This window comes from Dipodomys spectabilis, unplaced genomic scaffold, assembly GCF_019054845.1.
Source record: "Dipodomys spectabilis isolate Male_0828 unplaced genomic scaffold, ASM1905484v1 ptg000018l, whole genome shotgun sequence".
Classification (NCBI taxonomy): domain Eukaryota; kingdom Metazoa; phylum Chordata; class Mammalia; order Rodentia; family Heteromyidae; genus Dipodomys; species Dipodomys spectabilis.
The window spans coordinates 8954708-9023989 of NW_024870695.1; the positions used below are offsets into that span (position 1 = coordinate 8954708).

A 69282-nucleotide genomic window follows, 5' to 3' on the forward strand; every position below is an offset into this window, starting at 1 on the left:
GTTTTAGCTGGGCGCTGGTGGCTCACGCCTATAATCCTAGCTACTGGGGCTGGGAAGGTGGCTCAGTGGTAGAGCGCTTGCCTTGCATGCATGAGGCCCTGGTTTGATTCCTCAGCACCACATAAGCAAAAAGAATAAAAGCTGGAAGTGGCGCTGTGGCTCAAGTGGTAGAGTGCTAGCCTTGAGCTGAAGAGCTGAGTGGCAGCGCCCAGGCCCGGAGTTCAGGCCCCACGACCAGACCCCCAAAAAAATAAAATAAAAAAATATAATCCTAGTTACTTAGGAGGCTGAGATCTGAGAATCGCGGTTCAAAGCCAGCTTGGGCAGGAAAGTCTGTGAGACTGTGACCTCTGATAAACTGCCAAAAAGCTGACAATGGAGCTGTGGCTCAGACACAGAAATAAAATAACATTTTATCCTTATTTACATACGAGGAATCAGAGGCCTAGAGGATTTAACGGGACTTACCGCAGATGATTATAACTAATTATAAAGTGGTTATGTAAAGAGCATTGGTCATAGAATTAGATAAACGAAGCTGAAGGTTAGGTCTGTCTGCCATTTGTTAAGTTATATGACTTTCATTAAACTCTATCTCAGCCAGGCGATAGTGGCTCACACCTATATCCTAGTTACTCAGGAGGCTGAGGTCTGAGAATCAAGGTTCAAAGCCAGCTTGGGGAGGAAAGTCCATGAGACTCATCTACAATTACCTCCAGAAAATCAGAAGTGTTGTTGTAGCTCAATATAGTAAAGCACTATCCTTGAACAAAATAGCCCAGGGACAGCACCCAGGCCCTGAGTTCAAGCCACAAGATCAACATTTTTTTTAAATACCTATCAGGATCATGTTTCTTCATTGGCATCTAAGTACTGCTTAAGGAACTTTGATCAAATAACCTTTGAGACTGTTACCCATTTTACAAATGAATAAACTCTTAACTGAACTTTCCTCAGGGACTCACAATGGCAAGACAAAGGTCTTGCTTGTTCCCAAAAGGTGTTTTATCGTATATTAGATAATACTGCTACTTCAGTCAAGTACAATAGGCTCACACCTATAATCCTCTCAAGAGACTAAAGCAATGGGAACTCGGGTTTGAGACCAGCCTTGGGGTGTAGCAAGACTGTCCTTAAAAAAAAAAAAAAAAAGGGGCTGGGAAGGTGGCTCAGTGGTAGAGCACTTGCCTTGCATGCCTGAGGCCCTGGGTTCGATTCCTCAGCACCACATAAGAAAAAAGAAAAAAGCCGGAAGTGGCGCTGTGGCTCAAGTGGTAGAGTGCTAGCCTTGAGCTGAAGAGCTGGGGGACAGCGCCCAGGCCCAGAGTTCAGGCCCCACGACCGGACCCCAAAAAAAAAAAAAACCAAAGCTGGATAATGGTGGCTCAAGTCTGTAATCTTAGCTGCTCAAGAGGCTAAGATCTGAGAATCTTGGATCAAAGACAGCAAGGCAGACAAGTCCTTAAGACACTTATCTCCAATTAACTAGCAAAAAGAAGCCAGAGGTAGTAGAGCACTAGCCTTGAGAGGAAGGGAAAAAAAAAGCTAAGCGAGAACTTGAGACCCTGAGTTTAGGCCCCAGTAGCAGCACTAAATAAGTTAAAAGTAAAATTCTACTCTCTCATCTTACGGTTTGTTTTTTGTTTTCAGAGAAATTTCATGTTTTTCATTCTTGTTCTGGCCACCACAACAAGTCCACTTTTTATATGGTATTGTGATTACAGAAGTTTCCCTCCTTATCTTACAGTGAATTCCTGAAACCGTGAATAGTCCTAATTACTATGTATACTGTTTTTCCTACACATGCATACCTACCATAAAGTTTATAAATTTACCACAGTAAGCTAACAACTAATAAAAATAAAATTATGGCTAGGAAGGTGGAAGTGGTAGAGTGCTTGCCTTGAATGCATGAGGCCCTGGATTCAATTCCTCAGTGCCACATAAGCAGAAAAAGCGGGAAGTGGCGCTGTGGCTCAAGTGGTAGAGCACTAGCTTTGAGCTGAAGAGCTGAGGGACGTGCCCAGGCCCAGAGTTCAGGCCTCACAACAGGCAAATAAATAAATAATAACAGTATGCTGTGATAAAAGCTATGTGAACATAGTCTCAAAATCTTACTGTACTTTCACCTCTTCACTTAAAGGAAACACAGTATGGCTTTTATTTGGCATATATAAATTGCTAACATTACTTTCATAGGGCTTTAGACCATTATTAAACCAAATAAAAAATTACTGGAACACAAACACTGAGATACCAAGACAGCTGATATGATAAGATATACACTAACTGACTAGCCAGGTTATGTAGCATAAGCAGCATGGCTATACAGACAAAACAATAATTTACATCCCAAAGTAGAGAGAGCAGGACAGCCTCTTAGAACTGCATACAATTTGAATCTTTTTTTTTTTGGTCTGGAAGTGGGGCCTGGGCGCTGTCCCTCAGCTCTTCAGTTCAAGGCTAGCGCTCTCGCTCTACCACTTGAGCCATAGCACCACTTCCAGCTTTTTTGTTTTCTGCTTATGTGGTGCCGAGGAATCGAACCCAGGGCTTCATGCATGCAAGGCAAGCGCTCTACCACTGAGCCACCTTCCCAGCCCACAATTTGAATCTTAAGAATTATTTCTGGCTGGGAAGGTGGCTTAGTGTAGAGTGCTTGCCTAGCATGCATGAAGTTTTGGGTTCAATTCCTCAGTAACACACAAACAGAAAAAGTCAGAAGTGGCACTGTGGTTCAAGTGGTAAGAGTGCTAGCCTTGAGTAAAAGAAGCTCAGGGACAGTGCCCAAGCCCTGAGTTAAGCCTCAGGACTGGTCAAAAAATAATAATTACTATTATTATTTCTGAAATTTTCTATTTAGTTTTTTTTTCTTGTCTGAGACTGGGACTTGAACTTGGTACCTGATACTTTGGCTCTGGCTGGCACTCTACCAACTGAGCCACGGTCTCCAACCCCATTTAGTCTTTTCATACTACTATTGACTACAGGTAAGTAAAATCCTGGAGCACAATACCACAGATAAGGAGGAGAAGGAAAAACTATGATGAAAATCTGAGGAATCATTAGGGAAACAGGGCAGCTGTATCCTAGGTAGAGAGAATTGTATGTACCAGGATCTCTAGAAGAACAGACATTGGCAACTTCAACAAATATGATTTTTAAAAATATATTGTAAAGCAGATTTTCAAGGTGTAGCTCAGTAGCAGAGAACTTGCTAGGTCCTTGGTTCCATCACCAGAACCTCAGAAAATTAAAAAAAAAAAAATGTGTGTGTGGAGGAATGCTGGTGAATGTTGAGGCTGGAGCCAGGGCCTAAGTTCAAAGACTAGGTAAGAAGAAGAGGGCCATGGTGGTGCAAGCCTATAATCTCAATACCTGGGAGGCTGAAACAGGAGGATTGCAAACTCAAGGCAGCCTGGAACTATCCAAAGAGATCTTGTCTCAAAAGAAAGAAAAGAAAGAAAGAAAGAAAGAAAGAAAGGAAGGAAGGAAGGAAGGAAGGAAGGAAGGAAGGAAGGAAGGAAGGAAAGAAAGAAAGAAAGAAAGAAAGAAAGAAAGAAAGGGAAGGAAGGAAGGAAGGAGAAAGAAAAAGAAAGTAAGAGAGAGAAAGAAAAGAAAAAGTGACTTTGGTAGTAAGTTTAAACTTTCCCCTTGAAGCAATTAAAATTCAAGAGAAATTAGTGAATGAATCCCTGTCTTTCTAAGAACTCATATTTACAGCTTCATTTTCACCCCTCAACAGAAAACACCAAGAACAAAGTTGCTCAGGGTAAGGAGAAACTCAGGAGCCCCTTTAACAGTTTCTTCACACCTGACCTCAGCGTCTAAGCAGACCTTTTGTCGTGGTACCTGTTCCTCCTTTTCCCATACCAAAACTAAATTTATCTTCCCAGTAGGGTAGCAATGGCAAGAGAATTGAATTCGCCTTCTTTGGGGAATTTGGTCTGTCAGCCTCCAAACCAATAGCAAATAAATTAAGTCACTTTTCGTGGATGAATTTGGAGTTTAACTTCAGGGCCCACTTCATCTCCCTGAAGAAGGTGGGGGGGTGAAGTGTGTGGGGGGGGTAGTCCTAGCCTTCCCACCAAGAGATCTCAGACTGACAGACTGATCAGTGAGTAGCTTCTATGAAAGAAGCGAGGTCCAATCTTGAAGGATACCAGGCCCTGGAGATTATACATCCGCCTTCGCAGCAGCCACAGGACCCGCTCTCGCGCAAATTAATCCGCCCCTGACCCGGAACAGCAGCCGGTTCCTCTACTACGCCGGCTGCCCACGTGCCAGCAACAGCGGCCACGTGGGGGCCCAGAGGAAACGCCTTCGCAAAGGTTTGTCCCCTCTGCCGCCCAGTAGAGGGGGAAAGCCGGAGCGGGGCGCGAGAGGAAACAGGGCAGCCTCGGGCTCGACACGCGCGCGCAGCTGCTGGCCGGGGGCGGGGCGGGGCAGAGGCGGGACTTGGATCCAAACCCCTGGTGGGGAGGGTGGGGCTTGGGGCTAGGAAGGGTGGGCTTTGGAGGGCAGCCGGTAGCCACTCGGAGTTGTCTGGATTCCTCGGCTTCCTCCTGAGAACAGGCCCTCCTCGGCCCTGCCAGCCGCTGGAACGCCATGGAGTCCGCGATGAGTGCGGGCATCGCCATGGCTGAGGCGCTGCAGAACCGGCTGCCCTGGCTGGAGAACGTGTGGCTCTGGGTGACCTTTCTGGGCGATCCTAAGAACCTCTTTCTGTTCTACTTCCCAGTGGCCTACTATGCCTCCCGCCGCGTAGGCATCTCCGTGCTCTGGATCAGCTTCATCACTGAGTGGCTCAACCTCATCTTCAAGTGGTGAGACAGCGAAGCCCTCGGTCATCCTGGTTCCCTACCACTGAAGGCCCTGATCTTTCTCAATAGATGGCTCTAAGGCCATTCTGCCCTTACCCCGTAGGCCAACTGATTTTCTCCATTTGAGACCCAGACTTCACCCATCCTACTCTTTGGACCAGTGTTTGTAACGCTGGCCTCCTCAGAGAAATCACCGAAGGGGTGTGTTTAAATGCCAATCTCCCATCTTCCCTCTGACCTACTGACTTAGAAACTCAAGCCGGGGTTGGCAGTTGGATTTTAACAAGTATCTGTAGTGATTTAAGAAACAGAAAATCCCACTTCTCAAGTCTGTTTTTCATTCATCTATCCTTTTGCTTGACCAGGCATCATACAAACTGCCATGCAAGTTAAGATGTGGTCCCTGATCTATGCCCCAAACAGAATAGGCTGCACTTAAAAGCTTGCTAGATCAGAATCTGTACTTGATCCTCAGGTGATTTTCTGTGCACAGTAACGTTTGAAGAACAGTGGAGGGAAAGCACTGCTTTTTTTCTTTCCCCTCCATTCACAAGTAGGCTCTTCATTCTGAGACTTAAAAGCAAGGCATCTCAGGCAAATGGGTGGAGGCCCTGGGGTTTATCACTTTGTGCCACCTGTTTTCTCTCTTGTGGGTACAGAAGAGAGCCATTAAGTAGGCAGCTTCACCTCCCTTCACCTCAGCCTCTGTTGCCAAGTCCCCAACCTAAAGGGAGGGAGGTTCATAGGAGACATGAATGGGCTACAATGACTTGCTGAAAAATAAGCTAGGAAGTCCTTTACCCTCCTGACTTCTCCACAAGGGCTTCATCCCTATTATAAACAGAAAAGCAGTTAGCCAATCATTTCCTTCTTGCCTAATTGCTGTTTGCTTTGTGCTTAGTGCCTTGGAGACTATAAAAGCTCTCTCCCCCAAGGGTTGGGCACACCTTAGTAGACACTCTCAACTCCCCACCCTACCCTTTCTCAGTGACAAATTGCTTATTCTCTCCCCCCCCCCTTTTTAAATCTCCTGCTGGTACAACAGCTTGAATTGGGCCCTGTCCTCTCACTTGGCTTCTTTGCTCAAGGCTGGTCCTCTACCAATTGAGCTTCACACCTCTATTTTCTCTATTCATTTTCATGATCTGTTTTGTTGTTTTATTTTTTATTTTTATTTTTTGTTGATCATGGGGCCAACAAAACTCTGGGCCTGAGCGCTGACCCTCAGCTCTTCAGCTCAAGGCAAGTGCTCTACCACTGGAGCCACAGTGCCACTTCTGGTTTTCTGAGTGGTTTATTGGAGATAAGAATCTCTTGGACTTCCCTGTCTGGGCTGGCTTTGAACCTCAATCCTCAGATCTCAGCCTCCTGAGTAGCTAGGATTATAGGCACGACCCACCAGCGCCTGGTGGTTTATTTTGTTGTTTTGCTGGTACTACAGTCAGAGCCTCACATTTGGCTAACACCCTACAACTTGAGCTACAGTTCCACTTCTGGCTTTTTGCGGGTTAATTGGAAATAAGAGTCTTATGGACTTTCCTGCCCCCTGTGGCTTTGAACCATGATACCTCAAATCTCAGCCTAAGATAGTAGATTTGGGCCATCAGTTCCCAGCCAGAATCAGTCTTTCTGATGTCACCTCTTAAGACCTTGTCTCAAGTACAATTCTACTGTCCTGAAGCCCCCCCTCCATTGTCATGGCAATGTGTGTATGTGTCATGTCATCTTGAATTTTTTCTCTTCCAGGATTCTGTTTGGAGAGAGGCCCTTTTGGTGGGTTCATGAGTCTGGATATTACAACCAGGCTCCAGTCAAAGTTCACCAGTTCCCTTCTTCTTGTGAAACTGGTCCAGGTGGGAAACCTCCAAGCTCCTTCCTTTATTAGGTAGTTAGGAGTTTGGGTGAGGGTTTCAGAACACTTCATCCAGGGTGGCCCAACCAGAGGCCCAACCTCTCAGTTACTAGCATAGAGAACAAAGCAACTCCAGAAAGACCAGGTTGAGTTATGGGAGGAGGGCATTCATACCAGGTGCTGGCCACCTAGTTGGTATAGGGGAAAGTCAGAGAAAGTGCTAGGCATAAGCCTAAAAGCAATGGTCTCAGGTGGGAGAGAAAAAAGCCTCAAGCAAGAGGAAGCAATGGATGGATCCAGATTGGGCAATCTCAGCCTTGGGGAGGCAGCCATGTGAAAATAATCACTAGGGAAAATTGGCTTCCACCATTCTCACTCCAAGTTTCTGGATTTCTGGGCAGGCAGCCCCTCTGGACACTGCATGATCACAGGAGCAGCCCTCTGGCCCATGATGACAGCCCTTTCTTCCCAGATGGCCACTCGGGCCCACAGGTATGCCTCTGGCATTATTCACTATAGGAGCAGGGGTTAATGACATTCTAGGCCCAAATGATCCTTCAAGCATGACAGCCTAGAAACTAGGGAGCCTGGAGTGCCTGGGGTGTTTGGTTAAACTATAAAATACTTGGGTGCTGAGGAAAACCAAGCTGTAGCTGGACATCCCTTGAATATTCATCTCTCTTCTTTCTAGCCGCTGGTTAAGGGTGATACCTAGCCTGGTTTATTGCACCTTCCTATTGGCGATTGGCATGTCCCGGGTCTTCCTCTTAGCACATTTCCCTCATCAAGTGCTGTCTGGCCTACTAACTGGTGAGGAGCTAGGGCAACAGGGTGGGCCTTTGGTAGTGGGAGAACCATTCTAAAACCTTCCTGTTTTTTCCAGCTTCTGTAAAGCCAACCTCAAGGCCCCAGTATGTCTTAGTTTGTTCTCTTACCAAGCTGGAGGTGGGGTTGTCATTTCCTCAAACTTCTTGAAGCTTCTCTTATCTCATTCTCCTAGGTGCTGTCCTAGGCTGGCTGATGACCCCCCGGGTGCCCATGGAGCGGGAACTAAGCTTCTATGGGCTGACTGCCCTATTTCTCATGCTAGGGGCCAGCCTCATCTATTGGACCCTCTTTACTCTGGGCTTGGATCTTTCTTGGTAAGTCCCACTTTGGAACCTGGGTAGATTTGGGCTTTTCCTACCATTTTTTATTTTTTGCCAATCCTGGGGCTTGAACTCAGGGCCTGCCCACTATCCTTGAGCTTCTTTTGCTCAAGACTAGCATTCTATCACTTGAGCCACAGCACCGCTTGCAGCTTTTTCTGTTTATGTGGTGTTGAGGAATTGAACCCTTCCTGTATGCTAGGCAAGCACTCTGCTGCTAAGCCACATTCCCAGCCTGTCCTACCCAATTCTGTGCCTAGTTGGTGGAGCTCACTCATTAGAACTGAAGACAGGATGTATTACCACATAGACCCTCTTGGGGTTGCAGCACAACAGATGACTAAGAGCTGAGGCCCTCTGGGTTCTAGCCTCTCCTGGCAAGGACTTTCCTTCCCTACAGGTCCATCAACCTAGCATCCAAGTGGTGTGAACGGCCTGAGTGGGTGCTCTTGGATAGCCGGCCCTTTGCTTCCTTGAGTCGTGACTCAGGAACTGCCTTGGGTCTGGGCATTGCCCTGCACTCTCCCTGCTATGCCCAGATACGACGGGTACACCTGAGAAATGGCCAGAAGATAGCCTGTCTTGTGTTGGCCATGATACTGCTGGGCCTCCTGAACTGGCTGGGTCACCCCCCTCAGATCAGCCTCTTTTACATCTTTAATTTCCTCAAGTATACACTCTGGCCATGCCTGGTCCTGGCCCTCGTGCCTTGGGTGGTGCACACATTCAGTGCCCAGGAAGCACCGCCCATCCGTTCTTCATGACTTCCTGTGCCTCCTCCTGCCACTCTCTTCCCTGAGAGCCAATACTCCACAACCTTCACACTCCAGGTGACAGCTGCAACCCGCAAAAGAAGGGTATCTTCCAAGGGGACTCAGTCTCCTGCCTTTCCTCCCAACATGTGAAAAAGCAAAGGCAACAGCAAGACCAGCAGGTTCGTGCAATACTGTGAGGAGTAGGTCGAGGGCCCCAATAAAGTCCTTGAAACTTCTGGATTTCTTTCTTGTTTATGTGTATGTCTCTGCTGACCTTATCTATGTGCATAAAAGTGGAGTTCCTTTGTAGTTCTTCTTTTTTTTTGAGGGGGAGGGGAGGCGGGTCCGGTCCTGGGGCCTGAACTCTGGGCCTGGGCACTGTCCCTTAGCTCTTCAGCTCAAGGCTAGCACTCTACCACTTGAGCCACAGTGCCACTTCCAGCTTTTTTCTTTTTTGCTTATGTGGTGCTGAGGAATCAAATCCAGGGCCTCATGCATGCAAGACAAGCACTCTACCACTGAGCCACCTTCCCAGCCCTGTAGTTCTTCTATGGAGGTCAGGTCTGGCTGTAAACTCAGCTGAGACCTCTCTGCATGGTCCTCTCCTCACACCCCATCACCACTGAGGCCTCTAGGGAGGTCCTATGAGATGCTGTAAATATATTCAATAGAAGTGTGTGTGTGTGTGTGTGTGTGTGTGTGTGTGTGTGTGTGTGTGTGTGTGTGTGTGTGTGTGTGTGTGTGTGTGTGTCCTGGGGCTTGAACTCAGAGCCTGAGCACTGTCCCTGAGTGTTTGTGCTCAAGGCTAGTGCTTTAGTTCTTTGAGCCACAGCACCATTTCTGGCTTTTTTTTTTTTTTTTTTTTTTGCCAGTTTGGGGCTTGAACTCAGGACTCAGGCCCTGGGCACTATCCCTGAGCCCATCTGTGCTCAAGGCTAGTGCTCTACCACTTGAGCCACAGCGCCACTTCTGGCTTTTTCTGTTTTTATGTGGTGCTGAAGAATCAAACCCAGGGCATGCATGCTAGGCAAGTACTCTACCACTAAGCCAGGTTCCCAGCCCATTTCTGGCATTTTGATAATTAATTGGAGCTAAGCGTTTTACACTTTCCTGCCTGGGCTGGCTTTGAATCTTGGTCCTCAGATCTCAGCCTCCAGAGTAGCTAAGTTTACAAGCCTAAGCCACTGATGCCTGGCTTCAGTAGAATTTTGTTGTTGTTGTTGTTGGTCATGGGGCTTGAACTCTGAGCCTGGGCGCTGTTCCTCAGCTCTTCAGCTCAAGGTTAGCCACTTGAGCCACAGTGCCACTTCCAGTTTTCTAGTGGTTTATTGCAGATAAAAAGAGTCTCTCAGGGGCTGGGAAGCTGGCTCAGTGGTAGATGGCTTGCCTGCCATGCATGAGGCCCTGGGTTTGATTCCTCAGTAGCACATAAGCAGAAAAAGCTGGAAGTGATGCAGTGGCTCAAGTGGTAGAGCGCTAGCTTTGAATTGAAGAGCTGAGGGACAGCGCCCAGGCCCCACACTAGCAAAAAAAACAAAAACAAAACAGCCTCACAGACTTTCCTGCCCAGGCTGGCTTTGAACTGATCCTCAGATCTTAGAGTAGCTAGGATTACAGGCGAGGGCCACCCGGCCTGGCTCATCTTTTTTTTTTTTTTTTTTGGGGGGGGGGTCTGGTCGTGGGGCCTGAACTCTGTGCCTGGGCGCTGTCCCTCAGCTCTTCAGCTCAAGGCTAGCACTCTACCACTTGAGCCACAACACCACTTCTGGCTTTTTTCTTATGTGGTGCTGAGGAATCGAACCCAGGGCCTCATGCATGCAAGGCAAGTGCTCTACCACTGAGCCACCTTCCCAGCCCCCGGGCCTGGCTTATCTTTCACCTACAGGACTGAGATCTTCCAGTTGGCTTCTGGCATACCAAACTGCTTTCTAGTCCAAGGCTGAAAAAAAGGCAGATGGTTTGCTTTTGGCTAGAAAGGGGTAAGAACCTATTCCATTTGGGATCCCAGAGAACAGACATCACTAGCCCCAGAAGGCACTGCAAGAAACAAGTTTATTTACACAAGGACACACAGTGTAATGGGTTACAAAATACTTAACTGAGACAAAGCAAGGAGTGGGTTTACACGAGAACCAGACCAGCCACAGATAGAGGAGCCAGAGCCTGGGGCTCAGTGCAGGGAGGCCTGGTACACTGGGCCTAGCCCCATCTCCATCCCCCCAAGAGAATCCAGAACACAACACACAAGCACACAGTGAACCAATGGTGGTGGGACTCTGCCCCTCCCCTGGCTCCCACAACCCTGCTCAGGCCCCCATCTGGATCATAACTATGTAAACAGATTGGTGGGGCCCTGGGGATGGGAGATTACGGATGTGACATCAGGGAGGAATTGGGCCCCTAGGAGCTACTTCACATCTTTGGTTTCCTACAGGCTAGACAGCATTCACTGGAAGCCTGTGGCCCCCAGCCTTGGACATAGGGCTACTAGAAAAAAGGAGAGACAGCACCCAGCCTCTCCTGGTCTTGGACCCCTTAGCCTAGTGGCCAACAAAGATAACCCTGGAGGAAGGGAATCTTTTAGTTGAGGCCAGTTACTGGGTTCTTGGGGTTTGGTTCTGCCTGTTCTAAACCCATCTTTTGCCATCCTCAGGCTTCAAAGCAAAAGGATCCAGGAAGGGAATAACCCAGACCCTTCTGCAGCTAGATAACTAGGAGAAATCTGGTCCTAAACAGTAAGGGGGCTCTCATCAGCCTGGTGCCCTCCTGTAGAAACCACCTTCTCCTCCACCCCAGGTTGTGTCAGCAGAAGGCAGGGAGGGCAAAACTGAAGTGAGAGCGCAGGCCTGCCTCTGGGGATCCATCTAGACCCTCAGAACTTTAAGATCCCATCCCCTCATCCTCTCAGCTGCTGGGAGTGTGAGGCAAGACAACTCTGGTCACAGACCCAAGGCCCTCATCCTTAGCATAGCCTCTGGTGGGTGCTGAGGCCAGAGAGAAGAGGAGTCTGCAGAGATGGTGGGGATAAAAGATGGGAAGGATTGCAGAGTACAGTGTGGGAGCCCACTTCCCTGCCACTGCAGCTTAGGCAGTGGGAAGGGGAGGGGGTGAAATTAAGGCATTCCCCCCCCAAAGTCTGCTAAAGCCAAGGCACCAACCTACTGTTCCCACCTCACTTAGGGGGGCAGGGGGGGCCCAGAACTGGAGGGTACTGTTTGGGCCCCCATGCTCACCTTGAGCTGGCCCAGACTCCAAGGTGGAAAGGACAGAATTTAGGGAAATGGCATAGGGTGCAAAATGGAGGAGGGGCTGGACTGTGAACCTTCACCTCCTACAGAGAGCAACTTCTAGAACTGGGATGTGGGTCATATATGGTCGGGGGGCCTGAGGCAGCTTAGAGGAGCAGAAGGGGCAAGGCTGAGAGACCCACACAGCACGCATTGTTGAATGTGTGACTTTTTGTTTTTAATAGAAAAAATAAACAAAATCACAATGATGAAGCCCAGGATGGGGGCCAGAGTGTCAGAGGGCAGGCTCCTGCTCCATGGGCTCCTCTGCCGGCCTGTGGGGACAAGCACAGGAAGGACACTCAGTGAGAGAGACTAGTGTGGGCCAGAGACAGGAGTGGGAGGTGAGGAGCTTACCTGGGGCTGTGTTCTCGGGCAGCAGCAGCCTGGGCCTGTTCAGCCCCCACTGACAGCAAGGCCATGGCGCTCACAGTCTCGGCCTCCTCAGTCTCACCTGCCTGAGCCTCCCGCAGAGAGCGGCCCAAACCAGCAGCAAACCTCTGCACACAACTCCAGTGTTTGCCTGGGGAAGAAGGACCAGTAGGGAGTCAGGGAGGTGAACACAGCCCCATGTGGTGCTACCAGCCCAGTGGCTCCCATAAGGCAACCGGAGGTCTGAGCCCCTTGGCTTGTTCCCACGCACTCTGGATCTCGATGACTTTCTCAAGTGTGGTCACTGCGTTGACGTTGGGCTTTTGCTGTAAGACTGCCTCATCCAAAGGCTGGAGCTGGAAGGAGAGAGAAGACCAGGATTAGGGGTGAGGATATGGGGTGGTGATACCTGCCCCTTCAACTACCCTCCTTCAGTCAGACATCCTCATGGTGGGCAAGCACAGCCTTTTGAGGGGAGCTCTATTCAGGAAGCCATTCCCAACTATTCTCAGGACCAAGGCACATCTTCCCCAAGGGCCCTTGGAGCTGCTTGGTCCTTCTGGCCCTTCATCCCACCTTTCTCACTGTTGCCCTCACCTCCACGCTGAGCAGAGCTGAAACACAGGCCTCAGAGGCATCACAGATGGCGGTCAAGTCATGGCCTCCCTCCAGGGCCAGCACCACCCGGCCCCCAGCCAGCTTCATCAGCTGCCTGGTCAAGTGGCCAAAACCTTTGCAAATGGGTGAAGAAAGGAGGATAAGATGGTAAATAGTATCAATTCTAGAGATGGTTAGAAAGAAGAAAAAAAAGAAACAAAATTTGATGGCAGATTTAAAGCCAAATATATACATAATAAACACAATGTCAGTAGACTAAATGTGCCATCTGAGGATAAGACAAAGAAATCCAATCACATGCTGTTCTTTCAAAAGCATCTCTAGAATGTCAGGAATCAGCAAACTGCCCCCCTGGCCTCCAGCAGGAGACCCATGCTATGCTACATCGCTTCTGCCTGCTGGCCCCTGGGTCAAGGTTGGCAGAAAAGTTGGGAGAGCCAGCAGGATAACTCCCATGTCCAAGATCTAACCATTCCACATCCCCGCTGCCTCTAACCTCGCTGCTGCACACCTCCCTCAAATGCCCAGCAGACTCACATCTGGCGGTGACAGAATAGCCACCCAGTGGAGACAGATGCCCTTCAACAGCATCAAACCCAGCAGAGACTAGGACCACGTCAGGTGAGAACTCGTGGGCAATGGGCATCACCACTGTCCTGCAAAGGGATGGCCCAAGCTGACGCAGGTAGATGGCCAGGTCAGCCTCACACCACACTGCTCTCCTTTCAGAGATTATACCCTTCCTCCTGCCCCTCCCTTGGCCTTTTTCTCAGTCCCCACCTGAAGGCTGTCAGGTACTCCACGTCTCCGATGGGGGGGTCCACACCTCCTGTCCATGCCACGTTCACATTGTACCCCACACCTGGCCCTCCACCAACCTGGCACCAAGGTAGGGGAGGAGGTTATTTTTACTGCTTGGAGGACCCCAGACATTGTCCCACCTCCACACTCACCTCCAGAGCCCCACTCCACTGACCTCTGATCTGCCTGAGGGGCAGTCAGACCTGTGAGGTCCTCCTACTAGGAGCCCTCAGACGCCCCAGGGACCAGCACCATATGAGTTTTCATAGCTTCCTCACGGGCCCCAATCAGTTACCTCCCGGAAGAGCCTAACTGTAGGCCCTTGAGCTGTACCTCTTCAGGAGCCCCAGAGCCTGGAAAAAAGTTCCCGTTGTCATAGCGATGCAGGGAGATGTAGAGCACAGAGGGGTCATTGTAGAACGCTTGCTGGGTGCCATTGCCATGGTGAATGTCCTAGCAGAGAGAGGTGGAAACTTTAGGAAATGGTCCAAGCTCTGACACAAAGGTCAAAATGGCACCTGTCAGGCTGGGCACCAGCGGCTCATGTCTATAATCCTTGCTACTATGGAGGCCGAGACCTGAGGATTGCAGTTTGAAGCCATCTTTCAGATAGGAAAATCTGTGAGATTCTTGCCTCCAATTAAGCACCCAAAAAAGCCAGAAGTCGAGCTATGGCTCAAGTGGTAGAGTGCTAGTCTTGAGCAAAAAAGCTCAAGGACAGCACCTAGGCCCTGAGTTCAAGCCCCAGGACTGGCAGGCAGGCAGGCAGGTAGATAAACAGACAGACAGATTACACACACAGACACACAGACACACACACACAAGCCACCTGCCTACTATCCATTCTATGCTAAGCTTTGGGGGTGAACCCCCCACTAGTTTCAAGGAACCTGCACTCCATTCCCAACTGCCTGGACTCACTTCTCTAACTGGAATTTCACATCTAAGTTATCACACTGAGTACAGGCCATACAAAGTCATAAGGTATTTATCTCCCTGCAGAACATATTCCACTTGGGTTAAGGAACCATTAAGACTTTTAAAACAGACAGACATATTCTAAAGAAGGCTCCATCATTTACATGACTTTGTCTGCTTAGTTGCTTTTTCTTTTTGTTGGTCAACGGGCTTGAACTCTGGGCCTGGGCGCTGTCCCTGAGCTCTTCAGCTCAAGGCTAGTGCTCTATCACTTGAGCCACAGTGCCACTTCCTGTTTTCTAGTGGTTTATTGGAGATAGGAACTCATAGACTTTCCTGCCTAGGCTGGCTTTGAATCGTGATCCGCAGATCTCAGCCTACTGAATAGCCAGGATTACAGGTATGAGCCACAGGCGCTCAGCACTTGTTTGTTTGTTTTGGTCAGTTGTGGGGCTTGAACTCTGGGCCTGGGCACTGTCCCTCAGCTCTTCAGCTCAAGGCTAGCACTCTACCACTTGAGTTACAGTGCCACTTCTGGCTTTTTCTGTTTATGTCGTGCTGAGGAATGGAACCCAGGGCCTCATGCATGCAAGGCAAGCACTCTACCCCTGAGCCACCTTCCCAGCCCACTTGCTTGTTTTTGATAAGTGTTTTTCTATGTATTCTAGGATGGCACCAAATCCAAATTTACCACTGTCCTGCCTCAGCCTCCTAACTGAAACAGATTACAAGCATGCAACACTCTATTCAACTTTTTTTTTTTTTTCTTGTTTTGTTTTTGGCTGGTCATGGGGCTTGAACTCTGGGCCTGGGCACTGTCCCTCAGCTCTTTTGCTCAAGGATAGTGCTCTACCACTTTGAGCCACAGTGCAACGTCCGGTTTTGTGATGGTTAATTGGAGATAAGGGTCTCATGGACTTTCCTGCCCGGGCTGGCTTTGAATGGCAATCCTCAGATCTCAGCTTCCTGAATGACTAGGATTACAGGCATAAGCCACTGAGGCCTGGCTTGGTTTGTTTTTGACAAAGTCTTGCTATATTAGCCAGCTAGCCTCAAACTTGAGATCTCCTGCCTTAGCCTCCTGAGTACTAGGATTACAGGCATGAGCTACCATGTCCACATGAATTTTTTTTTTGGCGGTCCGGTCACAAGGCCTGAACTCTGGGCCTGGGCACTGTCTCTCAGCTCTTCAGCTCAAGGCTAGCGCTCTACCACTTGAGCCACAGTGCCACTTCCAGCTTTTTTCTTTTTGCTTATGTGGTGCTGAGGAATCGAACCCAGGGCCTCACACATGCAAGGCAAGCGCTCTACCACTGAGCCACCTTCCCAGCCTGTCCACATAAATTGTTAAGCCAAAATTGAGCTTTAAACATTCTACCCTTGCCACGCACTGGTGGCTCATACCTGTAATCCTAGCTACTCAGGAGGCTGAGATCTGAGGATCGCGGTTCAAAGCCAGCCCAGGCAGGAAAGCCTATGAGACTCTCATCTCTAATAAACCACTCAAAAAACCAGAAGTGGCACTGTGGCTCAAGTGGTAGAGCGCTAGCCTTGAGCTGAAGAGCTGAGGGACAGCTCCCAGGCTCAGAGTTCAAGTCCCACACTGACAAAAAAAAAAAAAGACTCTACCCTTAGTCAGCCACTGATTGCTCATGCCTGTAATCGTAGCTACTCAGGAGGCTCAGATCTGAGGCCTGAAATTCCAAGCCAACCTAGGCAAACAGATTAAATCTGAGAAACTTTATCTCCAACTGTTAACAAAAAGCTGGAAGAGTCAATTTTGAGCAAAAAAGCTAAGCAAGAGCACAAGGCTCTAAGTTCAAGTCCTAATACCAGCGTATGCATTCATGCACACACATAGACACAGACAGACAGACAGACAGACAGACACACACACACACACACACACACACACACACACACACACACACACACACACACACACACACACACACACACACACACACACACGAGATTCTACCCTTGCTTGCTTAAGATTGTTCCTGGGGGCTGAGAAGATAGCTCAGTAGTAGAGTGCTTGCCTTGCATGCATGAGGCCCTGGGTTCAATTCCTCAGCACCACATTAGCAGAAAAAGCCGGAAGTGGCACTGTGGCTCAAGTGGTAGAGCGCTAGCCTTGAGCTGAAGAGCTGAGGGACAGTGCCCAGGCCCAGAGTTCAGACAGACAGACACACACAGACACACACACAGACACACAGACAGACACACAGACAGACACACAGACACACACACACACACACACACACACACACACACACACACACACACACACACACTCTCTCTCTCTCTCTCTCTCTCTCTCTCTCTCAAAAAAAAAGATGGTTCCTGGCCACAGTGAGTTCCCTGAACATAGAGAGCAGTAAGAGCTTTACTCTCACCATTAGGGCAGCTTCTGAAAAGGTGTAGCAAGACAGAAGTATGACATCCTCAGCTGAGAGACGTTAGCTAAGTCACCTAAAAAAGTGCCTTCACTTATAGAAATGAACATCTAGACCTTTCTTTTTTTTTTTCTTTTTCTTTTTTTCAGTCATGGGGCCTCAACTCTGGGTCTGGGCGCTGTCCCTCAGCTCTTCAGCTCAAGGCTAGTGCTCTACCACTTGAGCCACAGCGCCACTTCCGGCTTTTTTTCCTTTTTTGCGTATGTGGTGCTGAGGAATCGAACCCAGGTTCCTCATGCATGCAAGGCAAGCACTCTACCACTGAGCCACCTTCCCAGCCCTTGGGCTGGCTTTTGAACTGTGATCCTCAGATCTCAGCCTCCTGAGGAGCTAGCATTACAGGTGTGAGCCACTAGACCATCTAGACCTTTCTATTCAAGATGGCTGTAAGCAACACTGTATGTCAAGTACTAGTCCGGTTCCTGGCACATATTAGTCCCCAATTGTGAGGGGAGGCAAGTGGCTTCTGGCAGTGGTAGTGGCATCCCTGTTCCTACTGTTCAAGGTAGAAACCCCTTGTACGTTATGCTTGAGGCCGCTGGGGAAGGACAAAGTGGGCAAGGGATAAAAGCACTTGGGTCTCTCAGAAAAAGGAAGGAGACATATTAGAATGTGAGAACTGAGCTAATGGTCCAGAAGAAGAGACTGAGGCTAACCTATCATCAGCATGAAAAAACAAGGAATGAGCTCTCAGGCTGTCCCAGTTCAGCTGTACCCACCTCTGCCCAGCAACCTCAGCCCACTACCTACCCAGTCCACGATGAGGACCTTGCCCACATTCAACTTCTGCTGCAAGAGTTTAGCTGTGATGGCTACGGAGTTGAAGAAGCAGAATCCCCTGAGGGGGGTGAGAGGGAGAAGAGGACAGGGAGGTCAGCTTCAGGGTGAGGCGGGGCTGGGTCACAGGAAGGCTGGGGGCAGAGGGCCAGGGGTAGGACAGGGCAGCACTTACATGGCTGTGGACTCTTCAGCATGGTGTCCTGGGGGTCGGATGATGGCAAATCCATTCTGAAGAAGTATAGGGAGAGGGACAGAGATGAGATGGGAAAGAATGATGGCCAGGGATGGGGTAGAAATATAGCCAAGCATGGAAAGGATTGCAGATGAGAAACACATATCAACCATCTGAATGTCAACCATTGGCCTCTGAGGCAAGTAGACATCTTCACAACACCATTACTGTTGAATGTTCCCTCGTCTCTCTCAACCCCTCGGTGTCTCTAGAGAGGCCACATTCTTTCCACTCTGGCATCCAAGTTAAAAGAAGCCAGGACTGCTCCCAGCTTCTACTTCTAAGGCCATAGGACCAAGCCAAGGTGTGCCATAAGGACACCCTCACCTTGAGCTCTCCTGCAGCCACCTTGAAGGCCAGCTCCACCAGGCAGCCCACTGCCATGCGCACAGCACTGGAGGAGTGCATCTCGTTCCACACGGTGTCACTGTCCACCTGCGGGGGCAGGAGAGCAGGCTTCAGGGTGCCCCCTGCAGGGGGAGGGCAAGAGTGGAGGTGGGCACCAGACAACAGGCTAGCAGCCATGATGGCCAGGAAAGAAGGGGGCTAGAGGTAGGAGAGCCACCGCCCACTCCCTCTGGAATATACCCCACTCACCCCAATACCCCCGCAAGGCAGCATGGCATACATCTTCTGGCTGATGGGGCCTGCAAGGAAAAGGGACAGAGTGGACTTTGAAGGTGTGAGGTCAGTAAGTCAGTGAGTCACAGAAAACAAACCCACATATCCAAGACCAGGTGAGGCCTTTGTCGCCCATTCCAGCTGGAAGCTGTTTGTCTCATTCTAGGAAACATTCTGCCTCTGAGAGTAGGGTGACAGGGCCTGAACAGTCCGGGGAGGGGCAAAGAGCACCCACCAGGATCACTCCACCCTCCTGCACGGTGTCCTCCAGCTTACTCAGGCTGCATCTATGTAAATGACACTCGCTGAAGGGGTACCAGCTCTGCTAAAGGGATGACCCTTGACTATCAGGACAACGGCCAACCCTGGCCAGAAGGTCTTCGGACAGCCCCATTCCACAAGACATCAGATGTGTCAGCTCACCAAGCAGTTTCTTGCTGTCAAGCTTCTGTCGGTTGAGGGGGCTGGTCCCATAGAGCAGGGTATGGTATTCAGAGTGAACTGTCTGGATCTCATCCAGGGTGGCTTTGCGACCCCGAATCCGCTGCCAGGGAAGGGCAGGAGAGACAAGCCAGAGAAGTGACACTGAATGCTCAGCTCTCCTGATAACCATAGCCTAGGTAGGGCCCATGGAATCATCCTTCCAGAACTCCAAAGGATTCTGAGCAACTGCCATGGATCCCCACAGACCTCACTCCAGGACTGAGTCCAGTGGGAACCATGAAGGGAACAGGTCTCAAGAAATGAACTTGGAGGTGGTGATTAACTAGAGGGTTGGGGTATGAGAGAGATTTAACCCCAGGGGAAATGGAGGCTCTGCTCAGACTAAAGCTGGGCTGCAGGAAGGGGACTCCCTCACCTCGCACTTGCTGAGCAGGCCGGTCTCCTGCAGCCGGGACCAGATACTCTGGATGCGGCCAGCGTGCTCGGGGTGCACGTGTGTGTTCCCGCACATGCATTGGTGCTTCAGCATGAACGTGTCATAGACCACACCTGGACCACAGACCCTCATGTCAGCCAGCCCTGTTCTGGGCCAGGAATCACAGCCTGGCTACCATACCCAGCCCAAACACCTACCTATGGCCACTTCTATATACACCTGTCCTCACTCTTGAAATTCCTTTGTTCATACTCCTGTCAGAAACCTCTGGCTCTCAGGCCCAACTCTCCTTGACACCTCCCATTGGTCTTTATCTTTGCCAACTGCATAGACTACTTTTCCCCCCTAAAAAAAAAAAATCTTCCTTTCTCCTTCCCATCTTAGCCCTGTGTATGGCTCTCCATCCTCAGGCAAGCCTATTTCCATTCAGAGCCTAGTATGTGGCAGTTTCATGGAAAAAGCCTGCTGCAACCTACTGAGTCCAACTGTCAAACTCACAGGGACAAGAGAAAGCTAGCAGGGCAGAACCCAAAAGAGACAATGGGCTCTCTCCACTTGGGCTCCTGAGCTTGTACGGGTGATAGTGCAAAATCAAGTACCCTAGGAAGAGGGAGGTGGAACACAGAAATCAGCGCTTCCTCAACTGGTAGAGGCAGGACTGCCTACCCTCCTGACTGGAGCAAAAGGCTGTTGCCACTACCATAAATAGCCACGGGCTCACTTGCTTCAGTGTGTCTGAAGGGTCCTAGATGCAACACACAGGTCCCTGCTATATGTTGAAAAGATGTAACAAGCAGTGATAGGGCTCACCAGTGGTGAAGAGGTGCTTGGTGGGCTGATCTGGGGGGCTCTTCATGCCTCCAGGAGCAGCAGGTGAGGACTGGGTGCGACCCAGGGCTTGGTGAGGCACAGTGGCCAAGCTGAGGGGTGCCTGGTACACCTGCAAGGACTGCAGCTGCTGGGCATCTGTGAACAGCTGGGAAGAAATGGAGGGGGCCTGAGTGAGGATAAGCAGCCTGGACAAGAGCGAGAACAGGTGCCCCTTGGGCCTCTAGGGGGCCCCCAACCCAGCTCTCTCTTCCAAGTCTCTCTCTTCCATCTCCCATTTGTTCCCTCCAGGGACAGGAGACACTCCAGCCTCCGCCATCTCCAGCAAGAAGGGGAAGGATGGGGGATGTGATGAGTCACATTGAAGAGTAGCATTGAGGTAAGAGGCTGAGAGGGGCGGGGGTGGAGGCGAGGGAGGGATGAGTCAGGACGAGGGCTCAGCTGTGTCCGCAATGAATGGAGAGCGCCAGGCACAAGGCAGACTGTAGTAACAGTGGGGGCGTGTGTGTACACACGCACACAAGCACGCAGAGACCCACGCACAACCAGCGGACGCAGGCACAAAAGCAGATACACACAGGCCACGTGCACGCACGCAAGTACACGCAGACAGGCAGATGCAAGGGGGTTGGCAGACGGCAGAGGCACAGCTCAGGGACCCACACATCAGCAGCCCCTTCAACTCCCTCTTGGCTTCTTTCCTCCCCTCTCACTCTTCAGAAAGCTGCTCCACTGACAAGTGAGCTGCTGGGGATGGAGACAGGCAGATGTGGAAAGGGGGTGGGAAAGGACGAAGGGGTGGGGACTTAAGGGCTAAGACTTAAGGGTAGGGGGGCACCTTTTTATAACTGGCACTGGACTCCTCCAAGTCGGGCCCCTCCTCAGGGCCACTTTCTCCCTCTTCATCCTTGACCTGAATGCAGTCCTCATCTTCCTCTTCTTCTTCCTCCTCTTCTTCTTCCAGGTCTTCCTGAGTGCTCTCACTTTCTGTGGAGCCTTCCCGTGGCATGGTCACAGCGCCCTCTCCTAGCAAGGCTTCCTGCTGCTCGGTTAGCTCCTCTTCTGTCTCCTCAGGGTGGGTAGTGGGCTGCCTGGGCAGCTCCCCAGTCTTGGTAAGGATCTGGAGGCAGAATGATGGGGAACCTGTTCGCTGGGAGAAGTGGCTATACAGGCCTACAGCCCAGGTCCTTCTATCCTTCCCTCCCTTCTCAAAGATAGCTGCTAGCCCAAGGGACCTTCTTCATCCATCAGAAAATAGAAAGGCAACTCTCCAACTCTCCTGTACCCCTAGTGGGGCCTGGGCTCAGCAACCCCAGCTACCCCCTCGCCCCCGTGCCTTCCCTGCCCAGCCTGAGCCTCTAGCCGTATCAGCCCCAGAACTTTTGCCTCTCCAGGCATACTTTGCCCAGCTGTAGCTGCTGCTGCTGCTTCTGCTTCTCCAGAAACTGCTGGTGCTGCTGCTGCATGACCAGCTGCTGCAGGGCCTGGGGACTCTGTGGCAGTGGCGAGGATTGGGTGCGACTCAGGGGCCGGTGCCTTGGAAGCTTGCCCACTGTCCGCATGCTGGTGGCCACACGTTCACCAGTCACCAATGGGGACTGCCCGTGCAGTGGCACTGTGGAGGCAGGAGAGGAGTCAGCTCCATTGTCAGGACACCAGGCTCACTCCCATCATCCTCTGCAATGTTCTCCCCTTCTGGACCACCACCTACATACTGAGGAAAAACCTTGAAGGAGCCTGAGGCACCCCACCCCAAGCCTGAGTCCCATTCTTCCTCCTCTCCTTGTCATCTTCACAAATGAGCAGTTTCAGCTCAGAGGTACCAACAGGCCTTCCAAATTCACCATTTTCTCTCTTCAGTTTGCTGAACTTAAGGGCACAGGTGGGTCTGGGTATGAGGGCCAGTCAGGCACCAGAACAACAAGACTTCCTACAAGACCAAGAAGGCCTGAGCCAAGGTTCTGTATGTGTCCTGCAAGACCTCTCCTGATGGTAACAGGTCCAATACCACAGCCACTGGCCATCTGTGACTACTGAGTGTTCATGCTACCAGTGTGTGACACACAAACAAAAGTGAAACTCATTTAACCTTCATGTTGCATGTTTGAAATGATATCTGGATAGAAGTCAAAATGTTTTAATTCGTGTGTGTGTGTGTGTGTGTGTGTGTCTGTGTGTGTGTGTGTGTGTGTGTCTGTGTGTGTGTGTGTGTGTGTGTGTGTGTGTGTGTGTGTGTGTGTGTGTGTGTGTGTGTTACTGGGGCTTGAACTCAGGGCCATTCCTCTAGTTCCAGCTTTGTGCTGGTTAACTATACATACATCTCAAACTTTTGTTTGCCTTGTCTATCTTTGAATCTTGATCCCCATATCAGCCTCCTGAGTAGCTAGGATTATAGGTGTGAACCACTGGTGGCTGGCCCTACCTATTTTATTTATTTATTTTTGGTCAGTTATGGTGCTTGAACTCTGGGCCTGGGCACTATCCCTCAGCTCTTTAGCTCAAGGCGAGCGCTCTACCACTTGAGCCACAGCAGCACTTCTGGTTTTGAGTGGTTTACTGGAGATGAGTCTCACCAACTTTCCCTCCCCAGGCTGGCTTTGAACTGCGATCCTCAGATCTCAGCCTCCTGAGTAGCTAGGATTATAGGTGTGAGCCGCTGATGCCTGGCTCCTACCTATTTATTTTTAGGCTCCTACCTATTTATTTTTAAACTTTTAAATGTGGCTACTAGAAAACTTTATGCCAGTTGTTTGCATTATGTTGCAACTACTGGACAGCTCTGCTCTGGCACAGAAACTGGGTAATGGCAGCAGGTTCTGTCAAGAATAGTGCCTGGCATACTGTAGGTACTTGATGTTTCCAGAATGTAGAAGCAATCAGTGATGCTTCTCCCTCACAATGGTCCTAACCTGAGACCCCAGAGGGCCTCCCTGGTACAATTGCCCACCCACTCACCAGCGATGAGGGTGCTCTGCTGCCGGGCCTGCTCTAGCAGCAGCACATGCTGCAGCAATGAGGCGTGCCCATGGGGGCTTGTGTCACCCTCCAGTGCCACGCCCAGCAGGCAGCCAGGGATGGAAGATGTGCTCATGAACTTGCCCGTTAATGTGCCCCCAGTTAGTGTGCTGCCCTGGCGCAGGGATTGAAGAGCCTGCCTCTCAGCCTCCTGCTGTGTTGACAGCTTCGGGGAGGCCTGCATGGGGTGGAAAGAGATGGGAAATAAGGTAAGGGGTTCCTATTGCATAGTCCTGCCAACTCTATACCAGCATCCCTCATCTACCCTCTGCCCTCCCACCACCTCTGATAGGACCATCTGACCTCCCTTGGGGCCTTGGGAAGGCAAAAGTGCCAGGTGGGAGCATGCAAGACCAATAACCTGCACACCGAAATAGAAAGGGCTATGTGCCCTACACTTACAGTGAGGTGCGAGTTGGTGACAGTGACCGTGGCCTGCAGCCCTAGGGAGATGTTGGGCAGAGAGGGAGACGTGTAGAGGCTGAACTGGTTGGGGGAGCTGTCCAGAGGGAGGGCCCGGTGCTGGGGGAGCATCTGGGGAGCAGTCAGGAAAGACAGGCATGAAAGCAGGAAAAGGGGAGGTGGCAAAGGATGGCAACCTGGGGCTGAGGCCAAGAAATCGGAATGGCCCCCACTCTTCCCACCCTGAGCCACAACTGGGGGTGACTTTTAGAGATCAGAGTCCTTCATGGGCCTGTGGGACCATATTTAGGCAAGGGCCCTCCATGTGGACAGAAAGGTCTGTGCTGGGGACTCTCAGCCCGACCAGAAGGAGGCAACACTCTTCCATTCAAGGGGGAAAAAAGCAGCTCTGGGTCCCCCCACCCCACCTGCGCCAGCCTGAGCCTGGCCTGTACCTCGGTAGGGATGTTGGGGACTGAGCCGGTAAAGCCATTTTCAGCGATGGTGTTGTGGGAGCTGTTGGGAGAGCTGGGGCCGGAGCCGGGCGCACTGTTACACACGGACGACACTATAGGAGAAGTGGCTGTCACCTGGGCACGCTCTGAGCCACCCCCAATCCCAGACCCTCAGAATGGGGACATGTGGTGAGGGCTTACCCCCAGGTCCAGCGCCTGTGATCTCAACTGCTCTCTTCTTAAAGGTGCTAATAACAGTTCCATCCTTGCGACGCAGAAGGGGACTACTTCTCCGCTCAGCCACCTTCTGTTTTAGCCTCGAACGCACTTTCAAGTTGGGTTCAGAGGCTGTAGAGAAAGGTGTAGGAGCTCAGGTACATCCACATATACCTGTAGTCCAGCCCTGTCAAGGAAGACTCACAGCAACACTTCCCCTTGCCCATCCCCACCTCTGCCCAATGAATCACACTTAGGGAGGTCAGGCTGGGCACTCACGCACCTGTTTTGCGGAGGGGGAAGTCATCACGGCTGTCATAGGGCCCAAGCAAAGGCAGTTTATAAGAGGGAGGCGTCCCAGGGGGGCCGCTCTGGGGAGGGGAACTCTGGTCCAAAGAAGCATGGTGGGCTCCCCTGGGGGTAGGGTAGAAGCAGACTTAGGTTACCACCCAGGCCTGGGGTCTGCCACCTGGCCATCTGTAGCTATGATAAGGCTACCAGATGTCATACAGGGACAGGAAATGGATCCTGAGGGGACTCTCATCCCCAAGGAGAAGTTACAGAGCCCAAATACGGCCACAAGACAGGAGATTTCAGCTAGCTTGTAGTCAAGTAGGGCCCAAGGAAGACCCAGGTCCCTTCTGCCCACCCTGCACTCTCAGGACTATTACCAGCATTTGGAGTGCTGTGGGAGGGAATGGTTGAGGCCGCCTGGCGTGGGCTCCTTTGACTTTGACAAGAGGAATTCTTGGAGCCTCAGCTTCACCTCAGTGCTGGCGATGGCACCTGCCGGACAGAGCACTGGTGACCTGGTTGCTTGGTGCCAGAACGCACAGCTAGGGCCAGGCAGGCAGGAGCCCCGGTCCTTGCCCATGGCCTTACTCTCTTTGCTCTTTTCCTTGTTGCGCAGGATGAGCAGCTGCTGCTCCAGCCGCTGCTTCTCCAGCTCCTCCTGCCGCTGCTGCTCCCGTTGCCGCTGCTGCTCCAGTTCCTGTTGCCGCTTGGCCGCCAGCATCTCCTGCTGCTGCTGCAGGGGCATTAAGGGAGCAATGAGCTGGGCCCTGAGGGTGTGTGTGTGGGGGTGAGTGAGGGGGGAGAGTACAGCTCTGGGTGACCCCCCCTACACCCTGCTAACTCACCTTGAGGTGCTTCTGTAGTTGGACCTCATGCTGCCGTGTCAGGTGGTCATGCTGCTTCTGGAACTCAGCAAACAGGAGCTGCTTCTGCAGCTGCTGCTGCTGTTTGAGCACCAGGAGTTCCTGCTGCAATTGCTGCTCCCGGAGCACAGGGTCCACAGGGCCAGCCAGAGCCCCCCGCAACTCCACAGGACTGGGGCTGCCTCCACCCCCGCCCCCCATGGGGCTGGGCATGGCTCCTGGCAGTACTGGCTTCACCTCCACTGTGGGCACAAGATTTATGAGGCATCAGTGGGCCCAATCTCAGACCCCACTAGGCTCCAGAAGCCAGGTCTAAGGCTCAAGAGGGCACAGGCAGTATTACTAGACCCAAGAGGTCAGAGAGGGGGATTAAATCCCTCTGTCCATGAAGCCACCTTTCACCTTCTTCAAAAGAGGCCAAAGCCATGAAAAGTAAGAAAATATGTAGCAGGGTTGGGCACTGGTGACTCATGCCTATAATCCTAGCCACTCAGGAAGCTGAGAGACTCATCTCTAATTTACCACCAAAAAGCCTAGAGTGTGGCTCAAATGGTAGGGCGCTAGTCTTGAGCAAAAAAGCAGAAGGATAGTACACAGGCCCTGAGTTCATGCCCCAGGACCTGCACAAAAATAGAAAATAGGGCAACAATGCTTGATAATAAGTAATGTACTCATTACCTTGCTCATGTAATTGTAACCCCTCTATACAGTATTTTCACAATTAAAAAAAACTTATTTTAAAAAAATAGAAAATAGCCAGGCACTGGTGGCTCATACCTGTAATCCAAGCTACTCAGGAAGCTGAATCTGAGGATTACGGTTCAAAGCCAGCTCAGGCAGCAAAGTCCTGAGAGTCTTATCTTCAATTAACCTCCAGAAAACCTCAAGTAGCACTGTGACTCAAGTGGTAAGAGTGCTTGCCTTGAGCTGAAGAACTGAGGAACAGCACCCAGGCCCAGAGTTCAAGCCCCATGACCAATTAAAAAGAAGAAGAAGAAGAAGACGAAGGAGAAGGGGAAGGGGAAGGAGAAGGAGAAGAAAAGAAAATATGCAGCAGGGCTATGGTAGAGCTCAGTGGGAGAGCATTTGCCTAGTGTGCACGAGGTTTTGGGTTCCATCCGCACCACTATCACAAAAACAATGCACAGGAAAACATAAGCATGAAAAAGAATGGTAACGGCAGAGTGTGAGTACCTGACACATAATATTGTCACTGACACCACTGGGCCTTTGACATGAATGACTCATTTAAACTGCATAATTATGTATGACTCAAGTGATTGTCACCCCATTTTACAGACAAGGAAACTGAGGTTGTAAGACATTTGAGTAAGTTGGCCAGATCCAGCCAGCTGACTGAATATTCAGGATGAGAACGCAAATCTTGTACTGGGCCTTCTCCTCCTGTCTCAACACCAAGCCCCCACTAAAGACCACATGAGAAGGAAAACTGAGGCACAGAGGTTGGTTCTAGAACTGTTGGTGCTGCTACTCAGGGCTCACGAAAAGAACAGGTCTTATAACAGTTGGGGCCGATGGGACAGAAGGGAAGCTAAGGAGTAGGGGAGACAAGAGGTCTCAGGGAAAGGGGTATAGGGCTGCACCAAGCCAGGGAGGGGGCTGAGAGTCAGCCTAGCTTCCTTTGCTGGATTATCTCCTTTCAACAGTTTTATTGTAATTACCCTGAAAATGCCGCTATATATAGAGTGAGCCAAACAGCAGCTGTGCTGGGGGGAGGGGTTGAGAGAATGGGCGGGCAGGGAGGAGGTGGGAGGAGGAGACAGGAAAGGAAAGGGAATCAGACAGGAAGAAGGATGATGGCAGGGAGAGGGCTGGAGCTGCTGTGGGGACCTCAGACTCCAGTCCCAGGCAAGACAGCACACTGGGAAGGGCAGAGCAGTGGTGAGATCTACTGAGTAGTGCCAAGCCAATGGGCTGGGGAATCTTAAGAGTGAAAAAGGTTCCAATGGAAAGGATGGGCGTCGACCTCTGATCCCTCTGCACTGTCCTCCCGGTCACTGGATGTCACTCCCTACCACTGCTCTATGGTTGCCAAGGCAACTAGGCAAACAACACACCATCAGGGAGCCCCAAGTCCAACCCACACCCCACAAAGCCTTTTGCTGCCAGCAGGAAAGGGAAGGCAGGATATGGCTGCCTGGAAAGGAGGAAGTAAGAGAGGCAGGGCCAGCCCACTTTGTTTCTTTTCCACTTTTTTCTCCAAAGAAAGCCCACATTCCCACATTTTCCTTGATATACCCTAGGAAGGCCACAGGAGGCTAGGAAGACACTCTAGCATCCAAGCAGCCCACTATGGCCCAGACGAAGAAAATAAGACCCTAACATTCTGACAGGTATAGGGAACAAGCCTTCCCTGGATCCCTACCTTCCAGCTTGGGGATGGCTAAAAGAGGTCCCTACATTCTGTCTATGGGCTTGGGTTTCTCCAGGGAACCCAGGAGCAAGGCCACAGAAGGACAAAGTTATACCACCCTCATGCCTAAATATGGCCCCGGGAGTCAACAGAAGCAAGGGTCTGCTGGGAGGCACAGCTAAGCAAGATGTCTCTTTGCCCCACCACCCCTCCTTCCCCAACACCGCTGGGCACATTCCTCTGTGGTTTCCCCATCAGCCGCACTGACGACTTTGTGGCCACCAGGCCAGAGCCACAACTACAAGAGTGTCCAGATGTGGCCAAGAGGATGGAGTTACACACACTCTCTCTCTCTCTCTCTCTCTCTCTCTTTCTCCAACTCATTCCCTCCCTAGCACTAGGAGAAAAGGCCACTGAAAACCTGAGACAGCCTTTCTAGCAGGAACAGCCCCAAGTCCAGGATGAAAAACAGGGTGGAAGCCTTGGGTCTCCCTAACCTGTGACTTTTAGCAAGGCCCAAATCTGACCAGAGGGTTATCACTCTGATTCCTCAGCCAAGGCTGGATGGGCTTCAATCTGCTGCTCCTCCCACCCATGCTGGGACCATGGGTGCTGGATTCCAGCCTGCTTGCCTAGGAAAGGAAAGGGGTCCAAGCCTTCCTGGTTATCAGCAGATAACCCTACCTCAGGCTGGCACTGTGGCCAGCAGGGCTGGTGGCACTTGCAAGAGCCCTACAGAAAGCACAGGGCTCAGACCAGTCAATCTCCCACCATTATCATCACTGAGATGTTTAGCTCAGTGCTGCAGTGGGAGTGGGAGCCCATTGGTATGCATGTGGCGGGGCAGCCACAGGGCTCTTACCACAGCTCTGCTTACATGCAAGCAGGAACTGGAGACAACTGGAGAATGTTAATTTGAAGCAGCATGCAGCACTCCAGGAGCCTACCAAAGGTAGACATAGCCTACCTGGCTGTGTCCAAAATGGAAGTTAGGGAAGGGTAGAGTATAGAATCCCAAAATGTAATCTTGCTGGAATGGAACTTAAAAGCCTGGCTGGCCTGGCACCCCCTTGAAGATCCATGTCCCCTGTCAGCTTGGCATGAGCAGAGCAGGTAGCAGCAGCTTAAGCACATGGAAAGGGAAGTGGGTGTGTCATGACCGGAAGAAGCTCTTGTTGGCCTCCTGGTGGATCAGGAGAGTAGGTGGAGAGGGATTGTTCCTTAAAGGGATGGGTTACCAGTTTTAGGTAGTAAAGAGACCTCTGAAAGGCTAGGAAAAGGGTCACATGGGAGAGCAAGGACCTGGGTCCTTCCTTCCTCAGTCAGGTCTTACTCAGAGCCACAGGGAACAGAAAGGTTGGATGGCCAAGACCAATACTATCATCTCCTGTGTGAGAAGTAACAAGGCTCCAGGAGCAGGCCCTGGCCACCCAGCCACCCTGCTCCACACATTGCTCTTTGCAGTAGGTGCAGACCCTTCTTCATCCTAGAGGTGGTAGTCTCAGGAACAAGGCCCAATCCTGTCCTGTGGCCTTCTACAGCGATGACCCACTCTGCCTCCACAGAACAGCTTAGCTTGAGCAGTGGGGTGGGTAGAGCTGCATGTCTCCAGCCACCAGAATGGCCCTGTAGATACTAAGCTCTGGCTCACAAAAAAGGGGTTGTCCTGCTCATGGGTACAACTGGGCAGTGGTAAGATCTAGGTGAAGTTTTCTTCCCAACCAACCAGCCTGGCCTCTGTCTTCTCCATGAACCACATCAGCCCCAGGAAGTGGGACTTATGGAAGATTCTTCAAGCAGTCCAAGAAATAGCCTGGTCCCTGTAGGGGAGATTAGGGAGGGGTAGATGGGGCAACCTCAGGGCTGCTATAAGGACAGCAGAGGCCAAAAACAAGGAGTCAAACCTGGTAGGGTGGTATACACTAGAATCCCAGCTATTCAGGAAGCTATGCATTCAAGACCAGATACAGAAATTTAGTGAGGCCCTGACTCAAAAAAAAATCATAAAATAAAATAATGACAAAGGGATCCAGGCAAAGGGACGCTACCTCCAAGCAGAGAAGAGACTTTGAGCCATAAGGAACAGAAAGCAACACCTTTGAGAACACAGGTTCAAAGTAAACAGATCTAGCTAACCAAGGGCAAAGTTGCTCTAACGTACAAGCCAGGCCACCACTACACCATGCCTTTTCTTGGCAACATCACAAATTCAAAATCCCTAATACATAAATCCAGGTCAGCAGGTAAAGGTATCTCACTTTCCACTGAAGAAGCCCTGGGAAATATCAGTGTGTAGACACTCCTAGCAGATCCAAAAAGCTATACCTCAAGCATTAAAGACCCTGACCCCTGCCTCCCATCCCACCCTCTCACCCCAGGCCAGCCACCAGCCACAGAAGACTGAGAGGGTTGGAGACACAGGATAGAAAACATTAAGCTGGAGCCAGGCGCTGGTGGCTCACACCTGTAATCCTAGCTTCTCAGGAGGCTGAGATCTGAGGATCACAGTTCAAAGCCAGCCCGGGCAGGAAAGTCCGTGAGACTCTTATCTCCAATAAACCACTAGAAAATCGCAAATGGCACTGTGGTTCAAGCAGTAGAGCGCTCGCCTTGAGCTGAAGAGCGCAGGGACAGTGCCCAAGCCCCGAGTTTAAGCCCCACAACTGACAAAAAAGAAAAAAAAAAAAAAAAGGGCTGGGAAGGTGGCTCAGTGGTAGAGCCCTTGCATTGCATGCATGAGGCTCTGGGTTCGATTCCTCAGCACCACATAAGCAAAAAGAAAAAAGCTGGAAGTGGCGCTATGGCTCAAGTGGTAGAGTGCTAGCCTTGAGCTGAAGAGCTGAGGGACAGCGCCCAGGCCGAGTTCAGGCCCCATGACCGGACCCCCCCCCAAAAAAAAAGAAAAAAAGAAAACATTAAGCTATTTGTGACATTTGTACCAAGGACTGTGTAGATGACTCATAGATGTCTGAGAAGCTGCCTTCTCTTGAGGGGACACAGTGAAAAAACCCTCTGGGAAGGTGGCTCAGTGGTAGAGTGCTTGCCTTGCATGCATGAGGCCCTGGGTTCGATTCCTCAGCACCACATAAGCAAAAAAGAAAAAAAGCCGCAAGTGGCACTGTGGCTCAAGTGTTAGAGCACTATCCTTGAGCTGAAGAGCTGAGGGACAGCGCCCAGGCCCAGAGTTCAGGCCCCACAACTGGACCCCCCCCCAAAAAAAAAAACAACCCTCTGAGACCACCTGTTTCAAGCCCCCAGTGACACAGGCAAGGAGATCAAGCTTCTTTAGGGCTGCTATGCATGAGAGCTCCCACCCTCACCCTGATGGGTGAAACAAAGCAGAGATCTGAACCCAGGTGGCATGGTTCCCAGAACAGGCAGGATCCCTCTGAGCAGCTTGGCTTCATTCTAGGATATCTCTCTGTAGAGCACAGGTAGCCATCCCAGCCTAGAGGTGGCATCTTCACCAATACCCTGGCTCTCAGGACCTCCCTTGCCAAGTAAGGCAATCAGCAACATCCTTTAATATCTAATTACCTTTTTTCTTTCCCTGGAGAATAGGCAAAGGCTCTTGTCCCTGTCCTGGCCTTGAGGGAGTCTAGAAGGAGATGAGGAAGAGTATTCCACACTCCTCAGCCAGTGACTCTGATGACCCCTCCCCACCAAGGCCAGTTTCCCATGATCTATTTCTGTGCTCTTACGTGACTGGCAAGGCTGATTTAGGCTCAACAGGTTCTACCACAATTCAGACAGTATTTCCACATGTGCGGGCTCGGCATGACTCTCACCTAGCAATTTGCACAACTTGTCAAGCAACGTAATTGAACACATATCACGTAATGGTTAAGAGCGAGAGCTTTGGAGTAAGACATGGCAAAGGTTCAAGGCAGTGTGCTCCCTAGGCAAGGCATAGGCTGCCTCCTCCCCACACTCTGTGCAGGCATCTGCAAGACAGCAGCAGAGCACTTAGAACCTAGGTTACCAGGCCCAAAAAAATGCATGCCTAGAGTTTGGCAAAAGGCCTGGGAAGATCTCAGGAGGTGTTAGCCAGGGCTATTATTAATGGCTCATGACTTTTTTTTTTTTTTTTTGGGTCCGGTCGTGGGGCCTGAACTCTGGGCCTGGGCACTGTCCCTCAGCTCTTCAGCTTAAGGCTAGCGCTCTACCACTTGAGCCACAGTGCCACATCCGGCTTTTTTTATTCTGCTGAGGAATCGAACCCAGGGCCTCATGCATGCAAGGCAAGCGCTCTACCACTGAGCCACCTTCCCAGCCCCTCATGACATTTTTTTTGGTTGAGTCCTGGACCCCCTTGGCCTTGGCAATCTAGGGAAGTCTATGGACTACTTCTCAGATTGTTCCTATGTGTGGTAGAACATTAGCCTAGTATGCATCAACTGCGCGCGCACGTGCACACGCACTCACGCGCGCGCGCGCGCACACACACACGTACGTTTCTAAAATACACAAAGGTACAGTGGTCTGTAATCTCAACACTCAGGAGGCTGAGGCAAAAGGTTTTTACCTGTTCAAAGCCAGTCTGGGCTATACAGTGAGGCCCTGCCTAAAAAAAAAAAAAAAAATGACATAGCCAGAAGCTGGTGGCTCTTGTCTGTAATCCTAGCTACTCAGGAGACTGAGGTATGAGGACCAAACTTCAAAGCTAGCCCAGGCAGGAAAGTCTATAAGACCCTTATCTGGAAGTGATGCTGTGGCTCAAGGGGTAGAGTGAAAAAACTAAGTGGCAGTACCCAGGTCCTGAGTTCAAGCCCTAATATTGGCATAAAAAAATTAAACTTAAAAAATGTTAATATAGGCCGGGCGCTGGTGGCTCACGCCTGTAATCCTAGTTACTCAGCAGGCTGAGATCTGAGGATTGCGGTTCAAAGCCAGCCCGGGCAGGAGAGACCGTGAGACTCCTATCTCCAATAAACCACCAGAAAACCAGAAGTGGCGCTGTAGCTCAAGTGGTAGAGCGCTCGCCTTGAGCTGAAGAGCTGAGGGACAGCGCCCAGGCCCAGAGTTCAAGCCCCATGACCGACAAAAACAAAAAAAAAACAAAACAAAAAAAAATGTTAATATAGCCCAGCGCTGGTGGCTCACACCTATAATCCTAGCTACTCAGGAGGCTGAGATCTTAGGATTGTGGTTCAAAGCCAGCCCGGGCAGGAAAGTCAGTGAGACTCTTATCTCCAATTAACCACCAGAAAACCGGAAGTGGTGCTGTGGCTCAAGTGGTAGAGTGCTAGACTTGAGCTGAAGAACTGAGGGACAGTGCCCAGGCCCTGAGTTCAAGCCCCATGATTTAAAAAAAAAAAAAAAAAAAGTTAATATATAAAATAAAATGCTTAGACTATGTCAGGCTTAGACTATGTCAGGCTTAAACTCCTGCCACATCAAGGTCTTAGCTTTCATTTCAGATGTCAGAAGGTTGCTCTGTGGTCCTGTCCCATCTAAGAACTTCTAGCCCCACACAATACAAGCTGGAGTCGCCAGAAGCTGGGTGCCAATGACAGAGAGGAATCTCAGGGAGCAGCCTCCTTCCAGCTCCAGCTCTGGCAGGTCATCTCATCTGCCAACTTACTCTGTCCTTTGCAGCTCATGTCTCTGGTGAGATCCCTTCTGTCCCTCCAAAACACCTAGCACAAATGAGCACAAGTTTTGGTTCCTGATGCCTAAGGTCACTTTAAATTTTTTTTGTTTTTGGGGTCCGGTCGTGGGGCCTGAACTCTTGGGCCTGGGCTCTGTCCCTCAGCTCTTCAGCTCAAGGCTAGCGCTCTATCACTTGAGCCACAGCGCCACTTCCGGCTTTTTTCTTATGTGGTGCTGAGGAATCGAACCCAGGGCCTCATGCAAGCAAGGCAAGCGCTCTACCACTGAGCCACCTTTCCAGCCCTAAGGTCACTTTAAAGAGAGGTAGAATAGGGTTGGGAATGTGGCTTAGTGGTAGAGTGCTTGCCTAGCATACATGAAGCCCTGGGTTTGAATCCTCAGTACCACATAAACAGAAAAAGCCAGAAGTGGCACTATGTATAGCTCAAGTGGTAGAGTGCTATCGTTGAGCAAAAGAAGCTCAGGGATAGTGTTCAGGCTCTGAGTTCAAGCCCCAAGACTAACAAAAATAAAATAAAATAAAATAAAGGGAGAGAGATAGCCAGTGCTTAATCCTGGCTCTGCTGGCTCTCTGCACTCTATTAAAAACACAGAAGAGCGAAACTTGAAGGCTGCTCCCGAACTTAACAAGAGATGGAACATTCTGTATATGGTTCAGGAATCTAAACTAGGATACCTGATTGGCTCACAGAATACCAGAGCTCAGGAATATAATGCGGGGGTGGAGGGAGTGGGGGGAGGGGAGGCAAATAGAGGAAAGCCCTAGAAATCTGGAAGCAGATGGCCACTTTGAAGACTCTTACAAGAGATTCAGAACCCCGATGGAAGGTACAAGGCATCTGTCACTGGTGAGGATGGAGTTAGTGGTGGATCTCAGGATGCTGTCTAGATAAATCTCCTATCTCACAGCCATTTCCAAGAAGTACTTGGGCATGAAGCTGCAGGCAATTAGAAGGCACACTAAATGTGCAAAGTCTGAAGCTGTTGCCGGGATTGTTCACTCCCCACCTGGGGTGGGATGGTAGAAGCTCCAGGGCAAATCTGCCTCTATTCTCCATTGCATATGGGCCCTGGGCATCCATCAAGCTGCCCTGCCCACCTGGCCACTTGCCATATCCCCACCCTGCAGGGATTTAGACACCTGCTCCTGGCATCTCAAAACATCCTCTCTCTCCAGACTGCCAGGCTGCTGGGAATTGGATTTGCCTGTCTGGGGGGAACAGCCGTCTCCCTCTACATATGCATAGGAACTTCTCCCAGAAGTCCTAAAGCCCACTAGGGCCTTCCATGAATACTGGAGAGGATAGTGGGTCCTGTAAGCCCTGTTCTCACAGTCCCTATTCTAAAAGCATGTGCTCAATGTCCTCACATCCACTCCACTAGTGTTTAAAACGTTGGTTCCTACAGGAATCTAGGAACCTGTGTTTGAATACAGTCCCTTGGTGAAAGTTTGAAAGTCACTCTCACTGTGTCCCCAGACTGCCAGTAGTCATTTCTGCTGTCAATCTGACAGCTGTTACAGCTGTGTGTGTGGACACAGTTAATCTGATTTCCTGTCTGGCAGCTGTACAGTGGGAAAGGGACAGCTGAGGGTCTCAAAAACAATAGGGGATGAGGTAGGAGGGGGCTGGGCAGTAGAAGCTGTCTGTATGGGAAGCGTGCCTTTTAATTACCTCCAGCTTTGTGCCCAAATGTTCCAGTCCCCTTCTTACTTTGAGCCAAAATGCAATCAGGAATAGAGAGAACCCACCAAGTGTTCTCAAGTATTTATATAAAACAAAGACTCAGAAACTTGGGAGCTCCCAGAGGCCACAATGGTCTCTATTCTCTAGAAGCACAAAATTCAGAGGCACATCGAGACTCACCACATAAGGTTATACAGGCTGGATACTGCCTGTGGGCACCCAATTGAAGGGACAGTTGAGGCTGAAATCTAGCTCATGCTCCAATTACTAAGCCATACACATTGGCATGAAGAAGTATTCAACACGGAACTCTTCTTTCTTTCTTTTTTTTTGGTCAGTTATGGGGCTAGGAGCTCTTGTTGAGATTTTTTTTTTTTTGCTCAAAGCTACCACTTTGTGCCATAGCTCCCCTTTTGGCTTTTTTGGTAGTTTAGTGGAGATATGAGTCTCATGGATTTTCCTGCCCAGCCTGGCTTTGAACAGCGATCCTCAGCTCTCAGCCTCCTGAATAGGTAGGATTACAGAAGTGAGTCACCAGCACCCAGCCCAAGAACTGCCTTTTTTTTTTTTTTGGTCAGTCATGGGGCTTGAATTCTGGGCCTGAATGCTGTCCCTCAGCTCTTCAGCTCAAGGCTAGCTCTCTACCACTTGACCCACAGAGCCACTTCTGGTTTTCTGGTGGTTTACTGGAGATATGAGTTTCACAGCTTTTTCTTGCCCAGGCTGACTGAACCACAAGATCCTCAGATTTCAGCCTCCTGAGTAGCTAGGATTATAGTCCTGAGCCACTGGAACCCAGCCCAAGGACTGCCTTTTAAAAACGACAATAGAAGAAATTTTTGTGCGGATTAACAACGCCCTATTCCCAGACCTGAGTTTAAGTTGCAGCTCTTATTCTGTGACCTTGAGTGAGTTTCTTAACCAATCTGTTCTCTCTCAATTGTCAAATATTTTATTAATAACCTTTCTTAAAGAGATAAGGTAAGGAAAGTCCCGGCTGCCCCTGTTACCTAGTATATTATTAGCTCTCTTCCTACTCTAGTCTTGCCTTCCTACCTTCCCGGCATCCCTCCACCTACACATCCCCAGAGTCATGCTCGGAATGGTCTGAAGAGCATGAATAAGAGGATCCAGGGAAAGTCCCAGTGCCAAACCTGATCCCTTTGAGACTTCCCAACATCCAGAATATCCTTTCCTGGCACAAGGATTCGTACCCTTCTTGGGAGGGTAGAGAGACTCCTCCTAGGCCTTCTCCTGCTGTCCTGTACACTGTCCAGTGACAGCTCTACCCAACACTGGATAGAGGGGAATCCAGGGCTTTCAGAAGGGAATCAGGAAATTCCCCAGTTCTGCCTTCTGCAATTCCACAGTGGAGTTCAAACTCCCAGACTTCCCATGGAAAGACCAGGACTGGATGATGGTGGTTCCCTCTGTGTGCAGGGCCTTGGCATGGTAGCCAGGCAGAAACCCTAGCCAGCAAGAGAGACCTACATTCACTCCTAGAAGCTGAGATTGTACCATCTATTGTTGTTGTTGTTGTTGTTGTTTGGGGGGGGAGGGGGTTGTCCTGGGGCTTGAACTCAGGGAGGGCCTGGCACTGTCCCTGAGCTTCTTTTGCTCAAGGCTAGCACTATACCACTTAAGCCACAGCGATACTTCCAGCTTTTTCTGTTTATGTGGTATTGAGGAATCAAACCCAGGGCTTTATGCATGCTAGGCAAACACTCTATCACTAAGCCACATTCCCAGCCCAGATTGTCCCATGTTCTCCTCTAGTGGGAATAGCAAAAAGTACCCTTATCCCTACCCCTTATGAGCTGAGGCTCTGGCTCACCCATGGAGGTGCCCAGCTGCAACTGTCGCTATTCACCCAGAGGGCCAAACCTCAGAATAGTGCCCAGGAATCCTGCCAAGCAGTTTTGGACTCTGCCCTCTCATGAAACATTCATTCATCCAAGTGCCAGACACTGTGCTAGGGGCTGATCAACGGCAGCCAACAAGACAGCCGAGAGAGCAAAGGCTGCCCCCAAACTGATTCCCAAGACTTGTTCCTGGAGGAAGGAGGCAAGGTACCACCCTGGAAAGCCCCTTTTTCCAACCCTTTGGGCCAGGGAGGCCAGTGCAATACACAGCACCCAACAAAGTGTCCCTGGATACCTGCTTTCTCAGTCATAGGCTTTTCTATCCTTCTGGAGACTGGTCAATAAATGGTGGTGGGAGGTGGGAAGGTGAGAGGAGAGGAACAGGAGAAGGAGGGAAACACCAGGCTGCCTGGGACCTCATAGCCATGTTTATCTGAGGTGGATTTTTTTTTAACCTAAAGGTTAAAGTGTTTCTATTTGAAACATCTATTTACATTCCAGAGTCCAAAAAAAAAAAAAGGCAGCCAAGCTCCAGGCCTATATCTGTCCCCAGCCGCGTCACAGACACAGCATCAGAGCTGCTCAGGGGGAACATTCTTAGCCCTCTCCTCGAGCCGTGGGGGTGACTCATGCCTCTCTCCTGCCAGCAAGGACTGAGCCATGGCTCAGAAGTCCAGGCAGTGTTTGGGAGGTTGGGGAAGGGGGGGTAGAGAAAGGGGCTGGTTGGGGTCCTAGCTTGCAAAGTTTTTGGGATCTAACGTGAAAGGAGTAAATAAACAAAGCAGAGGAGAAAACTTGGAGCCGACTACTGTTTGCTGCTCGTAGGCAAGGGGCTGTGGGGCCAGGGCAGCAAACACCTCCAGCAGATGTTCTGCATAGCCACATTTACTTTTCAGGAGCCCACCTTAAGACCCAGAGGCTGGGGCTGGGGGCAGAGGACAGGGCCTTTGGCTTTAGTGAGGTTCAATTAGCCTAGAGCTATTAGAGGGCAAGAACCAACTAATCCATGTTTCTACCCCATCCCAAGGGCCTGGTGGGCACCTTTCAGGGCTACACTCCAGGGCTATGCCTGTATACTAGTACATCCCTGTTCAGGAAAATGGCAAACAATGTTCAAAACATTGTCCAAATCTTCCCAAAACATTCTTCTGACACATGCCAGTCCTACTGAAACTTTATCCCTGGACAGCTCAGACCACACCACAGGTACCCACCTTCTAATTCAAACGCTGGGATCCACACCCACATAATCCAGAGTCAAGGAATCCCAAAGACATACACACACCCCACCACTACCACCACCACCCTTATAAGCACCAAGCTACTGCCAGGAGGGGCCAAGTGGGCATGGCTCCAGCAGGCCCCTCCCTAGAGGAAGCATCTTGTGGTGCCTGCCTGGTGGGGAAGCTGTGCCAGAAGGGCCTGGTGCTGCCAACAGGTTCCTGGGAGTGAGGGAAGGAGTGGCCAGTCAGGTGGGAGGGGGAGGGGAGCACCCCACTCCTGGTGAAGGCCAAAGAAGTTCCTGCCAAGAAGGTGGCAGGTTTAGAGGTGCTAGGAGCTAAGGCAGCTAAAACCACTCAACATCCTGGCTGCCAGTCTCTGCCTAACACTACCATGACTACCTCCCCAGAAGGGTCTATTCTCAGGGGACTCCTGATCAGGGACCTACCAATTCACTGTACCTGATGTTCTAGTACCAAACCAAGCCAGAGAAGCTGGGGTAACTTTTATTCTTGTGGACATCCTAGCTAAATCTTCTTCTTCCGCTACACAAATCCGGGGAGCAGGCAGAGTGGACACAGGTCACTGACCCACTTCCTCCCCTCTGACCACAGTGCCAACTAGGCCAGGATCTTCTAGTAAGCCCCAGCCCCCAGCAGCTGAGGCCAATCCTACCTGAAGCCAAAGGAACTGGAAGGATGCAGCAGGGAAATCATGGCAGGAAAGCACAGTGGGAGGGCAACACTGGGCAAGGAGGGCAGGGTCAAGGGTAGAGAGGCCCACCCTGGGAGCACAGCTTCCCAGTCCCATTGATGCCCAACAAAGCCTTCAAGAAAGGTCAAAGCAGGACTCCGTGTGGGCAAAGCTAGAGCAAGATGCTCAGCTCAGGTACAAGGATGCCCAAGAACAGAGGGCAGGTGAGGGCACAGAGACACTTACCTGCCACAGGGATGCTGTGCAGAGGAGTCCGAGGCAGGATTTCCAAGGGTGGTTCCCGGCCTAACATGCCATCTGCTGAGAAACAGGACTCGGTCTCGTAGATGGTCTGCAGCATCTCCACGAGCCCCTGCGCCTTGGGCACCAGCAGCATGCCCGGGATGGGCCGCCAGAGGCGGGAGCCAGCCAGAGGAAGGTGGTCCGGCAGGCCAGCTGCTCTGGGACTCCCTCAGGCCACTGCTGCTGGAACCCACAAGGTAGGGAGGTGCCTCATCCAGCCTGGGTACTCCTTGGAGGCCTGGGAAGCCCTGAGGCTACAGGCCTGCCCTCATCTACAGGAGCATCCACCTCAGCCTGTCCTCAGATTCCAGGAGCTGGGGTATGTGGCTGAGCGCTCCGGGGACAGGAAGGGGATCTCAGCAGGCAGGCGGGCTCTCTGTGTTCCCTCCCAGCACCACCGGGTGACAGCTCTGGGCCTGGCTCCCTGCTCCTCCTTCCCGAATGAGCCGCCGGCAGCTGGCAGGAGACTGAAATAGCAGTTGGGGGAGGGCCCTGTCTATAAATAGGTGGAGCATGCTCAGGGAGCCGCCGGCTGGCTGCCAGGAGCCCAGGCCTGGCGGAGGCCCCATGGGGGGAGGCGGCGTTCCACCCCAGGAGGAAGCGCCAGGCTGGGAGGGGGATGAGGGAGGGCCTGCACTCAGGGCCAAGGCCACAGAGCTGGGTGGCCAAAGGCTGCACGGGTAAGGAGGCAAGCAGGGGTACCCGAGTGTCTAGGAGCCACTCTGGCTACTGTTGTTGGCAGGCAATGGACCAGAAACCAAGAAGCCAGGCTACATCCTCTTTTTTATCCTTGCTCTAGCTATGTACAATAGGTAAAGGAAACACAAAGATTGGGGAGAGGTGACAGACACAGCCACTTGTATCTTCCCTGGAGTCCTGACAGCCCTGTAGGGGTTAACTTCTGCCTTCCTCCAGAGCTGGGAGATACCTTCCCTCCCCCCTTTACTAGCAGGGAGACCCTAAACAGCAGTTAAGTGGCAGCTCCCTCTCTCTCATTCTGGAGTTGGCAACCAGAGACAGCTCAGCTTTTTTCCAGGGGGCAGGGAGACTTCCTGGGCAGATCTCACGCAACCCAGGCAAGGGACTGGGTGGAACCTGCTCATTCTCAGCACAGCAGTTCATCCTTGGCAGTGTGCCAGGTGTGGTACTAAGAGCATTATAGTACCATATTCATTCATTCTGCATGATGACCTCGGGAGAAAGGGTATAGCTGCACAAACTGAGGCACGGAGACCTTAACGTTACTTGCCCTAGGTCATACAGCTGCTCACATGGTAGGGCTGAGAGGTCTAAGGCTCAAGTCTCACTACCTCACTACCTTCACATGCAGGGAAACATACAAGACTGCTGCAGGGTTTCCCTTAACAGGTACAAGGACCCCACTGCCCAAGTAGGAACAGACTGAAGGTTGGAACCTCTCCAGGAAGTCATGAGGCTGTCAGCATCCAGGCCTGATGGAGCAGCCCCAGCTCCTGAGTTCCTGCTGGGACCTGAAGCCAGTGTACCACTGCTAGCCTGTCCCTCTACCTCAGGTTATGCCTCCCACTGGTACAGAGATCCCACTTGGCCCCCTGACCTGACTGGGACCTTTTAATAGCCCTGTTATTCCTGGGTCTGTATCCCCCTCCCCCTTCCTGATGTCACAGTTGCTATTTTGGAGCCCCTCTTGCCCCCCACTCCAGGAAGGGAGCCAGGGACACCTGTCCTCTCTCTGGACTGGATGACCTCACCTCCTGTCAAAAGCCTGGGAGAAGCTGGCCAACCAAGGACACAGTGGCTGTGGCTCCTGGAGCCCATCTTCCCAGCTAGCTTTTGCCATCTAAGGATGGCCAGGGCCTCCTTCTCAGGGAAGACCGCAGAAGCAGTTTTTCCAAAGCCTTAGCCTGATGATATATAGATGATATGAGAGAGTATGGGGAAGTGGTGCCCAGAAAACAAACAGGGTCTGGAAGCACAGCTTCTAAGCCAGGGATGATTCCAGAAGAAAGGCAATGAAGCAATGCTCCCTCAGGGGCACAGTACCTCAGGGGAACTGTGGGTACCCCCTATCTCAGGGCAGGAACTTTTGTTTACCAGCTACTGCCTCAATCTCATCCTGGCTACTCAGGAAAATCAAGGACCCCATCAATGGGGTGATAGGTAGCAGTTCCCCAGAAAGCCGAGGTGGGGGGGCAATCAACAGCCCCTCCCAGACTAGGACTCCACCCACCCACGCCAGGAGCAACCAGAAGGGCTGGCTAGCCCTGTCCTGGCTCTCTCTGATTGCCTCAGGCACAGGAGAATGGTAAGAGAGCCCTTCTCTGGAGAAGAGGAAGTCATTAGCTAAAACAGAAAAGCAGGGAGCCCCTAGACCCCTCACCAACCACATGCCTAAGGAAAGAGGACTCCATGCTTAGGAAAGATATTAACATCCAACACATAGCACCTAAAGGTAGCCAGAGCTAGGGACTTGGGACGAACTCCCAATACCATCATGACTTCCATCAATTAGTGAGGAGTCAAACCCAGCCAGACAACTAGCCATGCAAACACAAAATTCTCCAGAGAAATAAAGGGGAGGTCTAGGGAAGAGGTGGAACTGTCTTTTTTCTTCTAAGATTCAGAGGTGTACAAAGTCTTCCTAATATCAAACCTCAATTTTCCTGATGTAGCTACCCTCTTTTCTTTTCAGTCCCTACCCATCAAGCACTTACAAGGCAGCCACTAAAAATGGAGTGCATGAGCCATATCCAGAGCCAGCATCATTCTCCCCAAATCAGTGACTCGGTCCCCTCCCACTAAGGCTATACATGTATTAAGGCCTTCAAATTCCCTAAAGCTGGATGAGAGAAGCGCCCGCGGCTGGTTCCTTGAGCTCTTCCAGTCTTAATTTCCTGGGTCCAAATGCTGATAGAGTAGGATCTATGTGGTAGAACACCAGCCTTGAGTGATAAAGCTCAGGCCCTGAGTTTAAGCCCATTACTAGCACAAAAACAAAAGGGGGAGGGGCTTGCCAGGTGCCAGTAGCTCATGCCTGTAATCCTAGCTACTCAGGAGGCTGAGATCTGAAATTTGAAGCCAGCCACAAGACTCTTATCTCCAATTAATTACTAGAAAACCAAAAATGGTGCTGTGGCTCAAAATGATACAGTGCTAGCCTTGAGTGAAAAAGCTCAGGGACAGCACAGAGGCCCTGAGTTCAAGTCCCACAGCCAACATAAAAAGGGGGGGGGGGCTGGGAAGGTGGCTCAGTGGTAGAGTGCTTGCCTTGCATGCATGAGGCCCTGGGTTCGATTCCTCAGCACCACATAAGCAAAAAGAAAAAGGCCAGAAGTGGCGCTGTGGCTCAAGTGGTAGAGCGCTAGCCTTGAGCTGAAGAGCTGAGGGACAGTGCCCAGGCCCAGAGTTCAGGCCCCACGACCGGACCCAAAAAAAAAAGGGGGGGGCGGGCTGACCAAGACACCCTGGATTAGGAGATGCAAGCAGCCCAGAGGTCCTGGAAATATTATACACCTTCCCTCCAGGTATCCATGCTATTTGTTTGAGCCCATCAGCATGGCCTGGAAGCTGTCATGTGCCAGAACTATTGCCGGAATTGGCTGAGCCCTCTCATTTGAAACCAACTCCAAGAAAAACGTAAATCCGTTTTGGCTTCTTCCAGTTCCCCTCAGGGTTGAGGCTGCCTCCTCTTACATCCCATCCCTGTAGAAGGGAGCAGGCTGAGGAAGGGGGAAAGAGACCTCAATCTACAATGAGCAGTATGCCATGACTCACTGTGAAGAAGGGGAGCCAGGGTTCCCCTCAGACCCTTGCCCAAGCCATCACTGACCCACTTTCTTCTCCTTGGACTGGTTGCCTGCCTTCCCAGCAGCTCAAAGGCAGAGCCTGAGGCAAGGAGACAGGACGCCTAGGTTCCTGGCTCCACCCCATACCAATGCCCCAGTTTCCCTGATCACCCAGAAGGGAGGGGGCAGCTACCCTCCCTCCTGGGAAAGGGAAGGAGAGAAAGTGTGGAGGGTTCTGGGAGGTGCTGGGCAGACAGGTGTTGTCATGAAGTGTGCCTCCCTCCCACACAGGGGATAGGAACCTGGCTGCCTCCTCTCAGTCCCACCAAACAAGCACATATGGCAGGCAGTACTCTTGTCCTCTTCTCTAGGCAGAGGCAAAGAACAAAGTATAGATGACCAAGGCGGTCCAAGTTCAAAGCAACTCCTTCAGCCTGGCTAGACTGAACCTGGGCTAGACAAATTCCACCAATCCTCCAACACAACAGAGAACAGACAGACGAGGCCTGATCCAGTAAAATAAAGAATGTCCCTCCTCCAGCCTCCTTGGGCCTGAAGAGAAGCAGAGCTCAGGGAATAGCCTAATCAAGGGAGTGAGCAGCCTCATGAATGGTCTCAACACAGAAGTACATGAGGTCAAGTGCTGGCATGCTGCCCAGCCCAGAAGTATGTGGGTGAGCGCCCACTCCCCAAGACAGTGGGCCCAGAATCAAATCACTCAGTCTCCATCTGCCACCCTTCACCCGGAACATGCTCCCTAGGAGAACAGGAATGGACCTCTTTCCCTTTCCTGTTCCCACAGTTGGTGTTTCTCAGCAAGGACCTACTGAAAAGCTCCTATGTTTAGAGGCATTAAGAGGAACTAGAGGAAAAGCAGAAAACTCCTTGCTGTTAGGCAGCCCGGCTGCTCTGGGGCCTAGTGAAAGGAGTATTTGGGGATGTAGGGAAAGGTGAGAAGATGCTTAGAAGCTACCCCCCCCCCCCCGCGCACCCCCACCCCTAGGCCCTGAGGACTAACTACATTCATCATCAGCCTCTACGGTCTGCCCCTATGACTATGACTTTATTTATTTATTTATTTTGGGTCCGGTTGTGGGGCCTAAACTCTGGGCCTGCACGCTGTCCCTCGGCTCTTCAGCTCAAGGCTAGAGCTCTACCACTTGAGCTACAGCGCCACTTCCGGCTTTTTTCATTTTGCTTATGTGGTGCTGAGGAATGGAACCCAGGGCCTCAGGCATGCAAGGCAAGCGCTCTACCACTGAGCCACCTTCCCAGCCCCTGCCCCTATGACTTTATAAATTTCCTACTTGGGGATCTCTGCAAGGTGTCCACAGAGAAGCAGACCCCACATGTTCTGGCTACAATTCATGGTTAGTTTTACTTCTGTGGGGTCTCAAGACATTGAAGGGTTTCAGGGAATACTGGGCACATACAGCCCCAGCCCAGATGCCAATTTGAATTCTAGGAACAGCTGATATTGAACCCCTGAAAGAGGAAGAGCTGAGGTACAGGGTGTCTCTCCTTAGTACAGGGCATCTGAAACAAACACCACAATTGGAACTGCTCTCACAACCCCAGTAAAGCTCTATGGGAAGAGCCGCAGCAGGCTAACCTCAGCAAGACCTCAGTCGTGTGTGTGTGTGTGTGTGTGTGTGTGTGTGTGTGTGTGTGTGTGTGTGTGTGTGTGTGTGTGTGTGTGTGTGTGTGTGTGTGTGTGTGTGTGTGTGTGTGTGTGTGTGTGTGTGTGTGTGTGTGTGTGTGTGTGTGTGTCTGTCTGTGTGTCTCAGGGTTTGAACTCTGGGCCTAGGTGCTGTCCCTGAGCTCTTCAGCTGAAGGCAAGCATTCTACCACTTGAACCACAATGCCACTTCCAGTTTTCTGGTGGTTAATTGGAGATAAAGGTCTCATAGACTTTCCTGCCCGGGCTGGCTTTGAACCATGATCCTCAGATCTCAGCCTCCTGAGTAGCTAGGATTACAGAAGTAAGCCTCCGGCACCCTTCCTTTATTATTATTTTTTTTTCTTTTGGCTGTGGGGCTTGAACTCTGGGCCTGGGCGCTGTCCCTCAGCTCTTCAGCTCAAGGCAAGCATTCTACCACTTGAGCCACAGTGCCACTTCCGGTTTTCTAGTGGTTTATTGGAGATAAGAGTCCATGGACTTTCTTGCTTGGGCTGTCTTTGAACCATGATCCTCAGATCTCAGCCTCCTGAGTAGGTAAGATTATAGGCGTGAGCCACTGGCGCCCCGCCTTTTTTTTTTTTTTTTTTTTGCCAATCCTGTGGCTTAAACTCAGGGCTTGGGTGCTATCACTGAGTTTTTTCTTGCTCAAGGCTAGTGTTCTACCACTTTGAGCCACAACTCTACTTCCAGCTTTTGGTGGTTAATTGGAGATAAGAGACTTAGGGCTGGGAACCAAGATCCTCATATCTCAGCCTCCTGAGAAGCTAGGATTGCAGGCATAAACCACAGGCTCCCAGCACCCCCAGTTCTGAAGCCTCTCAACAATCCTAATACAAGGCCCCTGATCCTTGGTCCCCTGTGTCTCTACCTTATGTCTTCCCTCCTTCCCAAATATAGGGAAGACAGCATCTCCCCCTGCTGGGGGGAGCTGGAAAGCCAGCCCAGAGGCAAGGCCAATGACAGGCCTGTTCAGGAGACCATCCTATCAAGGCTGGGCAGCAGCTCCCAAGCTAGTGGACAGCTTCAGATACCACCACACTCCTGCTGGCTCTGGCAGAAGTGGCTGCAAGCTGAGCACTGGTGGCTTACACATGTAATCCTAGCTATTCAGGAGGCTGAGGTCCAGAGAACAGTGATTTGAGGCCAGCCTGGGCAGACACTTTTGTTGTTGGTGGTGGTGGTGGTCATGGGGCTTGAACTCTGGGCCTGGGTGCTTCAGCTCAAGGCTTCAGCTCAAGGCAAGCTCTCTAACACTTGAGCCACAATGCCCCTTCCAGTTTTCTGGTGTTTAACTGGAGATAAGAGTCTCCCGGACTTTCCTGCCCAGTCTGGCTTTGAACTGAGATCCTCAGATCTCAGCCTCCTAAGTAGCTAGGATTATAGGTGTGAGCCACCAGTGCCCAGCTCCAGCCCTGCTTTTATGCTGGTTATTTTGGAAATAAGAGCCTGCCCAGGGCCTGGTGTCAGTGGCTCACACCTGTAACCCTAGTTACTCAGGAGGCTGAGATCTGAGGATAGCATTCAAAGCAGCATTGACAGGAAAGTCCATGGGCCTCTTATCTCCAATTAACCACCAGAAAAACTAGAAGGAGTGCTGTGGCTCAAAGTGATAAAGCACTAACCTTGAGTGAAAGAGCCCAGGAACGGCTTCCAGGCCCTGAGTTCAAGCCCCATGACCAACAAATAAAGCAGGGCTGAAAGCAGAGCTCAGGTAGCAAGAGCTTACCAGCAAGCTGAGTGAGTGCAAAGGCCCTGAATTCAAATCTGGCACACAGAAAAAAAGTTGCTACAAAGAAAATGGACCACCAGCACCTAGCAAGGTAACTCAATAGCATCATCAATCTTCAGTAGATTTTTTTACAACTTTTCCCTGTGGAAATCAAACCCCACAGCTAGCAAATATCCTTCCTAAGCCACCAACAGATACATAATGAGCAGTCCCTGTGCCCCTGGCCAAGGTCAAATCCTAGCCCCAATGCGAAGCAAGACTGGAAAGGGCTCCTGGGAAGAGCAGTGTGATAGCTCAGAAGAAGGGAGCAGCTAGCACCACTCATATCATAACTGACTAGAGGAGCAGTATCTGACTGACTCAGGAGAGGGATTGTTGAACATCCACCAGGCCTCTCCTGTCCTTCCAACTTAGCCTACGAGGATAAATCAGGAAGTTAGCATTTGGGACAGCACCTGGCATAGCCCTTACAGGCTAGATGAAAGCAAGAGCATAGGTAGGACCTGAGGGGAACCACAAACCCAGCAGACAATGGTGAGTAAAGTAGGTTTGGCCTGTCTGGATTCCTCTCTGTTGCTGCTTCTGGACTACTCAGAAGATGAGTTTTCATCCCAGGTTGCAATTTCCCTGTCTCTAAAAGAAGGAAAAATGTCCATCCAGAAACTCCTAGAGGAAAATATGTGGGGAGATGATGGGCTGCAGAGGGTTAAAATGAACAAGATGGACTCAGCTTTTCAGACTGGGCAGGAGACAGCCAAGGAAAGAAGGCAGTTATTACCCTGACCACATTGACCTGTGACCCTCCTGGGAAAGTCCTGAGGGTCTGGCTCAGGCTAGTTGGACACATCCTCATGGGCACACATCCATTCCCACCCATATATAAAGCAGCCTGGAGTCCCACCCTAGACTATTTCTGGCACTACCAGGCAGCATCCTAGCAGAGGAGAATGGGAAATCTCAGAGTAAAAGACCTCAGATGAGGAATCCCCATGTTCAATGCCCAAAAGGAAGAGGTAAGTCTACCTGGACTTCCCAGAGTACATACATTCCCCTACTTCTTCCTCAGTACCACATGCTCAAGCGCAGAGATTAAGGCCCAGAGCTCTGAAAATCTCTACCAAGAAAAGGTATGAAGTTGGGTGTGGTGGTACATGCCTATAATCTAGGCCTCCACTTGGGAGGTAGAAATCAGAAGGATGGTAGTTCAAGCACAGCCTGGGCAAAAAAACTGGGAGACCATATCTCAACCAACAAGCTGGGCATGGTGGTTCATACCTATAATCCAACCTATATCTATACAAGAAATATAGGTAGATAAGTAACTGTCAAAAATTGGCCCCAGGCAAAATGAAGGACCCTATTCTAAAAATAACTAAAGCAAAAAAGGCCTAGAAGCCAGGTGCTGGTGGCTCATACCTATAATCCTAGCTACTAGGGAGGCTGAGATCTGAGGATCATGATTCAAAGCCAGCCTGGGCAGGAAAGTCCACAAGATTCTTATCTTCAATAAGCCACCAGAAAACCAGAAGTGGCGCTATGCCTCAAGTGGTAGAGCATTAGCCTTGAGCTGAAGAGCTGAGGGACAGCACTCAGGACCAGAGTTCAAGCCCTGCAACCAACAAAAAAGGCTAGAAGCGTAGCTCAGTGATAAAGCACCTGTCTAGTAAATGTAAGGCCCTAAGTTCAAACCTCAGTACAACCAAAAACAAAAAACCCAGTATGGAACACAGCAGAAACATTTTACATTCTAGCTATCACAAGAAGGAAGCTAGGTACTGAGCTATAGTGAGATGTTACTAACACCATCCTAAACTGTCCAGAGATTCTGGGACACATACCCCTCAGGCCTGCATCGTCTGAACCATAGAGCAGGGTGCAGTAGGAACCAAAGGCTCTTAAATTGAGGGCTGGCATGGAGCAGAGATAGACCCAAGCCCTGCCAGGCCATCAATTCCCAGTCAACCTCATGGCTGGCCGCCATCCATTCCTTGCAATGTCCTCCACTCCTGAACCCCCTGGTTCCCTGACAGCTCAAACACTGGCAGTCAGCTAGCCTGGGCAGGAAACCCACATAGCCCATTTCATCCAAAGCTGTCCCAGAGGGCTCTTCCATCCTCCCAGCTCTTACCCGACTCGTTGGGAGAGTTCATGCCGGCTCTGGGCCTGCAGGAAGCTGGCGCTGGGGGCTGGGACAGGAGGGGGTGAAGCTGCGATGATGTCAAGAGAGACAGACGATGATAACAGACAGACGAACGGGACAGGAGCCCGGGCCCCTGGGCCTCTAATACCCATCCAAGGCCATCCTTCAGGGCGAGGCAGTCAGGCACTCAGAACAGCAACCCTGGGGAGAGATGGAGCAGGGTTAGAGGCCCCCAACTCAGAAATCTACCAAAGGGAACCTTAGAGCAGTCAGTTTACCCCCGGGGACACCTGGGAAGGGACATCTGCCCCAGGGCACAAAGGGAAGTAGTGGAACTAGACCACCAGACCTTACTCTCTTCTCTTCCAAACTGGTGAAGCTCCAAGTGCCCCAAGGATAGGAAATGGCTAGAGTACACAGTCAAGCCAACTCCTTTGCAGCATCGGTGCCCACTGGCAGGTGAAGAGAACTTATGGACTCCCAGAGTGCCTAATGTGGAACCAGGATGCGGGTGGGCTGCTTCTAGCCACTCCACACAGCAATGGGAAACACAAGGATGATCTGGAGACCATGGCAGAAGTTTAAGGAGAGACAGGAACCCAGCTCTAATATAATCTAAAGTGGGACCCCCGGGGAGCAGTCATCGTGTCCAGGCCTCCTGAGCTTTCATCATCCACCTCTGGAAATGCAGGTGTGCTTCTGTCTCCATCCCCATTCCGTCCTCATCCTCCAAGTTAACAACAGGACAAGGCACAAGAATGTGTTTCCAGGAATTAAGAAAGTCTGAGACATCCATCCTAGATCTAGTACTCCAGCCTGGGGGAAAGGGGTTGCAAGCCCAGGGATTTATGTACAGCTTGTGTTCTGCCTGCTAAGCCACATCTTGACACATGCTGAGTCTACCAGAACAAGGGACACCTTTTAAAAATTTGTCCAAAGGCAAGGACAATATAGTAATGGAGGATGTATTAAAGGACCACCAAGGCCCTTTGCTAAGCTGTCCCCACCAAGTTCCCTCCAGCCCCAGCCCAAGCCCCAGCCCCAGAATCGGTCCTTAAGCCTCACACACTAGGCATGCTCCCACCTAGGCATTCCCCTAAGCACCCACCATCCATGATCTCATTCATACACTTCGAAATGAAGGCAGGCCCGCCAATATCCAATGGAAGTGAGTAACAGGAAGTGATCAGAGGATGCCCAGAGCTGCTGGATGTTTAAGCCCAACCTTACTGCTCCCCAAGCCTCCAGCAGGCAATCAGCTCTGCCTCCCAGAGAGCCCCACCTCCTGGCAGGATTAATTCTCAGTAAGCCTTCAATTCTCATCAAGGATTCTCAGGGGTAGGGTTCATGTGGTGCCCAGAAGCCCACAAGTCGGCTATCAGAGACACAAGAACATGCCTACAACATGCACAAAAAAGACCCAGAGGTCCTGGGCCTGCTGGCCTCTGCTCTCACCCACGAGGTTTGGACTCTGTAGCTATAGGAAGGCACATTGAGAATGAGGGGTCAGGACTGAAGGGACCAGGTTGCTCCAACAGGCACAGGTGTGGGATAAGGACAAAGGAGGTTAAGCAGGGCTGGGGCCAACTTCAGGAATGCAGCAGGTGGGGCTGTTAGTGCTCTGGCAGGGCCCGTGTGGGCAGGTAGCTCAGTCAGTGCCCACACCAGGGCTGGCGCCCAGTCCTGCTCACACCCTTTTCTGTGGGCTGGGGAACATAGGTTCAGAAATTCCCACGACTGACAGCAGCTTGGGTAGTCCAGCCCATCTCTTTACTAAGAGGCATCTTCACAGGGGGGCACTCAGAAGGGTCAGATGGCAATGGAACAAAAACTTAGTTCCACTCAGCCCCTATCCCCCTTCCATTTCTAGTTTCTCTCTGGGTCTTAAAGGGGCTGATTCTCACTCACAGGGGAGAAAAGGAAGGGAGCAGCTCTTTCAACTCATAGTGAGCTCAAGACTCATCTATGTAAGACCCAGCAGTGCCATTGGGCCTCTACTGACCAGCAGAGATTCTACCTGGATCTAAGATTTTGAGTTTAAGGCCATTCTGAGCTATATAGTGAGACTGTGTCTCAAAAAATAAAATAAATAGCCAGGTGCCAGTGGCTCACTCATGTAATCCTAGCTACTCAAGAGGCTGAGATCTGAGGATCACATTTCAAAGCCAACCCAGGCAGGGAAGTCTGTGAGTCTCTCATCTCCAATTAATCACAGAAAAATCCAGAACTGGAGTTGTGGCTAAAGCAGTAAGAGTGCTAGCCTTGAGCAAAAGCAGCTCAGGGACAGCACTCAGGCCTAGAGTTCAAGCCCCAGGACCAGCAGAAATAAATACATAAATACATACATACATATATACATAAATGTCTCCCAAATGAACAAGCCACAGTCTAGGGCTTGAAACAAAGCCACGTTCATAGCCTGTCCCTGATCATGACAGGAGCAGATTCTTGTCTGGGGTGGGGCCCGAAGGGGAAAGAGTACAGGCAGCCTGATGTTCAAAACCTGAACTGCAGACCAGGAGCTGTGTGGCTCCGGGACCAAACCAGTGAGCAGCCCAGCTTTCAAGACCTCAAAGTAGGCAGACATTCAGGGCCCTGTTTCTCTCACCTTGGTGGGCCAACTTTCTTCTACTTCCCTGCAGGAGGCAAACCCACCTTCCACCTCCAGCCAAGACAGCACAGGAAGAATGCAGGAACTGGCAGAATCATATCCTAAAGGCTTTGCTAAGTGGTAGGAGGTAGGACAGAAACCTCAGGGAGACCCTCCTACCCAACTTATGAGCAATTAAAACTTCCAGGGTGGAAAGGCCAGACCAGTGAGGCAGGCTAAAGCAATGTAAAGTCCCAAAAGCCACAAGTTCTCAATGCTGCCCTACAGGGATCTTGTTCCTCAAACAATTCCCCCTAAATTCCAGGTGTCAAGCTGGCCTTGGAAGGCCTCTCCAGAACCTGGACTCTAGTACCTCCACACCACCCCCTCTCAACACAACAGCTTTGGACCTGCAAAAGTTGGGCCCAAGTCCTGAGCTCCTAGGCCAGGGCCACTCCCCAGGTCATAGGTAGCAGGGTTAAGCAGTCCTGTTAAGTCTGATATCAGCTTTGCTTGCCCCAGTGACTGCAAGAGAAAGCGCCAAACCCAGACAATCCCATCCAAAGGTACCAAGTGCTCCTCTTCTTTCTTGACCCCTCTTGATCATGGCCACAGAAGACCACTTTCTCCAGCCTCTGAGAGCTTCTATTGCTTCTCTGCCAAACTGAGCCAATAGAAGACCAGGAGGATAAGAGCCATGCAGGGTGCTGCATTACATGTCCAGGCCCCAAACTAGGGAAAGGAGGAAGACAACAAGAGAGGAAAAAAGGTACTGGGCTGACAAATTCATTTTTGCAATCGGCCCATTTCTGTTTGTCTGCTCAGACGCAGCTCCAGGCATCTGCACAAGCCAGATGGAGGAGGCTTCTATTTCTAGAAAAAAAATGGGGGGAGGGGAGGAGGGGAAGAGGCGGAGGCAGAGGGCAGAGGAAGGGGTCTATTTGCCCTAAAACCTCAGACAGAATGATACCCACTCCCCAGCACTACCAGACAGGGTTCCCATTCAAGAAAGGGCTGGGCTGAGGTGGGGTGGGGGGAAGAAGAAAGGCAGAGAAAGTTTAATTAGCCGAAGTCAGCTACAACAGGCCCCCTCACTGGCTGCATCAGGTTTTCATTCATGAGCAAAAGACAGTGCTCCAAAAATGCCAAGAACGGCCCCCACTCGCTGTCTCTCCCTCACCGCCCCCCCCTGCAACCACCACCAACAGAAGTGCGTCCTCTAGCAGGCTGGCTGAGCCTGATGCCATGTTCCAGACAACCCTCCTCAAAGGGATGTGAGTAGGAAGAATTAATTATTAAAGAGCAGCTGGTACTTCAGCACTGACTGCACTACCCCCAGCTCTGGTGGCTGATCCCCCTCCCCCACTGTGCAGAAACACAAATGACCCCCTCCTCATTTCCAGGCCCCATTTGTAAGCACACAGTTAAGATGCCACCCCTAGGAAACGGAAAGCAAACCTTTGTTTCTGCATCTACTTGAGGTGGGTGGAGCATGGGATATTGTTGTCCCCCACTCCAAATTACAATATCCAGCCAAAGTAGAAAGCTACACAGGGACAGAGAAAGCTGGCCCATAGCACACTTCCCCCTTCCCCTGCTCCCAGGTAACCTGCACCTGGGATCTGTCTCTCTGACCACTAAGATATACACAATCTCAGGACAGAGTGGAGATACTGGGAGCTTCTAACTCAGAGACACCCCCCCCCCACCACCACCACCACCTGCCTCATCAAGACTTAGTACAGATCAAAGTTCAAGTGGAAGGAGGAAAAAGAGTATTTAAGAAAAGGCAAAGGAGACAAACCAAGATCTTCCCTCAAGCTTTGTGTTGAGGGAGGGAAAGGAAGGAGGGAAGTCTGGAATAGAGAAGCAGGCAGCCCCCAAGATGGCTCACCCACATCCCCAGCCCAGCCCAATATCTCAACAAGCAGCGTTGGCTCAAGGGTCCCAGTGCCTGGGGCCTGGGGAGACAGGATTCTCTCTGCCAACACCTTCAAAACCTAAGAGGAGATCCAAGGTAGGACCTTGCCCCAGAATCAGTCCTTCAGGGAACCTAGCCAAAGGTCCTCTGGCTAAGACCCTACCATCTCCTGCCTCCTTTTGTTTCTATGATCTGGCTCCGACCTCCCCTCCCAAAGGAGGCTGAACCTAACCACAACTCCCCCCCCCACCACCACCACAGGCTCCAAAACTAATTTCATGTCCCAAAAGCATAGTGGTCACTGTCACAGTGGTGGGTCCCTTTCACAACCCCCCTTTTCTAAAGAAACTGCAGCTGCTACCCTTCCTCTTTAGGGACACAACTCATCTCAGAAGACCAAAGACAGGAATATCAGATGGTCACCTCCTCTCCCAAAAGAAGCACTCCCATTTCCCCTCACTCCCCCACCCCCTCCACACACTCCCAGATTAATTACATATCATCCAGCCAGTTCTCGTCTTCCCCAGGGCCCCAGGGAAGGGTGGGGTAGAGGAGCTGACTCCCCCCGCCCCAAGTTAACCAGGCACAGTCAACCAGAGTCCCTACCTCCTTGAGACAGAGGATGAAAAATGGGTAGAGAGGGGCATCCACCCCGACAAGGAGAGCGAAGCTCCAATTTATCTTCCAGCTCTCTCCCTAGCTCCCGGGTGTCAGACACAAGAGGGCTGGAACAAACGCAGTAACACCTCCCAGGCAAGGGGGTGAGAATAATAGTAGAGAGAAGTAAGGTGGGACACCCCCCCACCCCCCAGTTTCCCTTCTCCTGCACAGAAGTCAAGGGCATAACACCAAAGATGCGTTCTCGGCGATGGGGAGAAGCGCTGTGGGTGGGCAGCGCCCTTCACCTCCGAGTACCAAGAAAAAGGGTGTCCAGCGAAGCAGGGGGAGGAAATCTACCCAAAATCCGGGGGCTGGGCTGAAACCGTTCTGCAACGCCACACGCGCTGCTGGGAAGGAGACAAATCAGACATCCCCGGCCGGTCCCCGGGCGATCGGGGGGCGCGGGAAGACCGCCCCTCCCTTACCTGCAGAGAAGGCGCCCTGCACGGGAGGGAGGGCTGGGGAGGGGCGCGCGCAGCTAGCCTGAGGCCGGGCTCCCGGGCTGGCGACGCTCCCGGGGCGGGGCGGGGGGGGCGCTGCCGGCTGGCACCACACGAACGCGGGGAGGAAGGCAAGGGGGGCGCGGAGCGCGGCGGCGCGAGCGCGGGGAGCCCGCGGGCAGCGACGGCGGGAGAAGGGGGCGCCGCCTGGAGTCCCGGGGACCACTCCCGAGAAGGTGGGGTCCTGGCGGGTACGACGCGCTCACCCGCTGCGGCTCGAGCTCCGGCTTCGCGGGCGGCGGCGGCAGCAGCGGCGGCGGCAGCAGCGGCAGCGCCTCCTCCACGGCTCCTCCATCTTTGCGGCGGCTCCTCCGGCTCCGCTCGCCGCCGCCACCAACAACAACATTCGGAGACGTCACTCCCGTCACGTGACCCGGGCCCGAGCTAAAAATAGACCCAACACCCCCCCCCCCTCCTCTCCCAACTTCAACCACTGCGAAACCCTCCCCTCCCTGTTGGCCCTCCCCTCGCTGGGCGGGGCTAGAAGCTCCACCGTGACAGCTTCTTAAAGGGCCAGAGTCCTGAAAAAGGTTAGGCTGAAGAGGGTCTCGAAGGGAAGGGATTGGAGTCCCGGGCTTCCTAGTGGAAGGAGAGCTAAGGGGATTGGGAACTGGCTTCTGGGGCTTTGACCTTTGGGAATTACGACTTTGTTCTCAGCGGTTCCTCGACTTCTTTTTCAAACCCTGGATGGTGCAATCTTTGCCTGCCTAAGCTGCTTCCTAACACGCCCTCCAGGGAGAGATGGGGGTGGGGACTAGAGTAGAGTCTTAGGGGCTGCAGACCACAAGCCTCTGTTGGATGAAGCTAGAAATACATTCCTTGGTTAGATTATTTGACTTGTCATTCCCGATCTGGTACTTTACATCCATGCCAATGAAGAAAGAAAAGCCTGGAGAAAGCCAAGATATGGTGGTGACAGACCAGGGCCTTCAGATAAGGGCAGGGTGAGAACCTGAAAGACTGCTGGTCCCTGTGGTGCCAGCCTTCCTCACTATACCATCCCTTGAGACACAACAGGAGTATGTGTGATTAACCTGAACAGTTTGCCAAACCTTGCAATTCCACTAACAAAAATTTCTTATAAGGAAATAAATATTTTTGGGTTCCAAAATGAGCATAGATTGGGTTTTTTTTTGTTTGTTTTTGTTTTTGTTGGTTATGGGTCTTGAACTCTGGGCCTGGCGCTGTCACTGCACTCTTCAGCTCAAAGCCAGTGCTCTACCACTTGAGCCACAGTGCTACTTCCTGTTTTTTTGAGTGGTTTATTGGAGATAAGAGTCTCACAGACTTTCCTGCCCGGGCTGGCTTTGAACCCTAATCCTCAGATCTCAGCCTCCTGAGTAGCTAGGATTACAGGTGTGAGCCACCGGTGCCCAGCTAGGAGATTGTTTATCATAATATGAAATGTAGTTTAAAAATAATCAAGTCAGGCTGGAATGTGGCTTAGTGCTTGCCTAGCATTCATGAAGTCCTGGGTTTTATCCCTCAGTACCACACAAACAGAAAAAGCCATAAGTGACCCTGTGGCTCAAGTGGTAGAGTGCCAGCCTTGAGCACAGGGAGGCTCAGGGACAGTGCCCAGGCCCTGAGTTCAAGCCCCAGGACTGGCAAAAAAAAGAAAAAAACCTGGAATTGGAGCTATGGCTCAAGTGGTAGAGTGCTAGCCTTGAGAAAAAGCTAAGGGACAGCACCCAGGGGAAGGGGAGAAAGAGAGAGAGAGAGAGAGCCCTCAAATGCACTAGAAATTCCATAAAGATCTGAGGACACAAGAAATTTCCAGATTGTCTTTTCCTAGGATTGACCTATCTGACACAGGATGATCAGTTAACCGTCTCCTAGAGTGCCTAAGCTAGATGTGTCCCATTCTATAGATGACAGACTGAGGTTCAGAGAAGCTAAAAAGTTCATGCAAGAAAGAACTGAGATTCAAGCCCAGGTCTCAGTGGTCTCAAACAAAGGAAAAGGTGCTGTTGAAGCTGGACTCCCAAACCCAGAACTCTAGTCCTCTTCTCTGGATGTTCTGAAATTATCACCTCAGTCTCTCAGAAGCCAAATTCCCCCAGAAATCACAAGAATTTACCTTATGGGAGGCTGAGAATGCTGGTAGAGTACTTGCTTAGTTTGTGTAAGGCTATCGGTTTCATCCCCAGCATTGAAAGAAGAAGAAAAAGGAGAAGGAAGGAGAAATTGTTATTGGAAGAGGAGGAGGAGGAGGAAGAGGAAAAGTTGTTGGAGGAAGAGGAGGAGGGGAAGGAAGAAAGGAGGGGAAGGAAGGGAGGAAGGGAGGAAATAATTTACTATATGAGACCCTAATAAGCCTTCAGATTTCCCCTCTCAGGTAAATGGAGATTGAATTAATCAGCATTTTTTTTGTTTCTTGGGCTTTTGGTAGATATTGAAAATATAAATGTTTCTGGTTTGAAGGACTTTAAAGAATAGAAATCTTCCTGTCTCTATCTCTGTCTCTCTCTTTGTCTCTGTCTCTTTTTTTTTTTTTTTTGGGTCCAGTCGTGGGGCCTGAACTCTGGGCCTGGGCGCTGTCCCTCAGCTCTTCGGCTCAAGGCTAGTGCTCTACCACTTGAGCCACAGCACCACTTCTGGCTTTTTTTTTTTTTTTTCTGCTTATGTGGTGCTGAGGAATCAAACCCAGGGCATCATGCATGCAAGGCAAGCGTTCTACCACTGAGCCACCTTCCCAGCCCCGTCTCTGTCTCTTTCTCTCTTTCTCTGGTGCCAATCCTGGGGCTAGAACACAGGGCCTGGGCACTGCTCCCAAGCTTTTTTTGTTTTTGTTTTTGTTGGTTGTGGTGCCTGGACTCTGGGCCTGGGAGCTGTCCCTCAGCTCTTCAGCTCAAAGCTAGCACTCTATCACTTGTGATACAGTGCCACTTCCAACTTTTTCTGCTTATGGGGTGCTGAGGAATCAAACCCAGGGCCTCATGCATGCAAGGTAAACACTCTACCACTGAGGTACCTGCCCAGCACTGCTCCTAAGCTTTTTGCTTAAGGCTAGCATTCTACCACTTGAGCCACAGCTCCTCTCCCAGCTTTTTTGGTAGTTCAGTGGAGATAAGAATTTCACAATCTGGGGCTGGGAAGGTGGCTCAGTGGTAGAGCGCTTGCCTTGCATGCTCGAGGCCCTGGGTTCGATTCCTCAGCACCACATAAACAAAAAGAAAAAAGCTGGAAGTGGCACTGTGGTTCAAGTGGTAGAGCGCTAGCCTTGAGCTGAAGAGCTGAGGGACAGCGCCCAGGCTCAGAGTTCAGGTCCCACAACCGGACCCAAAAAAAAAGAATTTCACAATCTGGGGAGGTAGGGGGGAAGATGGGAAGGGATGGGAAGGAAAAACAAAGGAGGAGACAACAATGCTTGATAAGAAATGTACTCAATGCAGGGCACCAGTGGCTCACTCCTGTAATCCTTGCTACTCAGGGGGCTGAGATCTGAGGATCACAGTTCAAAGCCAGCCCGGGCAGGAAGTCCGTGAGACTCATATCTCCAATAAACCAATAGAAAACTGGAAGTGGCACTGTGACTCAAGTGGTAGCGCTCGCTTTGAGCTGAAGAGCCCAGGGACAGTGCTCAGGCCCAGAGTTCAAGACCCACAACTGAGGGGGGAAAAAAAAAAACAAATAAAAAGGGGGAGGAAAGAGAATTTCACAAGCTAGCTGGGCCATGGTGGCTCACGCCTGTAATCCTAGCTACTCAGGAGGCTGGGATCTCAGGATTGCAGTTCAAAGCCTGCCTGGTCAGGAGAGTCCCTGAGACTCTTATCTCCAATAAACCACCAGAAAACCAGAAGTGGCTCTATGGCTCAAGTGGTAGAGCGTTAACCTTGAACTGAAGAGCTGAGGGACAGCGCCCAGGCCCAGAGTTCAAGCCTCATGACTGACAAAAAAAAAAAAAAAAAATTTCACAAACTTTCCCACCCAGGCGGGCTTCAAACTGCAAACCTCAGATCTCAGCCTCCTAAGAAGCTAGAATTACAAGCGTGAACCACCGGCACCCCCCCTGCTGAAATCTGACTCTCTTATTATGAATCCCTAGGATAGGCATATTGTTGCCAGAAGTATTCCCCATGGAAAAGGAAGTTGAGAGACTGTCTCCTTAGACATTACCTTAATTTCTGCATATAGAATGACTCTGAAGACATGATCTAGTAGCAGATTGAATCCAGCAAGTGACTAGGGAACTTCTGCAGGGGAACCATTGGTGTATTTGTCCTTTAATAATAGGAAAAAGTCTCAGAGGAGAGCTAAGCATTTAACCTCTGGCCTAACAATTAGAGACTTTGAAAAGGGGCTAGGAGTGGAAAGAGGAGTGGTAACCAACACTGCTTGGGGCTCTGGGAGTTATGACTCCCATTTGGAATTATGAGCATCTCCTGGCTATGACTTGGGGCAGAAGATAGAAGCCAGCTTCCTCCCTGCTTTGGTGGATGGATATTGCTGAGCTGACAGACAGTAACTACTTCCTCCACACACCCCTGGCTTCTCCAGGGTGTGTGGGAAACCCCTCAAGGGTTTGCAATGCCTGAGATGCAGCCAGCACACCCCTTTTACAATGTGGCCTCACTTCTAAATTCTCATCTCCAATTTCTCTGGTGTGGGAGGATCTGTGGGCAGATGCCAGAGGCTCTGGCCAGAGAGATATAAGTTTTCTGGTCTTTGGTAGGGCCATGTGGAATGGCCCTCCTTGCCTCCCAAGTGACTACCATGGAAATAGTCCACTTCTGCCTAAGGCAGAAAGTAATAATATAGAATGAGGAAGAACTGAGCTGATAAACTCAAGCAACCATCATTTATTAGATACTTATCAAAGACAATATGTACTCTAAAGCTTTTAGCAATTGCCAAAGGTATCTTGCACACAATGGTATCTTGTCTATGTTGCTTTCAGCAAGACTTTATTAAGCCTCTTGAAAAGTGATGAGGCCAGAACAATGCTAGATGATACTATGGGGACTACAAGAGAAGATGACACATTAATGACCACAGGACAGGAGATGAGGAAACCTGGGTCCCCAGGACAACCCCATTCTACTGTACTCTTCAATATCATTTCCCTTAGGACCTTTATCCACTTATCTGGGGAACAGAACTTGGACTATTGTTGTTGTTGGTTTGGTTTTTTTTTAATCTTTCAGTTCTTATAGTTTGTGAGCTCCAAATTAGGTATGATAACAGATGGGACAAAGTCCAGCATAGTGATGGTGTGATGGTGTGATGGTGTGTGATGGTGTGTGTGTGTGATGGTGTGTGTGTGTGATGGTGTGTGTGTGTGATGGTGTGTGTGTGTGTGTGTATGTGTGTGTATGCTAGTATCAGGGTTTGAATTCTAACTCAGGGCCTGTGTTCTCATTTGGCTTTTTTTGTGAAGCAAGGCTGACATTCTGCCACTTCCAGCTTTTTGGTGGTTAACTGAAGATGACAGTCTCACAGCCTCTCTTTGGGCTGGCTAGGAACAAAAATCCATAGATCTCGACCTTCTGAGTAGCTAGAATTACAGACACGAGCCACCAGAACCAAGCTAGTGACAGGCTTTAAATTATAGGACAGACCTTCATTCTACTGGGATGTTTAAGATTCATTTCTATGATTGGGCTGTTCACAATGGGCTTAGAGCCAGAAGAAAACTGATTTTAAGGTAAATTTCATGTGTGTAAAATAAAAGAACAAAGTAAAAGCAATGTTATCCAGGACTGATGCAGTCTAATGAAAACTGCTGTGTTAGCTGGATGCTGGTGATTCACACCTGTAATCCCAGTTACTCAGGAGGCTGAGATCTGAAGATCAAAGTTCAAAGCCAGCCAGGGCAGGAAAACCCATAAGACTCCTATCTCCAATTAACCACCAGAAAACTGGAAGTGGCACTGTGGCTCAAGTGGTAGAGTGCTAGCCTTGAGCTAAAAGGCTGAGGGACAGTGCCCAGGCCCAGAGTTCAAGCCCAACGATGGACAGAAGAAAACTGCTCTTTGAACTGGTTACAGGTGGCTCACATCTGTAATCCAATATACGCAGGAGGCTGAGAACTGAGGATTGAGGTACAAAGCTAGGACAGGAAACTCTTTAAGACTCTTATCTCTAGTTAACGACCAAAAAAAGCCAGAAGTAGAGCTGTGGCTCAAGTGGTAGGTTGTGGGGCTTGAACTCTGAGCTTGGGCACTGTCTCTCAGCTCTTCAGCTCAATGCTAGTGCTCTACCCCTTGAGCCACAGTGCCACTAGTTTTCTAGTTGTTTATCGGAGATAAGTCTTACAGACTATCTTGCTGGAGCTGGCTTTGAACCTCAGTCCTTAGATCTCAGCCTCCTAAGTAGCTAGGATTACAGGTGTGAGCTACCAGTGCCCTGCTCCTATATGACTTTTGAGAAGTCTTTTCCTCTTTACAGGCCTTCCTCCCCCCCCCCCCACGTGTGTGTGTGTGTGTGTGTGTGTGTGTGTGTGTGTGTGTGTGTGTGTGTGTGTGTGTGTGTGTATGTGTGTGTGTGTGTGTATTTCTTTCTTTTCCTTCCTCCCTCCTTCCTCCCTCTTTCCTTCTTCCTCCCTCCTTCCCTCCTTCCCTCCTTCCTTCCTTCCTTCCTTCCTTCCTTCCTTCCTTCCTTCCTTCCTTCCTTCCTTCCTTACCTTGGTAGCAGCAATATACAAATAAGCCCTTGCTTGTCTATCTGTATGATGAAAGAGCTAGACAAGATTTTCTTTCTTCCATATAGAGACATTTCCGGATGGTCCAACAAAGTTGAGAAGGAAAGGTAGAAAAAACAACTTCCTCCTTTCCCTTTCCATCCCCAGGGTACTCTCCTCTGGGCTTGAGGCAGATAGCAACCAGTTTCCGGCCAGTGTCCAACCAACTCCCAGTCACTTTTGATTCTTGGAGATATTTGGAGGAAGAGCAACAAAGAGGGGCCTTGCCCAAGCTATTACCTCAGGCTTCAGTTTTCTCATCTGAAAAAGGCATGGTTGTACCTGTAATCTCAGCTGGGCAGGAGGATCCTAAATTTGAGGCCATCTTAGGCTACATAGCAAGACTGTCTCAAAAAACAAAGGGAAGGGCATGTCTGGATTGATGATTTCTGACTTTGTTTCTAGCTCTGCAAGCTTTGAGTTGTAATTCAAAACAAACAAATAAACAAACAAATAAAACAGGGAGGACCTGTCCAGAGGCACAGATCATAATCATTCTTCATTTGGGAACTTACCTTGTCCTTAAACTCTTGTAGCCTTTCCCAGGCCTCCTGTCTTCTCTGGTCCTGGAAACTGAGGAAAAGCTACTATCTCTCTACTCTCAGCAATGGCATCTCCCAGGAAAAGCCAGCATCATGGCACCTAAAACAAGTTGGTTGAATTTGTTTAAAACAAAAGATTATTCTGGGTATAGCTGGTATAGATTCAAAAAGAAATAGAAGAGCCAGGCGCCAGTGGCTCACACCTATAATTCTAGCTACTCAGGAGGCTGAGATCTGAGGATTGCAGTTCAAAGCCAGCCTGGGCAAGAAAGTCTGTGAAACTCTTATCTCCAATTAACCACCAAAAAACCAGAAGTGGCACTGTGGTTCAAATGGTAGAGCACTTGCCTTGAGCTGAAAAGCACAAGGACAGTACCCAGGCCCAGAGTTCAAGCCCCAAGACTGACAAAAAAAAAAAAGAAATGGAAGATTTTATATGCATGTATATGTTTCATATGTATGTTCATATATATACACATATATATGTATATCTATACACACACACACACACACAGAGGGAGAGGGAGAGAGAGAGAGGAGAGAGCATGTAAAAAGCTACCAGTAGGCTGGGAAGGTGGCTCAGTGGTAGAGCGCTTGCCTTGCATGCCTGAGGCCCTGGGTTCAATTCCTCAGCACCACATAAGCCGAAAGAAAAAAGCAGAAGTAGCGCTGTGGCTCAAGTGGTAGAGTGCTAGCCTTGAGCTGAAGAGCTGAGGGACAGAGCCCAGGCCCAAGAGTTCAGGCCCCATGACCAGACAAAAAAAAAAAAAAAAGCTACCAGTCTCGGGTCTGCATATTACACATGGACCAGGAGCCTTTATCAACTACCAGATACCTGCTAAAGGACAGTGGCGGCCAGAAGGCCTGAGACAAAGGTAGGAACTTGGTACAAGGCTTCACAGCCCAACTCCCTATAGGGGCCTGAAATGGCCCACAGTGAGCCACCTTATTTCTTCTTTTTTTCCTCCTCCTCTTCTTCTTCTTCTCCTTCTTCTTTGTATGTGTGTATGTAACACAGTACTGGAGTTTGAACTCAGGGCCTGGGCACTGCCCTTTACCTTTTTCATGCAAGGCTGGTGTTCTACCACTTCTAGCTTTGTTGTTGTTGTTGTTGTAGTTGTTGTTGTTAATTGGAAATAAGGGTCTCATAAACTTCTCTTTCTCAGACTGGCTTCAAACCATGATCCTCAGATCTCAGCCTCCTGAGTAGCTAGAATTATAGCCATGAGCTACCAGTGCCTGGCTCACAGTGAACCTTTTTACTCCTCCAGAAGCAAGAAAAGCAGAAGTCCAAGTGGATGGCTGAGAAGAAAGCCTGTCATCTCCTATCCCAGGATTTCCTGGATTGTCTGGGGCTCCTACCTGCTAACTCAGGAATCAAGATCTCATGAAACCACAGTACAATAGACAGCCATCACCAGCCTTGTCTTCCATGTCTCTTCCAGAGTGTCTTTTCTAGATGGCACATCCTCCAAGAATGCTAGGAGAAGGCACAGGGTGCAAAGGTGCTTACTTTTTGTAGCTTACCATCCTGAACAGACAGCCATGTTCCCTGTGGGACAGACATTACTTCTGACTGCAGTTCACACAAAGTACTCACCCTTATTGGACCTCAGTTTCTCCTCTGTGGCTAGATCGTTGAGTCCTGTGATTCCAGAACACTCTCTTGGACTTAATGTTATAAAACAAAGTAAAACATAGTAGACTGGCATTTTACATGGATGTGTGTAGACTACTGACACACAAAACCTGACCCAAAAGCCTTCCTTTCCCTTGAGCAAGTACTCTTCAGCTAACATATATTTTGGACCCCTTTTAACAGTCTTTTAAATTTTTTTGACATTCCTACTATGAAATTCAGACTAGCCTTAAACCCATGGTCCCCTTGACTCATCTTCCCAAGTGCTGGGAGGCTAAGGACTGAAACTTTTTATTTTTGCCGGTCTTGAACTCAGGGCCTGGGTGCTATCCCTGAGCCTCTTTGTACTCAAGGCTAGTATTCTACCACTTGAGCCACAGTACTACTTCCAAATTTTTCTGAGTAGGTTATTGGAGATAAGAGTCTCAGCAGGGACTGGGATTATAGCTTAGTAGTAGAGAGCTTGTCTAGCATGCATGAAGCCCTGGGTTCAATGCCTCTGACCTCATGATAAAAAAAAATAAATCACACCGGGCACCAGTGGCTCACCACTATAATGCTAGCTACTCAGGAGGCTGAGATCTGAGGATCCCAGATCAAAGCCAGCCCAGGCAGGAAACTCCGTGAGACTCTTATCTCTAATCAAACACTAGAAAACTGGAAGTAGTGCTGTGGCTCAAGCGGTAGAGTGCTCGCCTTGAGCTGAAGAGCGCAGGAACAGTGCCAAACCCAGAGTTCAAACCCCACAACCACAAAAAAGAAAAAAAAGAAAAAAGTTTCACAAACTTTCTTGCCTGGGCTAGCTTTAAATGGGAATCTTCAGATCTCAGTCTCTTGAGTAGCTAGGATTATGGGTATGAGCTACCAGCACCGAGCAGAGACTTTTTTGTTTCTTTTTTCCAGTGCTGAGAATCCTACACAGGAACTTATTTGTACACAGTATGTGAGTGCTCTACTGAGTTATATCCTCTCCTGTAATCAACTTTCCTTTTTAAAAATAAATTTTGTGGGGCTGGGAAGGTGGCTCAGTGGCAGAGCGCTTGCCTTGCATACTTGAGGCCCTGGGTTCGATTCCTCAGCACCACATAAGCAAAAAGAAAAAAGCCAGAAGTGGCGCTGTGGCTCAAGTGGTAGAGCGCTAGCCTTGAGCTTAAGAGCTGAGGGACAGCGCCCAGCCCAGAGTTCAGGCCCCATGACTGGACCCAAAAATAAATAAATAAATAAATAAATAAATAAAAATAAATTTTGTGCTAGCATTGGGGTTTAAACTCAGGATCTGGGCATTGTTCCTTAGCTTTTTGTTGTTGGTAGTGGTGGTTATGGAGCTTGAACTCAGGGTCTGAGTGCTGTCTCTGAGTTCTTTTCGTTCAAAGCTAATTCTTTATCACTTTAAGACATGACTCCACTTCCAGTTTTCTGGGGATTAATTGGAGGTAAAAGTCTCATAGATTTTCTGCCCAGGCTGGCTTTAAACCATGATTCTCAAATCTTAGTCTCTTGAGTAGCTAGCATTACAGGTGTGAGCCACCAGCACCTGGCTCTATTACCATTTTTGCTCAAGGATGTCTCTATTACTTGAGTGACACCGCTACTTCCAGCTTTTTGCTGGTTAATTAAAGATAAGAGTTTCACAGACTTTTCTGCCTGGGCTGGTTTCAAACCTCAATCCTTACCAGGCACCTATAATCCTAACTACTCAGGAGCCTGAGATCTGAGGATCGAGGCATCATCTCAGTCTCCTAAATAGCTAGGATTACAGGTAGATGTGAACCACTAGCACTTGGCCTTTTATTTTATTTTTACACATGCTAGGCAAGTATTTGGTTTTTTTGTTTTGTTTTGTTTTGTTTTTTGGGTCCGGTCGTGGGGCCTGAACTGGGCGCTGGGACTCAGCTCTTCAGCTCAAGGCTAGCACTCTACCACTTGAGCCACAGCGCCACATCCGGCTTTTTTTCTTCTTCTTCTTCTGCGATGCTGAGGAATTGAACCCAGCGCCTCAAGCATGCAAGGCAAGCGCTCTACCACTGAGCCACCTTCCCAGCTAGGCAAGTACTTGTCACTGAGCTACCTTTGGCCCCATCCCCACTTCTAGGATAAAGGAACTGAAGCTAAGGAGACTTCAGGAATTTTTCAAAAGCCACAAATCTAGGCAATGAAGATGCAGGGTCTTATCCTAGATTATCAGAGCCTAGCATTTGACCTAACCACTGGTTTCATCAGCAGACTCCATCCATCTCCCTTTGTGGGAAGTACCTCAGCCAGAAGATAAAGTTCTCAAACTGCACTGACGTTCAGGCACTTAGCAGCTGTGTGGATCTTCCATGGTAACTTATTCTCCTGGATCCAGGTCTCCTTATCTGTGAAAATGGATGACCACCTCCTCCCTGGGTTGCTGAGGGATGATATGAAATAACCTGTGGTAAAGGGCTGGCATGTAACAAGGCCCCAGCCTGGTTCACTCCTACTTACCGAGCCTTCTGCATCAGAAATAACTTCTCTCAACTCTCTGTTGCTTTGATGGTTACAAACCTGGGTTCTTCATCCCTTTCAGGACGAGGCTTTTCCAAAGCACTCTAAGTGGGCTGAGGGGCTGAGGTGCATGCTCAGTTATCCACTCTCAAGTCTGTTTTCCTGCTCCAGAGATCTTGCCTGAATAAGGAGGGACCTAAGGGGTTAGAGACATGATTCAGTTGGTAGAGTACTAGCCAATGAGTGAAAACATTAGGTATGGAGTTGAGTTCAAGTCCCAGTCTCAGACATAAAAAGAAAGAAAAGAAAAGGAAGGATCACAAATTAGTGTTATGGAATTAGTAAATTATTTTACTGGGTACTCCTTCTAGAACTTGGGTGTCTTTGGGGACTCTTAGGAACACATTGGGCTGGAACACGAATCTCAGTAGCAGAGAGCCCAGCAAATGGTGTTTTTTTTTGTTTTTTGTTTTTTGTTTTTTTTTTTAATTGTGAAAGTACCTTATAGAGGGGTTACAATTACATGAGCAAGGTAATGAATGAGTACATTTCTTATCAAGCATTGTTGCCTCTTCCTTTGTTTTCCCTTACCATCCCTGCCCTTCACCCCCTTCCCCTCCCCCAGCAAATGGTTTTTGTTTCATTAAAAAACAAATAACTTTATTTAAGTGTAAAATACATAGCTTAAAATTTACCCATTCTAACCAGATGATTCAATAGATTTTAGGAAATTTAACAAGTTGTACAATCATCACCAAAATCCAGTTTTAGGACACAATAATATACCCCTAAATTTATTTATTTACTTATTTACGTATTTATCTATTTATTTATTTTTGGGTCCGGTCGTGGGCCTGAACTCTGGGCCTGAGCATTGTCCCTCAGCTCTTCAGCTCAAGGCTAGCGCTCTACCACTTGAGCCACAGCACCACTTCCGGCTTTTTTTTCCCTGCTTATGTGGTGCTGAGGAATCGAACCCAGGGCCTCATGCATGCAAGGCAAGTGCTTTACCACTGACCCACCTTCCCAGCCCCTATATCCCTAAATATAATTCCTATTACTATCCCTATACATGACTTTTTTTAAGCTGTTTTTTTTTTAATTGTGAAAATACTGTATAGAGAGGTTACAATTACATGGGCAAGGTAATGAGTATATTTCTTATCAAGCAATGACTTTTTTTTTTTTTTTGCTTTGTTTTTTGCTAGTCCTGCAGCTTGAACTCTGGGCCTAGGCACTCTCCCTGTGCCTCTTTGTGCTCAAGGCTAGCGCTCTACCTCGGAGCCACAGTGCCACTTCTGCTTTTCTGAGTAGTTTATTGGAGATAAGTCTCGAGGACTTTCTTGCCTTAGATCCAGCCTCCTGAGTAGCTAGGTTTACGGGTAAAAGCCACTAGTGCCTAGCTAAACAATTTTTGTTGTTGTTGGTAGTTATGTGGCTTGAACTCAGGTCCTGGATGCTGTCCCTGAGCTCTCTCCCTCAATGCTAGCACTCTACCACTTTGAACCATAACTCTACTTCTGGTTTCTGGTGGTTAATCGGAGATAAGATTCTCACAGGGACCTTTCTCATGGACTGGTTTTGAATCTTTTTTTGTCAGCATGGGGTTTGAACTCTGGGCCTGGGGGGCTGTCCCTGAGCTGTTTAGCTCAAGACCTAGCTCTCTACCATTTGAGCCACAGGGCAACTTCTGGTTTTTGAGTGGTTAATTCGAGATAAGAGTCTCATGGATTTTCCTGCTTAGGTTGGCTTTGAACTGTGATCTGCATATCTCAGCCTCCTGAATAGCTAGGATTATAGACATTTGCCACAGGTATAAACCACTGACATCTTGTCTGTTACTTTTCTTTTCTTTTTTCTTTTCTTTTCTTTCTTTTTTTTTGTCAGTATTGGGGCTTGAACTCTGGGCCTCGATGCTGTCCTGAGCTTTTCAGCTCAAGGTGAGTGCTCTACCATGAGAGCCACAGCGCCACTTCCAGTTTTCTGGTGGTTAATTGGAGATAAGGGTCTCATGGACTTTCCTGCCCAGGCTGGCTTTAAACGCTTTTTTTTTTGGTCTGGTCGTGGGGCCTGAACTCTGGGCCTGGGCGCTGTCCCTCAGCTCTTCAGCTCAAGGCTAGAGCTCTACCACTTGAGCCATAGTGCCACTTCCGGCTTTTTTCTTTTTGCTTATGTGGTACTGGGGAAAGGAACCCAGGGCCTCATGCATGCAAGGCAAGCACTCTACCACTGAGCCACCTTCCCAGCCCCTGGCTTTGAACCTTAATCCTCAGATCTCAACCTTCTGAGTAGCTAGAATTACAGATGTTAGCCACCAGCCCCCAATGCTTGTGCTTGTGCTGTCCTTGTGCTTCTTTTGTTCAATAGCACTCTAACACGAGCCATAGCGCCCCTTCTGGCTTTTTCTGTTTATGTAGTACTGAGGAATTGAACCCAGGGCTTCATGCATGCTAGGCAAGCACTCTACCACTAAGCCACATTCCAACCCTTCTTTCATTTCTTTAAAGAAAAATTGTAGAGCTGGGAAGGTGGCTCAGTGGTAGAGTGCTTGCCTTGCATGCATGAGGCCCTGAGTTCCATTCCTTAGCACCACATAAGCAGGAAAAGCTGGAAGTGGCCCTGTGGCTCAAGTGGTAGAGCACTAGCTTTGAGCTGAAGAGCTGAGGGACAGTGCCCAGGCCCAGTGTTCAGGCCTTATGACCAACAAAAAGAAAAAAAAGAAAAATTGTATTGCACTATACATAAAAGCCTATGATATTTTTTGTTGTTGTTGTTGAGTCAGGTTCTTGCTACTATCCTTTCCCCAAGCCAACATACAACTTGAGATACTTTTGCCTCTGCTTCTTGAATATATTCTGCAACTGAGTTACAATTGGATGTGTGTGTGTGTCCTTAGGATTACAGGCATAAGTTACCTGGGCCCAGATCCTTAGCTTTTTCACTCAAGCTGGCACTCTACCTCTTGAGCCACAGCTCCACTACCAACTTTTAGATGGTTAATTGGAGATAACAGTCTCATGGACCTTCCTGCCCAGGCTGGCTTTGAACCATGATCTCATCTATGTTTGTCTTTATGCTCCTCTGGAATAACCTGGATGCCAGGTCCCAGATCAGGAGCTGCAACCTTCCTTAAACTCTGCCTTAAACTCAACATCGCTGAGCAGGTCAATTTTAACTGTCAAAGCCCAACCTTGGCACCAAAGGTCAAACGTCAAACCTCCCTGCTACAGGGATTGGGGACGTGGATTTTAAGATAGGGGTATATAAAGAAAGGAGGCTCTGAAGTCTCCATCCTTAAGGGAAATCTTGAGATGACTCACAAGTCATTGGAGGGGAGAAAGGGCTTCAGGAATGAATGGATTGCAGAGCTGCGGGAGGGGCGGAGGAGATGAAGTTCAGTGCGTTGATTGGCCTGCATCAATTGCTTCCGAACATCTGCAGTGCGTGGGGTTGAGCCTCTCAGCGGGTGATGGAGGATGGGGGGAGGGGTGCCAGGCTGGCTGACGTTTGCTTCTCGCCTGCTGGGCCGGCCTGGAGCAGTTTTTGAATGACTCACCTCATTGTCAGGCTGATTCACTGCTCAACTGGGGACTTG

The 69282-nt window shown here is 50.1% G+C and overlaps 2 protein-coding genes across 7 annotated transcripts; one reads left to right on the plus strand and one right to left on the minus strand.

The window, feature by feature from the left end:
* The first annotated feature begins 4514 nt into the window (after window positions 1–4514).
* G6pc3 (glucose-6-phosphatase catalytic subunit 3) lies at window positions 4515–8818 on the plus strand. Of its 2 annotated transcripts, XM_042673642.1 has the most exons (6): window positions 4515–4826; window positions 6570–6676; window positions 7077–7167; window positions 7367–7485; window positions 7676–7817; window positions 8224–8818. In XM_042673642.1, exons 1-6 carry the CDS (start codon window positions 4609–4611, stop codon window positions 8585–8587), a joined length of 1041 nt encoding a protein of 346 aa, XP_042529576.1. In that variant the 5' UTR covers window positions 4515–4608; the 3' UTR covers window positions 8588–8818. The 2 variants fall into 2 exon arrangements, with proteins under 2 accessions (XP_042529576.1, XP_042529577.1); XM_042673643.1 differs by lacking the exon at window positions 7367–7485 and having other exon boundaries at window positions 8224–8253.
* Window positions 8819–12021: 3203 nt separating this feature from the next.
* Window positions 12022–54729, minus strand: Hdac5 (histone deacetylase 5). Of its 5 annotated transcripts, none has more exons than XM_042672225.1 (27): window positions 54562–54729; window positions 48673–48885; window positions 39314–39385; window positions 25602–25861; window positions 25345–25489; window positions 25134–25248; window positions 24746–24876; window positions 24448–24594; window positions 24247–24359; window positions 23792–23923; window positions 23330–23567; window positions 21775–21989; window positions 21213–21494; window positions 20357–20522; window positions 19526–19659; window positions 19090–19210; window positions 18643–18692; window positions 18373–18480; window positions 17986–18041; window positions 17784–17871; window positions 13990–14109; window positions 13636–13733; window positions 13393–13511; window positions 12835–12968; window positions 12509–12593; window positions 12223–12388; window positions 12022–12140 (listed from the first exon to the last, which is right to left on the minus strand). In XM_042672225.1, the coding sequence occupies exons 2-27, from the start codon at window positions 48692–48694 to the stop codon at window positions 12101–12103; spliced, it is 3357 nt and encodes a 1118-aa protein (XP_042528159.1). In that variant the 5' UTR covers window positions 48695–48885; window positions 54562–54729; the 3' UTR covers window positions 12022–12100. The 5 variants fall into 5 exon arrangements, with proteins under 5 accessions (XP_042528159.1, XP_042528151.1, XP_042528168.1 ...); XM_042672217.1 differs by having other exon boundaries at window positions 39314–39388; XM_042672234.1 differs by lacking the exon at window positions 39314–39385 and having other exon boundaries at window positions 54562–54702.
* Between the last annotated feature and the right edge of the window lie 14553 nt (window positions 54730–69282).

What these genes read in the sequence shown, in the direction of transcription:
- G6pc3 (XM_042673642.1), top strand. Translation starts at nt 4,609, where the DNA reads ATGGAGTCCGCGATGAGTGCGGGCATCGCCATGGCTGAGGCGCTGCAG. An exon ending in TTCTTGTGAAACTGGTCCAG is followed by an intron (nt 6,677 to 7,076) that starts GTGGGAAACCTC and finishes ATTTCTGGGCAG; the next exon opens with GCAGCCCCTCTGGACACTGC. An exon ending in GCTGTCTGGCCTACTAACTG is followed by an intron (nt 7,486 to 7,675) that starts GTGAGGAGCTAG and finishes TCATTCTCCTAG; the next exon opens with GTGCTGTCCTAGGCTGGCTG.
- Hdac5 (XM_042672216.1), bottom strand. Translation starts at nt 39,464, where the DNA reads ATGCTGCTGGTGCCCAAGGCGCAGGGGCTCGTGGAGATGCTGCAGACC. An exon ending in AACTACAGAAGCACCTCAAG is followed by an intron (nt 25,490 to 25,601) that starts GTGAGTTAGCAG and finishes ATGCCCCTGCAG; the next exon opens with CAGCAGCAGGAGATGCTGGC. An exon ending in GCTCTGGGGCTCCTGAAGAG is followed by an intron (nt 13,734 to 13,989) that starts GTACAGCTCAAG and finishes CCTTGGTGCCAG; the next exon opens with GTTGGTGGAGGGCCAGGTGT.